The 72,089-nt window shown below is 35.8% G+C and overlaps 1 protein-coding gene across 2 annotated transcripts; it reads right to left on the reverse strand.

Moving 5' to 3' along the window:
• Positions 1–12,457: 12,457 nt before the first annotated feature.
• LOC148940785 (protein-associating with the carboxyl-terminal domain of ezrin) lies at positions 12,458–53,799 on the reverse strand. 2 transcript variants are annotated; one of them, XM_089105695.1, is made up of 8 exons: positions 53,638–53,776; positions 41,363–41,542; positions 33,353–33,515; positions 27,813–27,987; positions 20,356–20,510; positions 19,638–19,822; positions 17,987–18,127; positions 12,458–14,603 (listed from the first exon to the last, which is right to left on the reverse strand). In XM_089105695.1, the coding sequence occupies exons 3-8, from the start codon at positions 33,462–33,464 to the stop codon at positions 13,728–13,730; spliced, it is 1,644 nt and encodes a 547-aa protein (XP_088961821.1). In that variant the 5' UTR covers positions 33,465–33,515; positions 41,363–41,542; positions 53,638–53,776; the 3' UTR covers positions 12,458–13,727. The 2 variants fall into 2 exon arrangements, with proteins under 2 accessions (XP_088961821.1, XP_088961820.1); XM_089105694.1 differs by having other exon boundaries at positions 12,464–14,603; positions 53,634–53,799.
• Between the last annotated feature and the right edge of the window lie 18,290 nt (positions 53,800–72,089).

Consider the following 72,089-nt stretch of genomic DNA (forward strand, 5'->3'; position numbering starts at 1 on the left):
TATTCTTGCACCCTTAACCGCAGCGTAACACTACTGCGGATAAGGTAGAAAATGAGGCTAGTAACTGGTTTCTTATGCCTCATGGTGTTTTTCATAATTGAAGAAGTTTGGAAGAATAGGAATATAAGTCTGCGAACAAGGATTAAAATATTGGAAGCTACAGCGATGACAGTGGTCAAATATGGTTCTGAAGTATGGGTGCTCCGAAAAATGGAGAGAGATTTGCTAGATATTTTCCAGAGAAATTGCCTACGCATTGTACTGGGTATACGACTGACTGACCATATTTCAAACAGTAGTACATCAGACATTGTCTCAAAGTTCTCTTTTTCAAAATCAATTTTTTTTTCAAAATTAAAGTTTCATCGAAGTATCAACTCATCAAAGTGATTGGTTTTTTCAACATTAAAGTTTCCAAGTTCAACATCCCCCACAAAATTCTTTGAAAGTAGTCACAAAAAGTTTCTTATATAACACTGCCTTTCTATTTACAAAACTTAACAAATGAAATTATAGTGAAAAACTGATATAATATTTTTAAAAAGCAATGGACGAAAATGTTATATCCCTTTTGAAAATATTAAAATTTTATACCTGTTTTCACTGCCGTTCGATTACTTTTCAACCCCTCCCCCTCCCATCCCAACAAGCTGGATACACGTAGCGCCTTTTAATTTAGTATAACGAACTCCTCAATAATTTCCCAAGTTTCACCTTAATACCCATACCCTTTTCGGACTGTTGGACCTTTTGACTAGTTTGAACAAAAAGAAAATTCCAAAATTTCGATCAGTGTCGACCAGAGGGGATACCTAAAAAGAGAAAGGAGGAAAGGACGATGGTTGCCTTAAATGAACGTATACGGTTAAAAAAATATGCGATTTTATTAGAAATATTTGACCATTTAAGAAACTCGGGTTTTAGTTTTGACAAATAAGAACACACACGGTTAGGATACATGTGAGTTACTAAACAAATTTGATCATTTAAGAAACTAGGATTTTAGTTTTTACAAAAAAGAACACACACGGTTATGATACATCTGATTTATTAAAAATATTTGATCATTTAACAAAGTTGGGTTTTAGTTTGGACAAATAAGAACACAAACACACGGTTAAGATACATCTGATTTATTAAAAATATTTGATTATTTAAGAAACATGGGTTTTAGTTTTGACAAACAAGAACACGCACGGTTAAGATACATCTGACTTATTAAAAATATTTGATCATTTAAAAAACTTTGGTTTTAGTTTTGACAAATAAGTATACATACGGTTAAAACACATTTGAGTTATTAAAATATTTGATCATTTAAGAAACTCGGGTTTTAGTTTTTACAAATAAGAGCACACACAGTTAAGATTTATCCGATTCATTAGATATATTTGATCATTTAAAAACTGGGGTTTTACTTTTGACAAATAAGAACACACACGGTTAAAATACACCTGATTTATAAAAAAAATGTTTGATCATTTAAGACACTCGGGTTTTAGTTTTGACAAATAAGAATACACACGATTAAGATACATCTAACTCATAAAAAAAATTAAGAAACTTGGGTTTTAGTTTTGATAAATAAGACCACACACGGGTTAAGATACATTTGATTTATTAAAAATGATCGATCATTTAAGAAATTTGGGTTTTAGTTTTGACAAATAAGAATAAACACGGTTAAGATAAATCTGATTTATTTAAATATTTGATTATTTAAGAAACTTGGGTTTTAGTTTTGAGAAATAAGAACACACACGGTTAAGATACGTCTGATTTATTTAAAATATTTGATCATTTAAGAAACTGGGTTTTAGTTTTGACAAATAAGATCACACACGGTTAAGATACATCTGATGTGTTAAAAATATTTGATCATTTAAGAAACTTGGGTTTTAGTTTTGACAAATAAGAACACACTCGGTTCAGATAAATCTATGTACTAAATACACTTACATCAGATCAAATGTACTAAATACATTTGATCATTTAAGAAACTGGGGTTTTACTTTTGACAAATAAGAACACACACGGTTAAGATACACTTGATTTATAAAAAAAAAATATTTGATCATTTAAGAAACTCGGGTTTTAGTTTTGACAAATAAGAATACACACGGTTAAGATACATCTAATTTGTAAAAACAAATATTCAAGAAACTGTGGACGACGCTCACACAGAGACGACACACACAGAGACGACACACACAGAGACGACACAAATAAAGAGACGACACATCACTTTCAACTGTTAAAGAGGGAACTAGCCATTTCAATTTCCAATCGAATGATCCTTTTTTGAAGTTTTTACGACAACGCGTTCTATAAAAACCTTATATGCCCCCCAGGCCATAACTTACAACCCTTGCCCTGACGGTTGTGGGGGGGGGGGGAGTTGTCATCCTCAAAGGCCTAATTTCCAGAACTTACAACTACGTTGAACAAAATAGCTATCTTTAAAATTTTTATTGGATGTGTTTGGGGAAAAGGTGGGGGTGAGAAGGGGGTTAGTTGCCCTCCAATCACTTTCGACTATTAAAAAGATTTTCCAATCAAATGAGCCTTTTTTGCAGTTTCTACGACAACGCTTTCTATATAAACCTTATATGCCCCCAGGGAATAACTTACAACCCTTGCCCTGAGGGCTGTGGGGGAGTGTCCTCCTCAGAAACATAATCTCTATCTGCAAAGCAACTACACTGAACAAAATGGCTATCTAAAAATTTTCATTGCATGTGTTTCGGGAAATGGTGGGCGTGGAAGGGGTGTTAGTTGTCTTTCAATTACTTTTGACTGTTAAAAAGGACAAAAACCACTCTAATTGCCAATTGAATGAGCCCTTTTCGAAGTTTCTACGACAACTACTTCGATACGAAGTGCCCTGGTATAAAGGAAAAAAAATAATACATTGTGCCAACATCGTTCTTATATGCTCCCAGGGCATAACTAGAAAACCCTTGCCCTGAGGGTTGTGGGAGAGTTTCTTCCCCAAAAACATGTTTTCTATCTGAAAATCAACTACGCTGAACAAAATGGCTATCTCAAATTTTTGATTGCATGTGTTTGGGTAAATGGTGGGCGTGGAAGGGGCGTTAATTGCCTTCCAATCACTTTCGACTATTAAAAAGAGCAAAAGCCACTCCAATTTCCAATCGAATGAGCCCTTTTCGAAGTTTCTACGATTACTCCTTCGATACGAAGTGCAATGGTATGGAAAAAAAATAATAATACATTTGCCAACATTGTTCTAGACCAGGGCACTTCATATCGAAGGATTTGTCGTAGAAACTTCTAAAAAGGTTCATTCGATTGGAAATTGGAGTAGCTTGTGCCCTTCTTAATAGTCGAAAGTGATTGCAAGGCAACTAACACCCCTTCTACGCCCACCATTTCCCCAAACATATCCAATCAAAATTTGGAGATAGCCATTTTGTTCAGCGCATATGATTTCCAGATAGAAATTATGTTTTTGAGGAGGTCACTCCCCCACAGGCCTCATGGCAAGGGTTGTACGTTATGCCCTGGGGGCATTTAAGGTCTTTATAGAAGGCTTTGTCGTAGAAACTTCAGAAAGGCCTCATTCGATTGGCCCCTTTTAATAGTCTAAACTGATTGGAGGGCACATACATATATATATATATATATATATATATATATATATATATATATATATATATATATATATATATATATATATATATATATATATATATATATATATATATATATATATATATATATATAGAAAGTATTGTCGTAAAAAATTCAAAAAGGGATCTTTCGATTGGATGGGCAATAGCCCATTTTAATAGGCGAGAGTAATCAGAGGGAGAATCGCCTCAACCACACCATTTCTTCAAACATTTCCAACCAATATTTTGATATGGCCATTTTGTTGAACGTAGTTGAAAGGTGTGGAACTTATGTCATTGAGGATGACAATCCTCCCCCAATAGCCCTTAGGACAAGGGTCGTAAGTTATGCCCCTTGGGCATGTAACGTTTTTATAGAAAGTTTTGTCGTAAGAGCTTCAAAAAGGGCTCATTCGATTTGTAATTGAGAGAACTAATGCCCTATTTATTAGTCGAAAGTGATCAGAGGGCAAATGCCTCCCTCTACGCCTATCATTTCCCCAAACACTTCCAATTAAAATTTTGATATAGCTATTTTGTTAAGCCTATCAGAAAAGTCTGGAAATTATGTCTTTGAGGATAACAAATCCCCCCAGCTCTCAGGGAAAGGGTTGTAAGTTATGCCCTCGGGACATATAGGCTTTTTATAGAAAGTGTGGTCATATAAACTCAAAAAGGGGCTCATTGGATTGGTAATCAGACGCTCTAGTGCTCTTTTTAAGAGCAAAGTGATCAGAGGGCAGCTACCCTCTCCCCTCTACACACACGTCATAATGTCCTGAAATGCGTCTAATAGAAATTTTGAGATACCTATTCCATTCAAAATAGTCTAAATATCATTTAACAAGGCTTTTGAGAAATTAATCAAAAAAACTTTTTGCACAAAATAGGTTTTTCAAAAAAAGTAAAGAACTCCATTAAACCAAAAATGAACAAAAATAGAATTAAATAATCTACCAAGGATACAACTATCACAAATCAGTATCAATAAATAAATGAAACCCAAAACAAACAGAAATTAAAATAAGTCAAACTCAAAACGAGCAGAAAATAATCTGTTTAGGGTTCTAAACCCTATGCTTTCTAAAAGCTAGAATATAATTTGTTACTTTACTGAGAAAAAAATTATTTTAAGTGTTTTTACTTTTATAAATTTAAGAAATCGAAAATTAATTAAGATTTTAAGAAATAAATATCAGCATATGTATATTAAACTTACAAAGCTCATTTTTTTCATTTGAATTTTTTTCAGTAAAGTACAAATTATATTCTAGCTTTTAGAAAGCATAGGGTTTAGAACCCTAAACAGATTAATTTCTGCTCGTTTTGCGATTGACTTATTTTAATTTCTGTTTGTTTTGGGTTTCATTTATTTATTCATACTGATTTGTGATAGTTCTATCATTGGTAGATTATTTGATTCTATTTTTGTTCATTTTTGGTTTAATGGAGTTCTTTACCTTTTTTTGAAAAACTTTTTTGTGCAAAATTTTTTTTTGATTAATCTATAATGAAGGGACATCCTGCATGCTAGTTCAAGATTTAAGAAAGTGAGAAGTTTTAGTTCCAAGAAATACCACCCGTTTTTGAGTCACCCATTGAAAAATCAAGATGTTTTTTCCCCTTGTTTTCCTTTCCAAACCTTACATACTACAACTGTATCCATTCCCACATATACAAATACTTTCGTCCTACCAAAATGTCTTAGGTAAAATAAATTATTTTCCTTGCTTTAGATAAGACAACTCAGTCCTTAAAAACATGGAGTACGCATAATCAAAATAATGTGATCAGTAAGTCTTAGTGATTAGTCATATACTTGTTCAACAGCAGACATAGAACTCGTCATTTGTGATTAATGTACATTAATGGGGCCCGATTAGAAAAAGACATGCTGTCTAGTGGTGGAAATGAATGGCTCTTTTCCTTATGACATTTTACCCTAGGAATCTGCTGTGAGTCCCAATTTATTTAGCTTGGCCACAGTGGGATTCTCGACTTTATTCATTTCCTGGAAGAATAATAAATCTTCCTCCTGCGGTACTGCCAGTTGGCAAAATCAATTTTAGAAATTTGTCATTACCATTCGAGACGTGTTTAAGTTGCTTTTTTCTTTTGAGGCTCTTCTAAACATAATAAATTACAAAAATATAAGTAAAAATTGGCAAAATTTGAAAGTTTAAAGGCTAGGAAATAGAGTGGCAACAATGTTCCTGTTTTAAACCTGATAATATTACGCTAGCTTAGCAACAACTAAATTGTAGATTATATTACTAAAAAGAGCTAGTTTTTCGGGCAAAAGAGCGACGTTACGACTCAAAATAGACAAAAATTGCCGCCTCACTATCTCTCCATTCGTTACACATAAGTCTAGTTAATGTATTTCAAAACATTTGAACGGAAGATGCTATTATTAAAAGCGAGCTAGACTAAACGAGTCCTATCATTCTCTCAGCATTGTGAATAAAAAGTCAAGCTATCCATGACAATGCCTTTGTGCTACAGGATTCAAATATTGGGGGACCCTACACTTAGCGCAAAGAGCCAGAGGCTGAAGGGGTGGCAGTCCCGTCAAAAACAGCATAATTTGTGTCTGTTCTGCGTTTTAACGTTACTTCTATACTTTAATATAAAAAAATGTTTTTATGGGATTTTTCTATGTTTGCAATATCGTATTCAGTATTATCCTAAATATAAATGGGGCTGTTGCCCTCCTCGGCTCTCTATTCCTGGCACTTTAACTCAAATTTTAATTGATTTAAAAAATGGCTGTTTTTCTTCGAATTTACCTTTTTTACAATAAGAGAGGAGCTGTAAACCATGAGCCCTCAATTACAGGCTTAGCCCAAGTATATTGCTCTTCATGAAGGGAGGTAAAGGGACGAAACTTTCCCTCAATATTTACCTGAAGGATTTTTTATGGAAAATTTAAATATGGGCATCAATGCATACTTCTTATAGCTTCAGCCCACAAGAAAAAAGTCCTACACATTATGCAGTATAACTACTAGTATTGCTGTGTTAATCTATACATTTACATTTAATCGAATTCATGGGGTTGTGTGTGCCTGCGTATCCTGTATGCATTACAGCACTTTTCGTCCGATCGCCATGACACTTTGAGAAGTTGTTGAGTATACTCTTCCGAAAAAATGTAAATTCCTCCACCCCAAAGACTCTCTTAATATTTTCCGCCCTGACTGAAATTAGAGACCCCTCAACAAAAATACTTGACAGTTCTTTTCGGTCAAATTATTCGCATTTTCTGAATCTTAAATTAACAAGTGAGTCAATTATGAATTATGTCATCTTACACACTTCCAGAATTACGAAATTTCTTTGAAAAGCATGGCATTCGAAAAAAATAGATGTTCTTGTTTTTCGTTTCAGCGAATTATTATGTTTAAGGATCAATTCTGATTTTTTTTTTTTTTTTGGTAACTGAAGTCAGTTTTAAGGATAACACAAGTGGTACAAGACAGCTAAATAAATACAAAGAGAAAAGACAAGCTCTGGAGAAGGCTACTTGGGCCCTGGTTAAGCTAGATTTTATTTTACATTTTTCAAATATGGTTACCCTCGTCCGCTGTAAAGCCAATTTTAGCTGTTATGTTAAGATGCAGCTGGCCTTTGGATTTTATATCGTTCTCTCAGAATGTTACGAGTATCTCAACCATGTTTTCCTTGCAAAATGAAAGAACGAAATTTGATATATTTTCGATGAAACAATAGAAAACCATGAGAGGGATTCGGATAAAAGAACTGTCAGTGGCTTTTCTAGAAGATAATTAAACGTATTTCTTGTGCAGCGTTGGCACATGAACAGTATCCTTCCTCAAATAACATTTTCATAGGCTTCTAATTTCAGTTTTGCGAACATTCAGGGCTGGATTTAAAGCTTTGACGCTTCTAGGCCCAAGCGTTTTTGCCGCTTCTTATTCATACCATAAGAGGGAGGGTCAATTTTCCTTAAGAAAATGGTCTTTATGATGACAATTTTCATTTTATCGCAAAATAATATCACTTTTGATAATAATTTGAGAATCAAATATCTGTACGTTGGGGGTATTGAGTGAATTAAATAAACCAACAAGGTATTGGAAAAAAGTTAAAACTATTGGTAGATAAGCACATAAATACATATACACCTTATACATTATTTTGTAATTAATACTATTTATCTTCAAAACCAATTGATAAGGCATCCTTGCTTTTTTCCGTGCGATGGTGAAATCATCGTACGGCATCTCTTGAGTCAGCCTCCCCTCAAGAGTGAGCAGGGATAATGATGTAAATATGTCGTGGCTGATTGAAGATCTAATGTAGTTCTTCACCCGACAAAGAGTTGAGAAGGATCTTTCCTCTTTGCAGTTCGTGACAGGTACACTAAGAACCATTCTTAAGGCGATGTCAATGTTTAGGCAGATGTCAACCGCATCAAAATGACGCAAAACTTCAATTGCTAACATCAGTTAGAGTCATGCAATGTTTTCCTTCTTCAGTATTTTGTACCAAGAAGGGTTTAAAGTGTAAGCATTCATCTACAATCATAGGCTCAAGATCGTCGGAATAAAAACTCAATAGCTCACTTGCATACTTCGAGATTTCTGAGGCGTGGATTTGCGCGGTGGCGGACTCCACCTGGCTCTTTGAGGATGAATTACATCAGTCCAGTTTTGTTAAGAAAAGAAATCCCTCAGTGATAATTCATTGCGCCCCTAAGCTCGGGCCTAATGGTAAATCCTGACCTGTGTACCTTAAACTTCTTTATTACTTTGTATGTATTAGTCATTTTCAAGACAAATCGAAGCCTTGCCAACTAATTACCAAATTGTTTTGAGCCCAATTCAAGCTTTCGCGTTAGTTTGGACGCAGCTGGATTCTCATTTTATGTAATACTTCCTGAGGCTTATAAACATGTCTGCTCATGTTTCCCTTGCAAAATGAAAGAAAGAAATTGGAGATATTTCCGATAATCACATAAAAAATTACTTCGAGTGATGTGATTCAGATAAAAGGATTTGACAGCAATGGGGATTCGGAACTAAGGTTGATTACAGACTGTCAGTGGTAAATGCAATTTTCCTGGCTAGATCTAGAGGTCGTCTCCAATGAAGAAAATCACCTGTTTAAAAAAAACCTCAATCGGTAGAAGAAGATGGAAAGTTGCAGTAAGCAAATGACGACAATTGCTTAGGCATATTGTCTCAGCTCATCAATTTAAGAATGAAGTATCTTTAACGAACTAATGAAGTATCTTTGAGTGTCTTAGATTATCTGTTCAGCATATGCATTCGAAATATGAGCTGATTTACAAATCACTTTCGAGCGACAAAACTAGGCTATAAATAATATAAAGGAAGAAGACAATCATCGGATGACACGAAAATGCGGATGCCAATCCTTAGAATATTCAACTTGGGCACTATTTCAAAACCTTTTTCATCTTTTTTTTAATCATCGTCTTATTTAGTGTTGCGGCTATTGGCTAAAGACAGAGCAGTACAACGAAATTTACCTCAAGTTATTTTTATTTCTTTCGGATTGGAACGTCCAAATCTTTCACTTTGTTCATTCTCTTCTGTAGTCATACGGCGCCTGTACTAGCCGTATTATCGCCAACAATAACCTGACAGTGATGCTGCCTAGACGCATGCTACATACATTATTTTAAGTATTCCGATCTACATGTAGACTTTGCAATATCATAAAATAAAAGGGCCGTAGAGGGGGTGTCACCCTTGGACTTCTGTTATTTTGCCAATACACGGAAAATCCTTCATTTGTGATCTTAAAAATGCAAATGTCGTCAAAAATGCAGATAATGCGCTAAATTACAAACAATAACGCGAGCAGTATATCATTTTAAAAGTAATTTATGAGACTTATATTTCGTAGCATTGATTTATAAGTCTTTGAGGGAAAGCATATTTGCCTTACGTTTTCCCTTTTATTACTCAACTAAGCGAAAAAATAAAATGGCTCTCTTAAAGAATAAACAAACGTTTTTTCCCGGGATTCAATCTAAAAATGTAGACAAATCAAATTTGTCAATAAGAAAAAGTGGTTTCCCAGACCCTCTAGTTTTAAAGACTCTGGTATTCAGATTTTAGAAAGGAGGCTGCCTAGACACACACTTTTGCTTTCTTTTCATTTCTTCTGAACCTCGGCTTCACTCTGATCTCTGGCCTGTTTTTCCATGCGTATTTTGTTAGCGTTTTCAGTAGACGTGAAAAACACTACCAAGTTAACTATTATCTGACTGAAGATTGCTAGAGTCATCACGCACCTCCCTTATTAGCAGTTTAAAAACGACACTGAAAAAAATATTTTAAAGCGACTTTCAGGCAGCAAACCGTCACATAAACAACATAACAAGATTACAAAGGATATTTGTACATTACTAAAGACACATAATGTACATAAATGATATTTTTATATTACAACATTATACATTACTAAGAATTGATTAACTTTAGAGAAATTCAGTAAAGTGATGGGATTCATGCCGATAATTTCCTATTATTAGTGTTGATTCCCAAATTATTCCGAAACACTTTCTTGCAGTTATCTGAAACACGGTAAAACCATATATTTTGTGTTTTTCCATGAATGTCGAGTAGTAATATATGTCACAATTGTTTCTTTTGTGTTTTTATTAATAAGCTATTTGAAAGATGTAAATTACTTGTGCATTTGCGTCAATAAAAATTTTGTATAATTTAATAATCAATTGATTTAATTGTTTACTTTTTTATAAATATTCACACTCTGAAGAATTATGTATAAAGCAGATGCAAATAATGACAATGATAAAACTAATCCAATGTGTTTTGATAAATTTCCCATGCTATATAAACATAGTTTTGAATTTAAAGATAAATAAAATTCCTCTGATTTGAACTCGAGATTTCCGTGGGATAAAACCAATTTTATGTCTAACTTATAGGGACTAAAGGCAGCGCAATAGCACTGCCTAAGTAAAGAACGATGTTGGCACAATGTATTATTTATTTAGTTTTTTTTAGGAATTGTCGTAGAAACTTCAAAAAGGGCTCAATCAATTGGAAATTAAACGGGCTAGTGCCCTTATTAATAGTCGAAAGTGATTGGAGGGCAACTAGTCCTTCTCCCTTTGACTAGTCCTTTTGCCCAAATACACACAATCAAATTTTAGATAGCCATTTTGTTCAACGTAGTTGAAAAGTCTGGAAATTATGTCGTTGAGGATGATAACCCCCTCCCCCCACATCTCTCAGGGTAAATGTTGTAAGTTATGCCCTGGGGGCATATAAGGTTTTCATTCAAAGCGCTGTCTTAGAAACTTCAAAAAGGCTCATTCAACTGGAAACTGAGAGGTCTAGTACCCTTTTTAATAGATCGAAATTGATCGGAGGGCGTTTCTCCCCCCCGCCCCCAATCATCGTTTCCCCAAAGACTTCCAATCAAAATTTGGAGATAGCAATTTTGTTAATTGTAGTTGAAGGGTCCAAAAATTATGTCTTTGAGGAAGACAACCCCTCTTTTCACACCCCCCCCCCCCAAACTAGCTCTCTTTTCACCAAATGTATTTGATTGAAATTATGCGATGGCAATTTTGTTTAAAATAATCCAATGAACATATAACAATACCTCCAGGTTTGGCACAACCCCCCAGAGGTTAGTTATGCCCAGGGCTTTAAGTTGTGCCCTGGGGACATATAAGGTTTTTATGGAATGGGAGGTCGTATTAAAATCATATAGTATTTGTAATTTTCACCATACTAAAAAAAATAAATGTTTTCACTTTTATAACTTAAACAAATCAAATATTATGAACATTTTAAGGAATAAATATCAACATATGTAAATTAAACTGACAATGCACATCCATTTGTATTTTTTTTGTGAAGTGCAAATTATATTCTAGTCTTGGATGCTGATTTGTGGTAGTTTTACGCTTGGAAGATTATTTGATTTTGTTTTGGCTCATTTTTGGTTTAAAGAGTTCTTTTCTTTTCTTTAGAAAACTTATCTTATGGAAAAAATTTTTTAATTCATTTTTTAATAGTTATTCCGTTTTTTGAACAAATATAAATGGGTACGTTTAATTTACAACTTCCTATGAGTATGGCGGAAATGAACATAACTTCTTATAAGAGAGTCAAGGGAGAAAAGAATTGTATTTGTTTTTGTTATGTAAAAGCAAACCTGATGAGATTTATTAAAAGAGAAAATAGACATCAGATCAAGCAGAAATTTCGAATATAAATTGTTGAAGCCCCTGAATCTTAACAAATAAAAGTTTAGCACATGTATACACAATGTATAAGCGGTCTTCAATCAGACAGCGATTGGCAGGCCAAAACTCCCGGCAAGGTTTCAATATAAAGGAAATGCCGAAAGGACTTTAATTTTAGCTAATTTATTAGCTGTACTGTTGCCAATAAAACGTATTCTTCCTCTTTCTCTGCGACCACTAGAATCAAGAATGGTCATGGCTCTGACTTGTTGCCTCTTAGAAGACACTACCATTCCTTCTTGATATTGCAATCACCAGTTAATAGTAAATTGCGTGACTTAAAGCTGCTCTGATGATTCAACTACAGAGGTTACTTTGTCAAAATGTGGGAATCATTAAAAATAATTATGCTTCAAGCCAAATTAAAGAGGTTCTGAGACAAAACGCTTTTCAGCATTGAGCGAACTGCTAGCAAAATATTTGTGAAATTCGACAAAAGAAAGTAAACAAACTTGGAATATTATCCCAAGTTGCCGTGCCAAGTGAAAAGGACGTCTCTCAAGAAAAACAATTTTCCAATCAGGATGTCTTTTCTATTTAGAGTAAAAGTCAATTGACTCCTCTTAAGTCAAGGCTTAAATTTGATAAGAATGAAAATAAGACGATAAAAAATGATGCACGTATTTTACATCTAACGGCTGTATATGTAAAAATGAAAATAAGGATTACAATTTTTTCAATTCAAATTCTTTCGTCATTATTTTCTTCATTGTATAGCATTCCATTTCTAGTTTTACTAAAAAAAAAGCAATTCTAGGTCTTTTTTTTATAACAGTTTAAGAAGAAACCAAGGACGCCTCACACTCTACATTGGCAGTGCAAAAGCTATTGACAATTGTCGGTAATCCTTCAAATCTGAAGCAGGCAGACATATTGACTGCAACAGAGCTCAGAAGTAAGTAGAGAGATTTGGTCCATGCCTTAGGCAAGTCACAAATAGTTCTTAAATGATCCAAAGTCCTTAATATATCAGTACCGATACACTGGGCACAACACTCTTGTAAATGCTTCTAATTCTTTAAAAAAGACCAAATTTCTTTAACAGCATTTCAAAAGGGCCTCATTTGACTCAAAAATTAAATTCTTTTTTCAAAGCAAAGATACCTCGTTACAGGTGCAGCAATTGCATTCGAACAATTACAAATTGATTTTGGTCAAGGAATAAATAAAATGATTTTTATTTGAATACACATTTCGTAATTAAACAATGTTGACTAATATTAGCGGCCTCTAACTGTTGGATTTCAGTCGGCCATCTATAAATATAACACATCTTTAAGTCAGTGGTGGATCCAGGGGAGGGGCGATGGGGGCGCGCGCCCCCCTAGCGTAGTCTAAAGTAGTGTAATTTACTTAATTAACGCAAGTTTGCGTTAATTAAAATTGCTCCTAACGCAAGTTTATCGGATCAACCTATTTTGCACCCACCCCTAAAAAAATCCTGGATCCGCCCCTGCTTTAAGTTTAAAAAAGCTATGTGGTATTGTAGGTGTGGAGCAAATAAATTTATTACAACAATTCTTTAAATCCTTAATAGTCCATATAATGCATAAAAGAAGAGGAATAATTTTTAGGCAACAATCAATAACAAAATTGCCAAAAGTACTTTCATCCAGTCCGGAACAAAATAAAATTTACTTGTCTCTTTTAGTCCCTGGAAAGCTACCTTAGTCAGATACATGATATCGGTTATCCTTTCATCAGAATATTCACATAAACAGCTTCACATAATCAATTTGACTATTGTGTAAAAACAAATACTGATTACAATTTTTAAACTACAGGGGAACAGAAATCACAAAAGTTTATTTCTACCATTCAGGCTCATCCCAACCAGTCCCAGGCTCTTCTATTATTTCACTTGCATCAAGACCCGACAACAGGGTTGACACGACTGGTTTGACAGAAATACCCCTCTGACTTTTCTTAGCAGAGGTGCTACCGAAAACTTCCTCAAATATGTCGTCACTCACATCTTCTATTTTTTCAGGAACAATGTTAACAGCCATTATATCAAATTCTAAACCTATCATCTTTTTGTCTTTATTCATATCCTTCTTTACACTATACGAAGTGTTATTAACTGTTTTCAAAGACTTTGAGCTACTAATAGATTTGTTCCTATCCTCTAAATAATCATTACTGGTTGCTTCAGAGGTTGGCTTCTTTAATTTCGACTTTAGTACCATTCCTTTAATCGGTTTGGTCTTCCCTTCCGAAGTTTTCTCCGCTTTTTTTGCACCTTCAAACTTGTTGTTTAAATCTTCATCTTTTTTGGCTTGCACTTTCTCATCCGTTTCCACAAAATCAGTAGAAATATTTCTTATAATGTCTTTTGGATTGTCCATCTTTTTATGGGTCTTTTCAAGATTAGGCACGTTTTCACCTGTATCAACATGGTCATTAGAAAATCCTTTAAGAGATTCAGAATCACTGTCCCATAGGGAACTTTCTGACTTCCCCAAAGTTAAATTACTATTTATATGGAATATTTGCAGTTCTTCAATTATTTCTTTTTTACGAAGTGGCTGTGATGTTTCTAAATCCTCCCCTCCTTCAGGAGGGATACGTTCTGGGAGGGATTCATCCGTTTTACCTTCGTTAACATAAAATAGCGGTACTGTTTTAGAGTCAGATGAAGTATTTACTGACGAAACCAAAGAAGCTTCTATATTGGCAGTCATAACCTGAAATAGAATAGATACGTACATTTATATAGAATTACAATAGGTCAACATTAAAATACTACCGCACCATAAAAAAAGTACCTTTGCATGAATTACGTACGTTCTGTTAAACTCTTCAGTCGGGAGCTATGTCTTAATTCAGATGCGATAAAAGAGACGCCCGGGACTGTGCAAAGAAATACGGTAGTTCACAGGCATTAAGTTACGGAACTACATTTTACAAGAGAGGAAATACCAAAATATGCTTAGGATTTCTAACCCCAATAGTATTTAACACACATCGCAAGTAATTGCCCAAAATTTACCTGTCTCTTACTATGCGTTCTGAGACCACACTGACTATGTCAAGATAATAGATCAACAAAAACGATGACAACGAAGAAAAAAAAGCCTAATAAACCAGCGAGGGTGATTTTCAGCCTTTGAAACTAAACAAACCTTTTTTAGCTTCTCCGGTTCGGTGCGGTTCACTCCAAAAGGTTAGAATTATAGATTTATGAAATTTATTGATAGGTTAGGTAAGTCTTTGTCTTTATCCTTTTGTTTTTCTATTTCATTGGCTGAAAATTATCCTCGTTTAGATTTTTATTGATTTTTATTGTTTTTCCGTTCATTTTCTTTTCTTATGGAACGCCAGTCTCTTATTATAACCAATTTTGTATATCTCAAATCTGGGAAACCAGGAGTGATTCATTACCACTTTGGAATAACTAGTTAGTCATTGATTTCATTAATTAACAAACTTCCAATTTTACAACAACAGCTTCAAAACCAGTCATGTTCCTAATACAGTTTTTTATATAATTACAATTTTATTATAAACTACAGTTTTAATGTAGCATGATTATTTTGGAACTTCGAGTTTCGGAAGTATGAACAAAGAACAGAAAAAATATTTCGCCATTCATAAGAATGATAGATTCAAATCAACAGAATTTTAATTCCAGAAGCAAAATTTTGAGGTTCAAAAAGAGCCAAAATCCCAAAAACAATGCGGCAAATCAAGAAAAAGTGCACCAACGGAATCATCATGGCTAAAATCCTTAGCCAGAGATTTAAAGTACCCCCATCAGTGGACACAGACAAACATAAATATGCTCTAGTGGAGGTCAAAAAGAGAAACCAAGGTCAACATAGGAGACAGAATGTCACCAAATTCCTCGATCTGCAGTTAATGAATTGTTGGTGCATGCATTCGGTATAGTCTGGATTATTACAATTTATCAGTATTATTCAAGATTTGATGGAGCACACACATTTTTTCAGAAGTTTTGAATCCGATACCTTAATTTATACAGAAAGATACTAGTGATACTGCATTTTCTCCAGTGCGAAAATATTTTTTAATTAATCTATTCGTTTGTGAATGTGGAATAATAAACTTATAAATTAACTTATGAACTTAAAAAAAAATAGTGACCCTTTTTTGAAAAGTTAAACGTATTAATTCTGAGTAAACGAGAAGACAATGGTTCTCATTTTTATCATAAAAGTGCCCCAAGATACTTTCTTAAGTGATTTCTGCTAAAACGAATTGCAGCGCACCTTTGGACTATAGATGATTATGGCCTCTCTACATTTTAATTATTAATGATAAAGAGAAGTCAATTACACCATTAAAACAAGGAGAAACAATACAGTATTATGTTTCCAAAGATGAGTTTTTCAGTATACTATTCAAAACATACCAGAACAGGCCAAGAAGGAATGACATATCTGCTCAGAGATTTGCAAGTTAAATGCGAAAATTTTACATATGAGCTTGTAATGTTGTAATCAAACTTACGTAACCAAAGTCAAATAAAAGTAGGGCATCTAAAAAAGATATTGTTGTGAGAACAATGGTTTTTTGTTCTCAGCCTTTGTATGAGAACAAAGGCTAACTAAAAATGTAGAGAGATAAGGTTTGAACAACCGGGGGTGGCGGGGGAGCATGCTCAGACAGTTTACTTCTGCAGTGATTTGTTAGTAGTAGTTGAAGGAATAGCACTTCACAGCAAACCTGATAAATCTACAGCCAAACAAGGATGGCGAATCCAAATTTATAATGGAGTATCAAAAACCATTTCACTAAGTTTGGCATGCTACAACCATTAAAAACTGAGACAGCTGAAGAAGTAGCATCTAACCTTCTTCAAATATTTTAAAATTTGATGCTCCAGCTCCAGCTATATTCTATTGATATAATGGTGGGAAGTGGGAATTCAGCAATCAAGTCATGTCCAAACAATGTGCTATTTGGAAAGATATTAAGAAAGTTCATGAAAAACTTCGTTATAGTCACAAGGCTCAGCTGGAACTATTAATCAGAACATACAAAATATATTAACTTTATATTCATTTACAGATTCTTTTGGTATGGCACAGCGTAGTTAATCCGTCTAATCGTTATATTTACTTTTTCTTTAGATACGAAACCCAGAAGATAAGACAAACACAATTTTACATAATATAAATCTTCCGAGTCAAAAAGCTTTAAATTTCTCAATAAATATTTAAAGATGTCTCAATAAAATAACAAAAAAGTGGTATTTATAATGAGCATTTTTCAGATATATACTGTCAATGTAATCAGCCAATCTGCCAAGCAAGTCTTTCTCATTTAGTACAAGTTTTGGTAAGTCAGACCAAGCTGACATTAGCTCGGTCGATTTGACAAAACTCGAGGTCAAATTCTTGCAGCGATTACCTAGGTTATGGTAAATATGTAAAATAATTTTTCAGCGTTATTTTTCGCCAATTAAACAGGAGGAAAAGGATCGGTTATTAGATTCAAATCGGCGTGAATCTAGAAATCGTTTGAGAATTACCATTAAAGATCTCAATATTAGCACTCTCTTTGAAGTAGTCACCGAAGCCATGTAAGAAACCGACGGCGAGTCCCCGAAAATATCTCAGCGACCCGCCATCGCAAACGCTACAGTGCGCCAGCCCACTTCCACCATGATGGGCAGAGGCGGGCTAGCAAAACAATGACTAAGATAGCGCCAGAAAAACTAACAGCCTCTAATTTATTTTCAGTTCTTTTCCCTGACCTTTTCATTGTTCTCATCGTAGCTTAACAACTACTACAGCAGAATAATTTTAAGTTGTAATGGCGTTTTATTTGACAAATTGCGTAATTATTTGCGTAATTACACAATTATTACTTATCTTAACCAAACTACCCACAAAAAACTGATCCAGTGACGAGTCACCATTTCTACCACTGCAAGTACACTAATCTACACTAATTTTTACGTTTTTATATGAAAAACGTTATTATAGCAAGCGAAGTGAAAGAGCTACGCAGACAACTGTCATGTACTGTGAATACTTAGCTTAAGTGATACAAAGGTGAAGCAAAAAAAAAATGTCTGAGTTGAAAATTTGCAGCAGCTAACCTTAGGCCTGCCATCAGCGAATATTTTCGATCTTTTCCCACCAAGGACTGATTCTCCACCAAAGCGGCTGACTAGAAGTGACAAAACCTTTAAGGTTTCAGAAACAAGGTCATTATGAGTATCCCTTATGCCCAGCATGATCTGCAAAATAAGTAAAACTATGAAAATATTATAGCATCTACGATAGTTAGATCTTAAGAAAGAGATTGGATGCCCTCCAAAGAACTAGCCCTATGGCCTCTAGTCTGAATTTTGCAATGCTTGATTTTTGCTAAAAAGTGCTATATACAATTAAAAGAAAAGAAAAACAAGATACACAAAAAATATCAATTATGTGAAAAAGGGAAAAAAGAAATTCACTTCACCATCATTCCTGTCAAATAATATAGATAATAATAAAGATAATAAATAATATAAAGATAATTATACAAGTTATAATAAAAAAATTTTCTTGACAAAGAAACGAGAATTAATCTGATCATCTATTAATTTACTCCTAGATGGAAAAAGTAAACAACAAAATCCGGAGAATATAACTCTTTGGTGGTTCTTTCAGCCTTCTTTTTTTCTTTTTAGTGCATCTTGTTTCAGGACAATATCAGAGAAAATGAATTTAATCTAAAAAGAAATTATTTATTTCATTTCCACATAGGGCTCCTTTTAGCTTTTTTTCCTTTTTTTCGAACTAAAGAAGAATAAAGAGAAGCTATTCAAACAGTTGCTTTAAACTAGTTTTGACCGTTCTTTTGTTATGCTTTTTCAATACATATATCTTCGTAAAAAAATCAAAATAAACAACTTAAGAGACAGTTCTGGTCAAGCTTTAAACTTATAGCCACCTTTCATTGTAGCAAGGTCCATACAACAGCCATTGTCACAAATTCTATTTTCTATACAAAATAAATCGTGATTTTCAAGAAGAAATTAATCACTATGATTTTTATATAAAAAGACCAATTAAATAATATTGATGATAGAGACTTTATTAAATATTATTATGTTGAGAAGAGTTCAGTGCAGGGACTGAGTGTTATCTGAAACTTTAGCTCCATCTAGAATTCTAAAATGCTCTAGTAGACTCCATCAACAGAACAGTTAATCATTTTAAAAAATGGAACAATAAAGTAAACCTTTTTAGGGCTAGATTTAAGTCAATCATATCCGTGCTTCCTAATTAAGAATAGTTGAATGAAAAATTACATTGCAGAGATTAATTAAGAAGAAAGCTACTAAGAATATTAGGACATTGCATAGTAATCCCCTAAGCATTTAATTCCCTCAACCGTTACGGGGAGTCCACGACTTAGTGTTTGATTTAGTAATTTAGAAACGTATATTTTATCCTTCATCAGAGGAGCTGCCGAAGCTCGTACCTCGCCATTGTGCTATTCATCACCTACAGCAGGGATACCTCAAAGCGAGCTTTACCCGACGTATTCCACCGTGTGGAATTACCACCAAGTTGAAATTATTTCAAAAGACCCAATTTTTTACTTTATGGTTAGACCCCCAAGAAGCAAAAGACGTTTGAGCTTAGGATGTCAAGCAATCAACCCCGGTGAATCCTTAATCAAATAAACATACTTAGCATAGGAATGGCTTAAAGTTCCTTACAAGAGTGTACAATAGCAGGTTAATGTAGCATACATACCTCAGGCAGTACTTCTTGTATTAAGGTTGTTATTTCAATGTGCTCGAAGAAACGGTGGAACTGCCGAAGAAATATGAGCCGAATTTCAACTTCTCTAACGTGAAAAACTTTGACAATTTCTGGAATAATATACTTCTTAAATAGATCCAAAGACAGGATTCCTCGTTCAAAGTTTTCATCATTTCCTTAAAAAAAAAAAAACAACTATTCAGAGTTCAAATCAGGAGCTTTTCTCAACTAAAGTAATGGCACCTTGAAACGTTGAGTTTAATGTTTATATGGTTGGAAATCAATTTCAATTAGCATTATAATATACTTCTCAATACATCTTAAATATAAAAATCTAACAACCTTAAGATACAATTAATTGAATCTGTACTCCCTTAGCATGAAATATTTTGACTATTTCTTAGATAAAATGTTCAATAATAATGGTTGCTTGTTCAAGATAGCAGATAATTCTATATATAATTTGAAGCTTAAAATGACTTTTTTTCAAAATAAATGAAAAACGCTAAAGCTATGACCCTGAATGAACAGTTGAGCATGTAACAGATACGATCACGTCCTAAGATTTAAACTAATTATATACATGTACTATTAGAGAGGATTCTAAAGGTTACCCTCTTGAGGAACATGGTGCATGAGAAGGCACCAATCTACACCATTTTGTTAAACTAAGTCTTTCACTCGATAATCAGAATAATAAAAAAAATACCTTCAAAACCTTTCAACAGCTTGGGAGTTAGCAATTTTGGCAAAATACTGCTCTGAGCGTTTTCATCTAGAACAACGTGGCGTCTAAGGAGCTTTTGACCCAAATGTCGGGCTATCATCTCTTCTGGAATACACTCAAGTTTCTCTTCCAATTTCCTTGAGCAAAAAAAAACGGAGATAAATAGAAATAAAAAAAAACACAATAAGCCACAATAACTAAAAACCATGAGCAAGGGTGTATCAAGAAACTCAAGAAACAGGAGAGGGGGTCTAGTCCAATCTGGAGTTTTGAAGAAGTTTATATAGCAGACTAAAATTTTGCTTATCCGTACAAGATAAAAAAATAATCTTTTTTATCAAGTTTAGTGGCACTTACAATAAAAAACACTGTATATGCGAACCAAGAACTGACTGCGTTATTGTAAGTAAAGATTATTAAAACAATGATTTCTCTTGGCATTGTTGATTTGGAAAATCTTTGTCACACTATACAAAATCAGCGACACAAAAACTATCAGAAATCCTTTTTGAAAGATAAAAGAAAAACCTGGCAACGCGGGTATGGTCTGAGAGACATACAGCCAATCAGAATTTAAGAAATAACATCTACATTATCATCAAAATTTGTTCACTCTTCATCCAATAATACACAGCCATAATTTAAAAACCAACAGGGTGTTACATCTTTGTCATTTTACAGCAAAATATTAAGGGTAAAATGTCAGCCTAGGCTACAATTCAGAAACCCCCTAGTTGCAGATTAGTTGAACCAGCTTTTGCGGTGACAATTTTCCTTGTGTTACTTAATTTGTTCTGTAGTTGTTTGGCAAAGTAAATTGACTGACTGAGGTTATGAATGCTTCTGGCTTTAGGTTCAACCAGGTCGTGTTCTTCAAAAGGAAATCGCCCCTTGATCGAGTAGGTCTATCTTACGTAAGAGACATCTAACCATTTACTAGAATGACTTTTGCAAAGAAAGTGAAATTTAGAGAAATTCAAAATTAGTAATGTTACTTAGAGGGTCCAAGACTATAGACGATTAAAGATATAAGGACAAGACCCGCATTGAGCCGAGAAACTGTGGAGCTAATCGAAAGAAAGCAGCAGGCTTGGAGAAAGTTCGCCACAACTCATACCGACGAAGACTATAAACTATTCTGTCGCTTCAGAAATAAAGTAAGAAAACTAACACGTTATTATCCAGCTCAAAGACTCACCAAAAAGATCTCAAGGCTTTCTGGAATTATGTAAGTACCAAGCGACAAGACCAACCTGGCATTCCAGCTCTAACAGATCCTTTATCTGGAAAAACACTGGAAGACCCCACTGAAAAAGCCAATCTATTTAATTATCGTTGTGCATCCGTTTTTACACCACAATTGGGGTATAGAAGTGAGGCTGCACGAATAGAGGAAGAAAATGTTGGCTTCTGAGTAATAAAAAACCAACAGAGAGAAACATCTCAATGAAAAAAACAAAAACAAAAAAGATTTTGATGAAGACTCCATCTACCAAAAACTTAAAAAGCTAAGTACAAATAAATCGGAAGGTCCAGACAGCATACACCCTCGCATTCTCAAAGAGCCTGCAGCAACAAGTCACAAGATCCCTATCTCTCATCTTTATGGTATCTCTAGATGCGGGAAAACTTCCTAATATCTGGAAAAAGGCAATTATCACCCAAATCTTCAAGAAAGGTGAAAAACAAAACCCAATCAACTACAGGCCCACAAATCTTACATGCATCACTGGTAAAATCCTCGAGTCCATCATAGCAGTCAGATTACTAGAATACCTTCTAACCGAAATTTGATCAACAAAAGGCAGTTTGGATTCTGCCTTTTGCACTTTATCCGTCTTGGGGGATAAACCTAACAGTGTGACTCTGGTTTAAGAGTAAGCAGGCAGAACGATCCACAGGTAACACCTCCATGCAGAGTTTCTAAACCTTCAAATAGTGAGACGAATTCCACCGTAGTTCCATTCCAATTTAATAATATCCCCATAATTTGTTCGCTGTCCTCCTTTTCTCTCAAGCCCTGTCCATTCCCTCCTTTTAATTGTACCTCAAAGCCATCCCCTTATCCACAGCATCCTTCTCATAAACTTCAACCCCAAATAATTCCATCCCGAATTGAAAAAAATCCCAATACCCGAATCGGTTTAAATTTCCAACTTTTCTACTTACCAATGCTGACAGCCAGAATTTTGATAAACTTACCAAACTCGAGGGTATCTCTAAAATTCATAAAATTAATATTATTGCTTTGACAGAGGTTCAGTCCCAGAACCCAGATTTCCTAAAAATCCGCAATTATACTCAGTTTATAAAACTTCGCCCTCCCGATCACCCTCTTGGGAAAAAAGGGGTGGTATATTATTTTTTGTCCGAGATAACCTCCAACCTAAACTCATCCCCACCCACAAATTATCAGATTATGATGAAATCCTATGGCTGAGCCTTAGACCGAAAGTACTTCCCCGCTCTTTCAATTTAATTGTAACTGCCGTCTTTTATCATTCCCCTAACTAAAGTATTGACCAGAAACGCAAATTTATACAACAGTTTCTTATAAGTGCTGACTTTGTGTTATCAAAGTATCCGAACGCTGGTATTTGCTTACTTGGCGATGCGAATGACCTGAGAATAGACTCTATCTGCACCTCTCTTAATATTAAAAAACTGGCTAAAATATCTACAACAAAAGGTAACACCTCTCTGGATGTTATTTGTTCAAACATGAGTAAGTATTACAACTCCCCGCAAGCACTGCCACCATTAGGAGGCAGTTACCACTATGGTCTTCTTTTTTTCCCTCTTCAGCCATTGAACATTCCTTTACTACCTCCATTGGGGTTTGCCGTTCCCTCAGTGACACAGGCCTTTTTTCCTTTTGGATCATGGCTGACCAGTGAAAGTTGGTCAGACTTTTATAATTCTAATAACCTTGATGACAAAATGTAGATTTTTCACAAAAAAACTAACTGATTCCTACTCATTATGTTTCCCAGAAAAAAAAAATCAGAAAATGCTCCAGTGATAAACCTTACATAAATAATCACATAAAAATATTAATCCGCACGAAAATAAGCTCATTTAAAAGGGGTAATTTAGCTGAAGCAAACAAGGTAAGAAAGGAATTAAAAAGTCAAATTAAAAAAGTTACCCGAGCCTACTATAAAAATAAAATTAAAAACTTTTGCCATGATAAACCAAAGAATTGGTACTCTGAAATTAAAAAACTTACCGGCAAGAGTCAAGAACAACTAAATTTTAATATAAATGAACCTCCAAAGACCACAGCTAAAGACCTCAGTAAGTTTCTGGCTTCTATTGTCCAGTGTCTCCCACCACTATCTTACGCATTTCCAGATTTTCCTTATCCTTTTTCTCTCCCACATATTTCTCCACTTGATGTTGTAAAAAAAATTGAAAAACTAAAACGATCAAGCATTTGCCCTTTAGATATTCCTGTTCCTCTGACTAAAGCTTTCAGTGAATACCTCTCAAAACCCCTATCCACCCTGTTTAATGAAATTACTGAATCTGGACAGTTCCCTCAATATTGGAAACAAGGTTTTATTACCCCAATCAAAAAGAAAAATGGGAAGCCTGGCTTTGATGGCGTTCGTCCTATTACCCTCACCTCAATTTTTTTCAAAATTGTATGAAAGTTTTCTCGCAGGCTGGCTTAAGATGAAAGTCCTCCGCCTCATTGATCTTAGACAGTTTGGTAATCTCAAATTCACGTCAACCTCTCATTACCTGATCCATCTTGTTGATACCATGGGTAAATTACTTGAAAAACCTAACACTTGGCTTTATCTGATTTCTATTGATCTTCAAAAAGCTTTCGATTTGATTAACCACAATTTACTCATAGATAAACTTATAAATGAATTCCACATTGAACCTTTCCTTGTTAAGCTCGTTGCCTCTTTTCTCTCTAATAGATCTCAAGCAGTTAAATATCTAAATTGTTTCTCAGATCATCTCCCCATATTTAATGGCATTCCTCAGGGAACTATTCTAGGCCCTCTCCTTTTTTCTCTTTTGATCAACACCCTTTCAACCCTTTTTAACGATAGGTGGAATTTTGTCGATGACTTGACAGTTTTAGAGATACGTCATAAATACATTTTTAGCAACCAAATGGGCATACTCCACGATATTGCCTGTGAGGCCTCTTCCCTTGAGACGACAGTTAACCCATCTAAATCCGCAATAGTTTCAGTAAGTTTCCTTAAATCCCCTCCCCTTTTTCTTGCTCCTATTCCTCCTGAAACCTCTGCCACATCTCTTAAACTCCTTGGTGTTACAATTTCTTCCAATTTGAAATGGGATGCCCATATAAATAATATCCTCACTTTCCCTCCTTAAACTTTTAAATAAATTTAGTTGCCCCCAATCACATTTACTACAAGCATACATTTCTTTTGTGCGTCCCATATTAGAGTATGTTTGTCCTGTGTGGCACCCTGGCCTCTCAAATGAAGAAACAAAAAATTGAAAATGTCCAAAAGAGAGCTCTAAGAATTATTTTTAAAGAGGGCAAGATACCATATTTGCATTTGTTAAATATTTCAAAACTAGAGACCCTCGAGAGAAGAAGAAATAATTTTTGCCTTCGTTTTGGTAAGTTGGCACTTATGAACCCTCGTACTGCGAACCTATTACCTGAATACAATGTACCCGATAGAACTCGTTCTCCACGAACTGTGTCCCATCCTATCCTCACCTTATCCCCCATTCTTTGTACTACCTTGCGGTATAAGAAATCTTTTATCCCTTTTTTTACTGATATAATAAATAGTTGTTAATTTGTACATAAATTTTATCTTATCTCTTACATGATAAAAGAAACAGCTCGTTTTTCTTTTTACTCTTTTTTTTGTTCCCTATCTCCTTTTTATGTTGTTTTTCAAACATTTATTAATGTATATATTATTTATTTTTTTAGTTTTTATCTTTTTAAATAGTTGCCATTTTACTGTTTTTAATATTACTGACGAAGGAGTAATATAACATTTCGATTTTTATTTACTTATTTTTTTTTTTGTATTGTTCGCCAATTTTTTATTTGTGGTGCTTTTGTTATGATTTTCTTGTTTATTTGTTTTTTTTATGGACTTCGAAATTCGAATTCGGCCCTTCAGGGCTTGTGATAGTAATTTCTCGAAATAAATATCTATATATCACATATCAGCCGAATCCCAGCTACTTCTAGTTACAAACACCTGGAGACTGAACCTCGACAAAGGCATATGTGTCGACGCAATATACCTTGATCTTAGTAAAGCCTTCGATAAAGTTTCTCATTTAAAGCTCCTTCATAAGTTAAGAAAACCCGGGATTGCGGGCAAAGCTCTTAGCTGGATCACGAATTTTCTGGCAGGAAGAACTCAGAGGGTGAAAGTAGATGGCCAGATTAGAACAGTTGGGACAAAAATATCTAGCGGTATTCCACAAGGTAGCGTCATTGGGCCCCTGCTCTTCAATCTTTTTGCAAACGACCTGCCTGACAACACTAACTCAGATATCACACTCTATGCTGAAGATACAAAGCTTTTTAGACCTATCAAATGCCCAAATGATATTCAAGAACTGCAAACCTACTTGAACAAGATAGCCGATTGGATGAGGACGGAGGTCAACACAAACAAAAGCTCCCACCTATGCCTTGGACCACAGAATTTCAAGTCAGCCTGTAGCTTTAACACTAGTATAATACCAAAAACATGTTTTAAGCGGCACCTTAGAGTAATAATAGACAGTGATCTAAAATTCACCTACCACTACGAATCCATCATGAGCAAAGCTTCGGAAGTAGTTGGACTTACTCGTAGAAACTTCACGCCTAAACGATTCTCAGCTTTTTTCAACTCTATTTAAGTCTCTGGTTCGGCCTATCATTGAATATGGCACACGACAATAAGAACTCACCTTCAAAAAGATATTGATGCACTTGAGAAGATTCATTGAAGAGCAACAAAATCTGTACCAAAACTAAGAGGCCTCTCCTACTGTGAATGAGTCAAAAAGCTGTCACTTCCTTCCATCTCCTATAGACTCCTCCGAGGTGATCTTAATGAAACTTTCAAGCTATGACACTAGTAGCCTACTGCAATCACATTGGACCAGATGAAATACTCTTATTCAACACAAACCATGTGCGAGGACACAACTTTAAGCTAAAGCAAAGCAAAGCAAAACTTTGAATAAAGATGTTGGAAGGTGGGCCTTCTCAAACCGAGCAGTCAAGGAATGAAACAACCTCCCCCAAGAAGAGGTTATGGCTGTACCAGCTCTTTCAAGAATAGTACTGACAAGCTTTTTAGTGAAAGTAAATTTTTATAGAGGCGAATGCCTTTTCATTGCAGTATATTATTATTATTACAGATAATTTGGAGCAGAGAACCTATTTTAAAACACGTTTCCAGGCGCAGATTCACCGAAGTGACTCTGTCCACCATAGAATGCAAATTCGGGCATATCAGTTAGAAATACATGAGGAACAAAAGCTTGAGCCCTTTCTTCTTCCCAAAAGTATAAACTAGAAAGTTAAAATTTTTCCGATATAATGAAAAATCACAAGAATGAATACAGGGTGTCAAAATCTCAAGAATTGTTACTGAAAAAGAACATATGGAGAATTCGACCTGGAAAGACGTCATGACACAAGGATTTATCTGCAGGTGCTTTGTATCAGCACGGTTGTGTTCTTTTTTAGGCAGCTCGAGTAAATCACCAGATGGCAATGACGGCAAGAGGAAAGTAACACCTCAGGTTGTAGGGAGCAAATGCCCGAGCTACCGAGCCAAGTGGCAAAACTGAGCCTACGATGTATAACAGGCTCAAAAAGGCCAAAAACCATCAGCCAAATTTAGCCAGCTCCTTAGTCTTCGTATGATAAATATGCATATTTAACTGCTATGCAGTCATCCTTTTTGAAAACAGCATAATATACATTGGTAAGGCATTACTGAAAAACAGCCTAAATGTGTTTTTATCAATTAGAATATTCTGTCATACCGATTGATGTCTCATTTTAATGTTCATTTAGTCGATATTTATACTTGTCAATCACGAAATGGCGAGCCGTCGACTATATATGGATATTGTGTTGCTTTGGGACTCTTTGTCCTTGACACTAGCTAATCCCACCTTCTGAGGATACGCTTACTGTCAGATACATGTTTGTTACAGCATCAATAACGGAATCAGTTCTTTCCTCTAAAAGAATTTGCCTCTTTGTATGACGAAAGCCATCTTTATTTTTTTCAGCAAACACACTTTTAAACTTCTTTTTTTTTTACGACACTAGGTAATATGGTCTATTTTACAAGATACTAGGAAGAAGAGAACTGAAACAGGATATTTCACCTTTAGTAAGTGCAATCAACCAATTCGTATTCTATCCTTAGTTTTATACATAAAAAAGGATCAAATAAACTTACTCAAAAAAGGCCTTCCTTTCAGACGGCAGCCTAATCAAAAAATTGTCGAGGAACGTTACCGTTTCCAAGAAAGGATCATGAAAAAATATATGCTTCTTGACTTCAGATATATTAAACAGATCATTTTCTACTGCATCCAATAGGTATTCTAAGAATTCATTGGTGTTGGGTAGATCTAGAAAAAAACACTCTTTTTTAGATAGCCCAAAGATGATACAAAGGAACAAAAACTGCAATTCTCGTCACTATTACATCATATAATGTTCAAGGATAATATCGAAATTTACAGACCTATGCAGTGTTTAGTCATAGATAGAGATACAGAGCTGATCATGCATCTATATCTTATATTTTTAAATGAGCAATAATTGTATACATATTTTTGTATTTTTTTCTCGAAAACGGCTCCATATATTTTTGGCAAATTGGCATCCTGGGATTTTCTGACCTAAAAAAAAGATCTATACAGGTCACGAGCTTGAAAAAATTGATAAAGACCATTAATTTTGGGGGGAAAAATCTCGTGAGTGACGTCATATTTTTTTGCACATTTCAAAAGCATACATACGTTATGTTTGTCTCAATAATGGTTGTATCCTTTTTAGTGTCTATGATGCAGGCAAAATTACACAAGAAACATATGATTGACAAGAAAAATCATATGAGTGACGTCATATTTATGTACACAAGTCAAAAGAATAAATTACATCATTTTCGCCTACCCTCTCCCAGGAGTGAACGTATCGTTTTTATATATATGACGCATGCAACATTACAAAGGAACATAGCAAAGTAGAAAATACCAAGTGTAATGAGTCTATTTACAAAAGGCCTTTTAAGAAGTTTCATAACGCCTAGAGGACAAATGAAAAACCTAGACCATCAAATCAAATTTAAAGGGTATTAAAAGTTAAAGGGTATTGAAAAAATGTCTAAAGTAATGATAAACGAAAATGAAGAACAAAGAAATCTACAGTCAGAATGCTTGCGTCAACGACAATTAAAACGAATCAAAACAAAAGTGAAGAACAAGAAATATGCAGTTCAAAGATAAGCGGCAGCAAGAATTCAAATGAGTCAAAAACCAAAGTGAAGAACAAAAAAATATCCAGTGACAAGACATGCGACGACGAGGAGCAGGGTGAATTAAAAATGAAAGTAAAGAACAAAGATATATGCTGTTAAAAGAAATGCCACAGCAATAAAAAAGAAATATGCGTTTATAAGATAAGCGGCAGTGAAAATTACAGCGATAGCGAGAAAGCGAGTATCAGAACGTGTCAAAATAGAGTGAAGAACAAAGAATTGTGCTGCTAGAAAATAAGCAATAGCGAAAATCAGAACGAGTCAAGATGAAAGTGCAGAAGAAAGAAATATTACATCAGAAGAACAATGCCATCACATTATTCGACGCCAACAAAAGGTAGCGCAAAACCCAATACAAACCTAAAAAGATGCCATACACTACGCAACTGTTGATTACAAGTCATTGGGGCCCTTCAAAGTTATATGTATTCCTTGCGGAGCCCTCCATTTTGCCGAGGAAAGAGTAGCAAACAACGGCGATCCGCTTAGAGGTTATCACTAACAACACGAATCAATATATATATATACAAGCCTGTCACCTGTCAAGTGCCTGGGCCCGGCCTCAAAATCGGCTACATACTTTTCTTTCTTAAAACTGGTATATTGACATTTCTGGCCACAAAAACAATCTAAAAAGGTCACAACTTTACTAACAGGCTCCCGGTACTATACATATATACACACATATATATGGCAGGCTTGTATTATCATTAATATTATTATTATTATGAGGGGTGGACCCACTATCAGTGGGTCAAGACTCAGGCCTTCAAGACCCATTGCCTCTACACCCCAAAAACTATGCTTTATTTATGGTCGGGGGGGGGGGGCAATGATGTGTTCAGCCTCCCGACCATTACCATACATCTTGCCAGCCGTCGGACTTCTTCTTCCCTTACTATGTCCTCCAGCTCAACAATAACATTACGAAATATCTCAAGTCGGTGTCTAATCCTAGCTGGACATTCTTTTATCAGATGTCTTCTTGTGTCCACAGTGGCCATATCGTATTTTCGGCATGAGGAGGATTCACCCCTCCCTATTCGGGAAAGTTTTTCTAGAAATTTTCAATTCCTGTTATGGCTTCTATAACCATTCTCGTCTAAGATAATAAGATATTTATTTCAAAAAATGACGCATTTCGGGGTCATATAATAAAAAAAAACATAGAAATAGCACAACAACTAAAAAACTGGCTAAACAATGCCAAAAACAACAATATCAGAAAGGCAAAGCCATTCATTAGTCTAAAAAACAAAAAGTGTCAAATGTTAGAAAGTTAAAAAGGCACAAACTAAAACAAAAACAAAAAAAATTGAGATAAAAATAGTGTTAAAAAGGTTTAAAAGAGACTATGTAAAAAGGGGTGGGAACGGAAGAACTAAACGGACACAAGCATGGGTATCACCAGTACAAAAAAAAAAAAAAAAAAATAGTGGTTTATTTGATCAGTAATGAAGGGGACAAAGGTTTTTTCATGTCTCGGGGTTAAATAGCGGATGGGGGACAAGATAGGGGCGGGTCCAAAAGCAGTACATGGAAGCCGGTGTCTGGATGGGGAGCGTCTATTGGGGAAAATATTTTCCGTGCGAGGGTTTATTATTGCATTTTTTGCAAAACTGTGGCACAGCGTTCCTTTCCTGTTCCAAGAGTTTCCGGCTTGGCCTTTTTTAGAAGGAGTGAATATGGTACCAAAGTTTCTTTAAAAATTATTCTTACGGCTCTTTTTTGAATAGATTCAATTTTATCTGATTCATCACGGAAGATGCCAGGATGCCAAACTGGACAAGCATATTCAAGATGCGGGCGGACAAAGGAAGCATAAATCCTTAAAGAATGGAATGGGGAGACTTTAAATTTATTCAAGAGCTTAAGGAGAGACATGGACGCATTAGCTCTACGGACAATATCTTTCATGTGGATATCCCACTTTAAATTAGAGAAAATTGTAACCCCAAGTAATTTAAAGGAAGACACAGAAATATCTTGGCGGATAGGGTCAAGGAAGGTGGGAATAGGTTTCAAGAAATTTATCATCATTATATTTGATTTAGTTGAATTTACTTTCATGTTTAGGTTCTTAGCTTCATCCGAAATGTGGGTTAGAATTTCAAGGGGATCACTTTTAATATTCCTGTGACATACTTCGAGGATCGACAAGTCATCCACGTATTTCCGCCTTTGGGGGAAGTCCTTATCGTTAATCATGACTAGAAATAAAAGTGGTCCCAATAAGGCTCCTTGAGGGATTCCACAATATATAGGGAGGGGGTTAGAGAAAATATTGGTGTATTTAACAACTTGAGATCTATTTGTCTATTTGAAAGAAACGATATAACAATATTTCCTAATAGAGGATTAAGTTTAAAGTTAACCAATAATAAACGAATTAGGGTGGTGGTGTCCACCAGGTCAAACGCTTTTTGGAAATCAACTAGGACAAGGTTCAGCCAGACATTTGGTTTATCAAGGCTACTTACGATGGTATGCATTAAGTGCACAAGGTAATGGGTGGTGGAAGTTTTATTTAAGTTACCAAACTGCCGGGTGTCAATACGCAGACAAATTTTATCCTTAAGCTCGACTGAAAAGGTCTCGGACCTTTTCAGTCGTAGGAAATGTTTAGTCAGGGTGGGGCTGAATTTCGGGAGTAATTCCTTTGTTTCCTTACATTCCACCTTCCTATGCCAATTTTGTTCCGCTCTCTCATTGCTCTAACCCCTCACTGCCAACTTCCAGCAACTCTGAGAAATTGGGATGAAAGGTTCTGGGCTCTCACAGCCAGGGGCGTCCCGAGGGTCATTTTATTGGGGGGGGGGGATCTTCGTAAATTTTACCGAATTTCTACCTGATTTATGCCAAATTTTCTGCAGAAATTAATACTCTTGATAAATTTCTGCTGATTTTGCAAAACTTCTGCCGAAATTTTCGCCTTCGGCGAAAATTTTACCTAATACCAAAAAAAGTTAGGGGGCGGCGCGCCCCTAACCCTCCCCCCCCTCGGGACGCCCTGCTCACAGCGGCCACGGAAGAAACCCTGAACCGCATGCTTGAAATACATATAAAAGACCCTGAAGAAAATAGTCCCATACCAGCTTATTTTATAAGCCCAAATATGGGGGAGCAGCTGGCGTCCCAAATTGTAAGGGAGGGCTGGGTAAAAAAAAACTTGACTAAGGCAGGAGCCTTAAGTCAAGACTGAGTCAAAAAAGCTGTGGATGACTTTCAACCTTATAAAGCCCCTGGACCCGGATTGGATACACCTTATAATGCTCCATTTTGGCCATAGGCTCATCCAAACGCGACACCGCAAAAACGGGCCCAAATTTGTTTTGTCCTCAATTGGATAGCGGCTTTCTGGACATGTATACTGGTCCAAGTGATTCTGAGAAAAAATGGGTTGCATCAATCCGTAAAAGCCAAATTGGGTCAAATATTGTTTTTTCCTGCTGGCGTGAAATTTCCAGGGTAAGTAGAACGGACCCAGGGGTCTTCAACGAGGACAATAAATTTTGAAAGAAAAAATGGTTATATCTTAGCAAAAAAGGGCTGATTTTTTCTTACGCTGATCTGCTTTAAAACTTCAGGTAATGCAGTCACCTAAATTAAGATTACGGAAAGAAGAGAAAGCACACTTATGACAAAAAATTTGGAAACAAATCTAGCTGTATTGATTTGTGACGTTATTTTTTTTTTAGACGACGACTCTTTTAGATAAATCTCTCCTTGATAAATGACCTTAACATGTATTTACTTAAAAAAAAACAACATAAAAAAATCTTTTAATAAAACATGCAGTCAAGGGCGTCTATAGGATTCTGGTCAAGATGGCATAAGCCCTATATACAAGACCAAGATATATGCAGATGTTCATTTCACAATAATAATAATTCTTCTCCCAATCAACACAAAATTTCTATCTCTATATTATTGAAATTTATTGCACAACACTGCTGCTGATCAAAAACTTTAGATGAGCATTCAAATTTTGTCCGAAATTTAAGTTCCAACTCAACATATTAATTCTTCCTTATAATATAAGGATTATTTATATTAACCAATAATCAAAAATATGTATATTTAAAACGAGCAAAAAATAATTTTAAAAATCGTATTCCACAAAAAAAATGTTTTAAAGGAAACTAAAGAGCGACATTAAAACCTAAAACCAGCAGAAATAAGGTGATAAAATACTCCAAATTAAGTGCACAGAAACTACTGTCCATGAATAATATAACAAAAAACGAACAGCAATACCAGCATAAAGACAAAACATAATGCTATAGATGAATAAATGGATTCTAAAAGGAGCAGAAAGTAAAATGAATACTCAGGTCATTGTTTACTAAGTTAACGCTACTTAAATATAGCATATTCAGGGAATTTTTTTAATATTAAGGACACTATCCCATATTAAATGCTCGCAATTCTTTAATAATAAACCGTATACTCACTACAATATTTCAATGCCTCAATTCCAAATTCAGCCAATCCTCTTAAGTCATTTATTATATCTTCCTGTTGACTGATTTCTTTGGAATTGTGGAATAAACCCAGCTTCCACATTCCAGATGAGGTAGCAAAAATATATTTGGTAGAAAACCCGCAGAGGTGTACCTATAAAAAGTATGCTGAATTTCTTTTTGATTAACAAATTTTCTCTAACAATTTCTGAACTAAAAAAAAACTCTAAGAACTGATCTGTAATATTTTTCAAAGTGTCCCATGATCTTAAAATAAACATCAATTCGTTAAATGCCACCCTTTTAACTTGATAGTCAAAATATCTAAGACGAGTTAAGTGTTGGAGACAGACTGCAGAGGTCGATTAACACTAAGAAAAATTTCAGCTATTTACGTTACGAGGCACCGGGAGCCATCTTCAAAATTCTAAATGGTAACCCCTGAAAATATTCACATATTCTAATTTTGCAGCATATTTTGTCGAAAATCCTTTTTAACATTCTTCGCTAGATAAAAATCGCCTAGGTTCCATAGTCATAAGTTAACTTACTTATTTTGGTCCTATTTCAGGTTGAGGGAACATTTGTATAAAACAGATTTCTAACTCTAAAAATCATTTTTAATTGGAACTATCAAGACTTTCAAACAACTTCTGACCTAGACATTAAAACAAAAGATCCGGAAAAGAAACAAATATCCAAAAAAAATTCTGAAAAGATGTTCTTCAATTTTCTTATATAGCCTAAACATCCGCAAACTCATAGTCCCTTAAATATCCACAAAATTAAAATATCCACACTAAAAAAATATAAAGCTGTTCCCTGTGTCTCTATGAAGAGAGGAGTTTAGGCCCGAGAAAGCTCATGCCATTAACCCAATCTCCAGGATGATTTAAAATGTGAAAAACCAATTTACTTTTCCAATGCTCATTTTTAACAGATATTTATCACTATCAAACTGTATATGATAACGAACTGCAAATATAAACCTGTGATCTTGCCCGTTATATCATGGAAAAATATTTTGAACTCTATCGCAGTATCTACCGCCTCATTATAGAATTTGAACAGGCGTTCAACCTCACATGGAGAGGAGGCCAAGGACATATCTTTCTTCACTTTGGCATCCCACCAACCTTAGTTTCCTTAATCAGAGACCTGTACACGAAGTTCATGAGCCATGTTTTTATTGGAGAAGGCCTTATTAAAAGCTTTGAAACACTGACTGGTGTTATCCAATGTTGCTTGCTATCACCACTCTTCTTCAATCTCTTTTGAAATGTAGTCTTTTAACCGACAACAGATCGTCCGGTGCCTTTGTAGGAGGAATATTGACAGACAAACTAGCTTACCCCAATGACAAAGACCCGATGGCCTAGTCCTTCCATAATCTCCAATCTCATGCCAAAATTTTCCACATGGTCAGCAGCCTTTTTGGGATCATCATAAACACCTTAAAATCAAAAGCCGTAAGCCACTCACGCAGAAACAATTACTAGGTTAATTAGAGCCTCCAGATTGGAGGTGATAACACAGAGTGGGTCAGCGAATTTACCTGCCTCTGTGGCTAACACAGCTCTGACAATAACAACTACAGAGATATCAACAGACGTCTGGTACTTGCAACCTCCATTTTAAAACTTTTATGCCCATCTGGAAGAGCAAGAACTCATCAAAAACGGTTAAAGTGAACCTCTTCAACTTAGTCACCATTCCTATCGCCATTTATAGCTGCAAAACTTGAACTCCAAAAAGAGATTATCAGGTCCGCATCACGCTGCCTTTGAAACAAAATCATTAAGACGCATTCCTGGTATCATTTACCAGATAGAATTTCCAACATTAAGCTTCTCTGAAGTCTCAAGGTCAAACATCATCATCCTCGAAAAAATAAAACTACAACAGCTTAGATGACTAGGACAAACAAAACGTAGTGAAACAACTCGTTTTCCTAAGATAGCTTTTGAAGGCCGTATACACTGTTCTTGTCCTAGAGGGCACCCCAAAGAGATGGATAGGCATTGCCTCGTCAACCCACACCTTCTCCACCTAGCAGAAATGAAGTTCATATAAAAGCTATATCGATAGACTGGTAAAAGAAGAGACCCAAAAACGATTTTGGAAGACGGATGGGACTTCAGTCACGTCATAGGATTCATACTTTTGATCCGATATAGGATCCGCCTTTTCGAGTAAAAATAATTGAACCAAAGGTATTTTTTCTGAAATCAGCAAATTTAAAGTTTGAATATTGCCTATAATAATATTGCCTATTGTCGTTGGTTTCAATTAAATGAGAAATGTGTTGGGTAGAAGTATCACATAAATTTATCGAAGTTAGTGCATGAAGTTGAAGCTTTTAACTAGAAAACTTCCATGAAGCTTTGACAACATAGAGGTAAGCTTAACCAGTCTTAGGTTACTAAATTCAGACTCATTGGCTCCCATCTAAACGGTGGTGACATAAATCCTGTTTCTGGCATTTGCGAAACCTGTCAATTGTTGTGCGTTTATTTGTTTTTTCTTTTACGTTTTTCTGTCTTTCTTATTCTTTGGGTGATTCTATCAAGCCAATAGAAGAAAAATATTGAAAGATGGATATATTGATGGAAATATGAAGGGTATAATAATTATTGTTGATATAAAAGATAGAAATATTGAAAGATAGAAATTTTGATTTTTGGTGTCCTTTCTAATAACAAAACAGATCACACCACGGCGAGGTGCTATTTTCGGCCACTATGGGCCCCAAAAAAACAACCTTGACCCAAATAGAGTCAAAATACAGATTAGCAAAAACATTTAAATAGCCAACCAGTTTAAGACTTTGAAAACTCTTGTATAAAACCACTTAGTCTTTAAAGAAATTAATTTAAAAAAAACTTTCCGAAAAATAAGTTTTTCAAAGAAAAGTAAAGGCCATTTTAAACTTAACCTCAGGAGATACAAATACTTGTTAAAATTCAAACTCAAAACGACCAGAAATTACTATTAAAGAATAAATGAAACCCAAAACAAACAGAAATTAAATAAACAATCATAGCAAAAAACATACAACAAGTAATAATATAAATGAATAAAAAACACCCTGAGCCTTGGCTATTCTACTTTTAAGACCTTCACTGCCCCCACCATCTTTACTAATAATACTACCAAGGTAAGTGAAACTGCCCACCTGATCAATCTTTTCATTACCCAACGTCACCTTGTCATCTTCACTTATTCCTAGCCTTAGTGACTTAGTCTTCTTAACATTAATTTTCAAACCTATTCTAGCACCATGTAGTCACAAAACTTCTAAAACTTCATCCATTTTGCTCACACTTTCATCTAGGATGCTTAGATCCCCAGAATAATCTAAGTCCTGGAGAATTTTTCCTCCCCATTTGATTCGATGGTCTGCCATTGCCTTTCCTGTGCTCCTTAAGACAAAGTCAATCAAAATAATCCATATAAAGAGGGATAGAACACAGCCCTCCTTAAATCCTGATTTAATACAAAAACAGCTGATAACCTCATTTCCTACCTTAACCACAGCAGTGTTATCCTTGTACATAGCACTAATCACTTTAATGTATTTGTCTGGTATACCATACAAGGATAAAACCTTTACTAAAGCTCTTCTATCAACAGAATCGAACGCTTACTCATAATCTATAAAACTGAGGACCAAAGGTGTTTGAAAACTCAGGCACTTCTCAATTATTAGCCTAAGAGTGAAAAGTTGATCGACACATCCTCTACCTTTCCTAAAACCGCACTGTTCTTCAATTAAAACATTGTCTACGGAATCTCTCAGTCTAAAAAGTATCATATTACTAAGTAATTTACTACCTACAGAGACCAGACTAATGCCTGTATAATCACCACACTCACTTTTATCACCTTTCTTAAAAAGAGGCTTAAATAAGGTTTTCCTAAAATCGTTAGGTACTTCCATTCCCCTTTTTCAAAAATCATATTCATAATCTTCAGTAACTTATTTCTAACCTCCGAGCCACCATATTTAAGAAATTCATTTACCACCCTATCAGCACCTGGAGTCTTATTATTTTTTAATCCTTTTAGTACTGTCGCTAACTCCTCCTCACAAAACAAATCTTCCTTCACATCCAAGGTATCACAAACTTTTAGATTATCCTCTATTTCTTTTCCTGCAACTCAATGCCGGTTAAGTAAATTCTCGAAATGTTCAGCCCATCTCTCTCTAGATATTCCCTTATCTTTAATTGTGGCCGCATTTTTATCTTTAACTGGGCCAAGTCCAGATTGACTACTCCCTCTCAATTTGTTAACATGCCAATTACAATATTTTACTATTATGCCGTCTAGCTGAATCTTCCAGATCTTCAGCAATTTTATCCATGATCTCCACTTCACACCTCCTTGGTTCATATTTTAATGCTTTCTCCAGTTTTGTTACATTCCTTTTGTTTTCACATGATCTATCACTCAGATAATTCTTTTACAAGCCCTTTCTTCTTTCTACTAAACATAAAGCCTTTTCACTAATATTCTTAGCTACATTCCTATCTTTCTTCCTTAAGACACCATCAGCAACTTCGAAAATTATTTCCTAAAATTATTCCATCTATCTTCCACATTGTCAAAATTTAAACTCTCTAGTTTAGTATTCAACCGTTCCTGGAAAGTTTCTCTCAAATTCTCATCCTGGAGTCTACCAACATCATAACTTCCCGGGAGGTAGTTACCCTTCCGATATTTCAGCTTTAAATTAACCTTTGACACTACTAGATGGTGATCTTTACTTTTAATATCAATAACGGCACTCCTTTACACCCTAGTATCTTGTATTGATCCTGCCAGTCTTCGGTTTACTATAGCATAATCAATAAGGCTTGCTGTCTTACCATCACGTGAATACCATGTTAACTTTTATGACCAAACCTTTGAGTCATTTGAGTCAAACATGAGTCATTTTATGACCAAACACGGTATTGGTTATAACTAGATTGTTGTACTTACAAAATTGCAAAAGTCTGTAGCCACTACTGTTTTCATTTCGTACACCAATTTTACTTAGGCTAGGATACCCTCTATCCCTATTCCTACCGACCTGGGCGCTAAAATCTCCCAGTAATAACGTCAGGGACCCTGTCTCCTGTATCTGTAAGTAAAATTCATCTGAGTCACTAGTATCTCCGTCAGTCGGTTCTACAGGGGCGTATACTAATATAACTGATACCCTGAACTTAGCAATTTCCTTATTCATCATGAGCCCTACTCCCTGTCTACGTACCCCATCCTTCCTGCCTGAGTAAACAAATTCTATATCACCTAATTTCATGCTTCATACCCCTGGGATATGAGTTTCTGAAACTCCTATTAAATCCAGTTCGAATCGTCTGAATTCGTCAGTCAAAATGTCGATACGATAGTCTTTTTTTAAAGTCGTAACATTCCAAGTTCCAATTTTCATGTTCTTTAAATCATTGAAATTATTTTCGCCTCAGGAAAAGCAGTGATCCCGGATACCAGTGCAGGACGGGGATCACATATCTTCTCAAGTCTACACCGAAGTGCTTAAGCCGGCTTAGAACCAGACAACAAGAAGTCCTGGGACCTCCATGAATGGAGGCTTTGTGTAGTCCTGGGTCCACATTGGTCAAAACATGGTTTTCAGCACTTGGCGATGCTCTTCTATCAACAAGAGTGGAAAACCTGCACAGACAATCTCAATGCTACTAACTCCCACTCATTATATATTAATTCTTACAAATATTATGCTACTACGGGGAGGCAGCCCATAGTAAATAAATTAGCTAGGAAGAGGTTTTTCTGCCCGAAGACACCCGTCAAAACATACCAAGCCCAGAAGAATTGTCCATTAGGCAAAATCCCATGCAAATGCTGTGTCGTTTACTAGGTTATAATTTCCTTGAGGGGCTACCCTCCTCACGTGAGAATAGAGTTGACCGCAAGGTCCCCAGTCTTGCAGGTACCCCGAAAGGGTCGAGGCAGCCCTTTGCAGAGGCCGTTGTCCATAGATCTGGATCTTACGTCCTGCCGCAGTTGATCCTCCCGCAATGGTGTTCTGCATCACCAATTTAACCCATTACTGGGAGAAGGTTTTAACTCATAGGACTTGTGGACAAACCAGTGGGCCCTTTTGAGTGTACATTTGAGGGGCATTCTTCCTCCTCCGCCTGCATTTGTGACGCTGGGCGAGGGTGCCCTAGTTTCTATTATGGACCCCCGGGGACAAGGTTCCCCTTGGTCCGTGCCTCCTATGGAGGTACCCTACATATCTGTAGGGCGTTCCCCTATCACCACCTGGGGACACGCTGAATGGCCTGGGGGAGGCCAGGAACAAAAATATGAAATTAATTAAAACTATTATGTTTCCTTTAAACATGGAGGATGATATAGTCTTCTGTATGACTTTTTAAACATCAAATCATTACAGAGAAGTATGAATAAAGTTATACAGAAGACTTTTTGGTTTTCATATTTAATATAACTCAATATTAGCTTGTAAAACTAATGTCTATCCGAATGTACTGATTTACCTCAACATTAGCTTGTAAAACTAATGTAAAAAAAACTAATGTAAAACTAATGTCTAGTCTGTTTTATTGATTTACTTCAACATTAGCTTGTAAAACTAATGTAAAAACTATTCAATTTCCAATTTAATGAGCCCTTTTCGAAGTTTCTACGACAACTTCTTCGATACGAAGTGCCCTGGTCTAAAAGAAAAAAAATAAATAATAAATAATACAGTGTGCCAACATCATTGTTGTATACCCCCAGGGCATAACTTACAGCCCTTGCCCTGAGGGTTGTGGGGGAGTGACCTCCTCAAAAACATCTTCCGTCTAGAAATCAACTACGCTGAACAAAATGGCTATCCCAAAACTTTGGTTGGACGTGTTTCGGGAAATGGTGGGCGTGGAAGGGGTTTTAGTTGCCTTCCAATCACTTTCGACTATTAAAAAGGGCACAAGCCACTCCAATTTCCAATTGAATGAGCCCCTTTCGAAGTCTCTACGACAACCCCTTCGATACAAAGTGCCCTGGTCTAAAGGAAAAAATAATAAACAATACATTGTGCCAATATCGTTCCTATATGCCCCCATGGCATAACTTAAAACCCTTCCCATGAGGGTTGTGGTGGAGTGACCTCCTCAAAAACATACCCCCTATCTGGAAATCAACTACGCTGAACAAAATGACTATCTCAAAATTTTGATTGGATGTGTTTCGAGAAATGATGGGCGTGGAAGGGGTGCTAGTTGCCTTCCAATCATTTTCGACTATCAAAAAGGGCACAAGCTACTCCAATTTCCAATTGAATGAGCCCTTTTCGAAGTTTCTACGACAACTTCTTCGATACGAAGTACCCTGGTCTAAAGGAAAAAAAAATAACAAATAATACATTGTGCCAACATCATTCTTATATGCCCCCAGGGCATAACTTAAAATTATTTCTGGTTCAATTTTAACACCGTATTTAGAACATAAAACATATTTCCCCCTCTAGCTTAATTGCACTCAACTCATATAACCATCAAAATGCTTCTTTTTTTAATTTCATTGTGTTATTGAAATCTACTTGAAATGAAAATAAAATAGGACTTTCGTTTCCACAAGGTTACTCCCAAAAGTGTTTCCGCGATATTTTAAAGATTTAATACTAAAAGTCAACCTACTCCTAAAGATGACCTTGGTCTGCTAAACAGGGGTTGTTAGTTCAGCTTCCAGAGCATGAACTTGGTAGGTATAATAAGGAGCTTGCACCTGACCCTTCTGAAGATTATTTTTACCTTTAATGACGGTAATTATAAAGTCATGGGCTTTTGGAAGCAATCTTACCTCAGGATTATTATTTTCTTTGGCATAAAGTAACCACTAATACAGCTGATAATTCGCTTATTACCAAGACTAAGGTATATCATTGAGCAGCCAATGGCATTGCAATTTTTGCTTTTTCATCAAAAAATAGAACAATTTTTTTTAAATAAAGAAAAATACACTAACCTCTTTATGGAGGAACTCAACAACACTGAATAATGAATAAAGCCCATAACAAATTTCTTGATCTGTCACAGTAGTGAAATCAAGTACATTGCAGTTTTCAACTAAAATAGCCAAGCCAGCATCTTCACTTCTAGATCCAATATATCTTAATATATTAGGATGCCTTAAACTCTTCAAGAACTGAAATTAAAATACAAAATAATAAGGGCTAAGCCATCACGACAAACAGTTTAGCTACTTAAACTAAAGTCTAGCTGTTTAAAAAACAGTTTCATAAGATGATACATGTCAATGTGGAAAGATCTGTACAAGTATTATCAAAAATACAATTATTTGCTTGATTCACGCTAACTTGTCAGTGACCCACTTGAAAAAAAAAAATTCAGGCGGTAAATTTTAAATAATAGTTTGTTAAGCAGTGGCACAAGTGAAACCCATTTCAGACTGAACTTTATGAGCGTAATTTCTTGTAACAATGGCACAGAGACGGGTAAGAATCTTGGTTTCATTGTCCTCCTATCTCTCCAAATAGCCAAACTTTGTAAGATAGCGAAAAATTGAATAATGGCTCCCACAAAGTCACAGGGTCTGTGAGTGCATATCTAAAACAGAATACAGGGCGTTCTAAAATAATGAATTTACTACAATGAAATTTAACACACTGATAGAATGATTTCTTCCGTTTATGTTTACAGTATGGATCTAGCAACAGTAGGCCCTGATGTTTTGTAAGACGACAATTCATTGGTTTAGGTAAGAATTGAATGAAGGTGTGCCATTTCAGTCATTGTCTTTAGTCATCATTGTTAGAGGTAGGAAAAGGGGGCCAGAGTAACACTGAGGCTCCTCCTTTACACTCTACGTAAAACAACCTAAATAAATTCCATACTGAACTAGTTTTCACTACTGAACTAGTTTTCAAGGTGTCTACATCTAAACTAATCGGATTACATTTTCAAAATCTTGACGATCTGAGCTAGTTGTTGGATTAAATTAATTGTGTTGTTACGAATTGAACAATCTCAGGTAAAGTGAACTGTTTTGAACTTTTGAAACTGTTTCTTTAGCTTAATTGGATTAAAGCCTTTTTCTCTTGTTATCATCGTTTGTTCGAGGCCTCAGAATTTAAATGACAAAATACAAAAAAGGGACTTGGCCTTTGCTCGTTTCAAGGATTACCCATTATGGCCGGTTTGCGTGGTCAAGCTGATGAACCAAACTGGAAAAACTTTTCGATAATTTGTTTTTTGCTATGGGTCCCATGACCTACAGAATGTTGTTGAGGCAAAGCTGCAGGATTTTAAAGAAAATTATCCCGATGCCTCTAAAAAAAAAGCGTAAAAGGAGTAAAGAATGCTTTCCGTCAATACGAAAATCATCCAGATATTTAAATTGAAATTATTATGAGGGGCAACGATAAAAGCGGAAATACAGAAGGAACTGCAGTTTCTCTAGGCTTAGACGGTCCTGTTATTCATAATTAGGTTAACTCTACTCAAGCACAAGTAGATAAAATTAAAATGAATCGGAGGCAGGACATTGAGAAAAAAGTAATGGTAAAAATTAGTGCGTCAAATGATGGAGCGTCAACTATTACTCAGTCTGAGGATACTCAAAATATTCAGCTTGTTGCGTCAGAGATCTACGATTCGATCGTATTTGAATACAGTGGTAATAAAATAAAAAAGTCTTAATAGGGCCTAAAGGTCAAAATTAGTCTCCTGAATTTCATGTTGAAAAACTTGAAGAAAAGCTGGATGGTTTCGAGCAGGAGAAGCTGTTAGATTCGTTAGTATTTTCTGGACTAAAGAAAATACCAGGAGTTGAGTTAAATGTGACTGTATTTGATACTATTGTAAACAAAATGGGTTAGTCAACTATATCTCAGTCTCAACTACTAAAGGCTGTCAAATTCAGAATAATGAGCCCCACTGCCCCAAGCAATTCTATTAACACTATGACACCTGTCCTTTTAAAGTTCGCGAATAAAGAAATTGCTTATGGTGTATTTAGAGCTAAGTCAAAGCTAGCTAAATCAAGAATTTTCGTTAGCGAATACCCGACGAAAACGAAAAAGTCAATCCTAGGCGATGTGCGGGATCGTTATGGTCTAAAAATGTTTGGTCAGATTGTGGGCGCATTTTTATGCGCCAGCAAGGAGATATAAATTCCTAAAGAGCTAAGTCATTGTTTTTTCATTATTTTTATGTCCCCACCCCCCTCAGCACCATTTTTTTGTGTATTTTGCTATCGCTTTATTATTATTATTATTGTATTTTTTATTATTATCGTGTCTGTTGGTGTGTTTGATGGTAATTAGGATCCATGATGGATAGTGATTCAAATAAAGCACTAGCAAGACACTTAGAAAATCAGTTCCTGATTGAGGTTCATATTGAAATTCCTATTGGACGTGATGATTTTATGCTTAATCCGTTTAAACCTCTAAGGCAAGGTACATTTGTCAGGCCATCGGAAAATGGTTGTAGTTCAGATAAAGATGAACAAATATTTCGTATTTGCACATGGAATTGCCAAGTTACAACTGGTTATATGGATATTTTACAGTTGATTGAGCATTCGCATAGTGAATGTGATATAATTGGAATTTGTAAAACGTTTTTGAGCCAGGATCAGTCTCTCTTGGCTTATTCTTTTCCAAGTTACCAGCGAGGAGTAATGTCTCGGACTACTATGAACCGTGGTGGTGTTAGGTTTTTGGTAAAGACGAATCTGATTTAAAGATAAAGGAAGATTTAGTAATTTGAAGTGAAGATGGAAAGTGCGATATTGGAATTAGTAATGAACAATAAGGTGTTAGTAGCTGTGGAGTATAGGCCGCCCAGTGCTCGTTCGGAGGATTTTCTTGATGGTTTTGAGGAACTGATGAAATGAGTATTAGCTACAGGTTTGGATTTTATTTGCATGGGAGATTTTAATTTTAACCTTTTAGATTTTAGTTCAGATAACTTTTATTCTTTTTAATTTATGATTTCATATGGTCTTTACCATGTAGTGAGTTTACCCACGAGGATTTTTCGTCATTCTGCTGCATTAATTGAAAATATTTTTGTAAATTTAGACGACTTGAATCATAATTATGCTGATGTTATAATTTCCCCCGGTTCGGACATTTACCAAGAAGATATTTTAAATAAGATTGATAATCGGAATTTTTTCCGATTACTACAAGAAATAAAGTGAACTATCAGAGAAGGAAGGCTAAGAAACTGAGTTGTGAGCAATAATTAGTTGAGAATCAAGTTAGTAGCAAAAGAACATGGGGAGTTAACAATGAGATTATGGGAAGTAAGAAAGATTCTGAGCTACATGCACTTGAGATTGATAGTTTAGAATTACAGATAAACATGCAATTACAGATCAGTTTGGTGAGTATTCTTCAAAAGTTGGGCAAACTATACAGCAAGTAGGTAGAGAACATAAAGATCAGTTCCAGAAGGAGGAATTTTGTGACAAAAGAGGAGAAGGTGAATTTTCAGTTTGAGCCATGCACTAATGATGAATTAGAAAAGGTGATCAAGTTAATAAAATCTAACTCAGCTGGCATCTGACGGATTGAATCTTCGCGCCTTTAGAACAGTTATGATTTACCTTCTACCCTGTCTGCTTCATATCATAAATGTCTCACTACAAACTGGAACATTCTCGGGCACCTTAAAAGAAGCGAAAGGTGATCGCACTGCGTCAATGAGGTTTGAAGTGGAATATAGAGAACTGGAGACCTATTTCAGTCCTTCCATTATGCTCTAAGATAATGGAGAAAATTGTGCACCATCGTTTGCATGACAAAAAAAGGACTTCTTTCCAAAACACAATTTTGATTCAGGAAGAATCACTTGACGTCCCATGGTCTGCAGTACCTATCGGATTTTGCTATACTTGTCTTAAAGAAGGTGAACTTGCTTTTGCAGTTTTTGTGGATTTTAGAAAGGATTTTAATTATTTTATTACATAGATTAGAATGTTAGGGCGTCAGGGATTTACATCTCAACTGGTTTGAAAGTTTTTTAACTGAAAGTCTGTTAGAGTTATGTTATTTCTGGTCAGTACTTTATCAAAAGTGGCGTTCCGCAGGGCTCTGTCCTAGGCCACTAGCCTACTTTACATTATTTATGTTAATACGATGAGTTTCTACTTCCCATGTACTTTCCTTACTTCGTCCTTAGATGATACCGTTATTATTTTTTCTAGTCGTTGTGTTGAATCTTTAATAGAAAAGGTTAATAGTGCAATGGTCAAACGTTAAAATAAAATTTTACTTCTTTTATATCATGCAATAGTTAGTCCTTATATTTTAATGGTTGTGTTTTATGGGCTAGTGATTTTTACTCTAATTATAAACATATTCAAATTTTACAAAATAAAGTGGTGACAATAATTGGAGAATATGTGAAATATTCTAATAATACAGAGACGTGCTATAGAAAGTTAAGAGTGATAAATGTTGGAAAGCTCATTAATTATCAGGCTGCAATTTCTATATATCAATGTTGGAACAAAATATTCCCAGATATTTTTTCTCCTATTTATAAGAGTGATAGTTGTTTACATGAATATAGTACTAGAAATGTGGATAATCTTCTGATTGAGCATAGGCAGATTACTCAGACAGGATTTATGATTCGCCATTTGGGACCGAGTGTTTGGAATGTACTTCTGGCGAGTATTAAGGCGGCTGAAGATCTACAGCAATTAAAAAAAATATTAAAGAAGTATTTATTTGGAGGGGAGGATGAGGGACCCTAGTTTGTGTGGGTTTTTTTCACGAGAGAGATAGATTTAAAAAAAAAAATATTAGTTATTTAGTTGAATTTATGGATATTGAATGTTGTAGCCGTCCATCCTCTGAGATTAGTTTCTTCTTGGACGGATACTTGTTCAATGATTAAATGGAGTATTTTTTTTTTTTTTTAATAAAGTTTAATTCAATTCAAATACAGTTATGTCCTTATAACCGGCCAAATCGTCTCTAGGGGGAGAAACACCTCTATTATGAATCTCCCTTAAGAGTCTCTAGTTTTAAGTCACTTCAAATCCCCACGCTCATTGCTAGAGTGGGGGAGAAAACCTTCCAGTATTACCAAACGGTGGTCTTATCTTTACTCGACAAACCTGCTCAATCCTTCGAGCCGTATCTCCAGACATCTTCTCTCCTAGAAGATACCTCAACAGCATATAAATCACTTCCTATAGCAAGCTTGTATCGACTTCCCAACACCCATAACCTGGGCGAGAAGGATAAATTATAGGCACTTTAAAAAGGGTAAGAAAATAGCTATTTAACTCTCATAGTGACAAAAGAGAACTAAACTGAAAACAAATAACACACAAAAAGCACGATGTCCCTGGGGGCGGTTTCTTTTCGAGGTTCTGCCCAATAGCCGCAATTCACCCAAGTTCATAATTACGTAGGTTCTACAATCACTGAATTTCTGATCCAAGCCGATCTCACGCTAAACACGTGGCTTCGTAACCGTCTCCGCCGTCTGGATAAGTCATTGTCTAGTCGAATTTTACCCTCCCTTAATTAGTTGCTTTTCCCTTAAGACGACGGATTAATTTGGCAAAAGAAGAAGCGAACTCAGATTTATGGTTAGCTTAAAGTTACGGAAACTAATATTTAAATGATAGCTAGGGCCAGAGACGAACAATAACTTTAAAGAGGGAATTAAGTTATGAACAGGACGTTTATCTTATAATTAGGGCCAGAGCCCAACAATCATATCTGAATGTGACTCATTCAGGGGTTTTCTTCGTCCTTCTACAGCAGATTTTCGAAATGAAAAGAATTTACAATGGAATTATTTATTAGTTATTTGAGTCTGTCCCTGAGGTAGCCCAAAACAAACCAAAAATAGGAGACTAAGAATTGGCAAATTAAAGCTTATAAAAAAAAAAAACAAAAAAAAACATCCCAAAATTGATCGCATAGCTTCCAAAGATCACTTTCAGCCAATCTTGGAAGAGACTTGAGACATGGGAGATTGCTGAAACCAGAACTTCTTCATAAATGATCATTACTAGCACACTTTACCAAGTTTTAAAGGTACACAGAGAGGCTGATCATGCTTGCAAATAGGACGTCTCTGACACTACTAGAGTAGCTTTCTCCAGCTAGATTGTATACTTCCTGGGGCATCCTCGATGACTAGAATGATTTTTACTCTTTCTTTTTAAATTGATGTTCCTCTAGGTCTCGTGTTTCATTAAGTTTAAATTGATGCCGGAAATTCTAACTGAATTTCTTAGAAGAAGTCGGTCTTGCAGTAGCTTTTGACAAAATTTGGTTTTTGCTGGAGCTCCATCTGATCTCCTGTAGTGTTTAAGGCTATTACTACTGCTGTTCCCAGTGAAATTACGGTGCTTAGTAAATAAGCAGAGAAATTATCCTAAAAACTGTGAGTGAAAACTTTGTTGTCACTCTGCATTACTGAACTAAAAAAAACTGACTGAAGAATGTTTATCATCTATAGCGTAGAAATCTAAAATATGCTCTTGGTAGGCTACTGTATAAAAAAAATTCTAACAGTATTTCCACACTTTTTTCAGCATAGACTCATAAAAAAAACTGTCAGAGTACGGATGTGCCCCTTTTCTGGTGAGATTAAAATCTGTGCTTCAGTACCAGAAAAGAAATATCTCAGTAGATTGGTGACAAACAAAGGAGGCTAAAGCTTAAATACAATTAGAAAAGCAAGAGAAGTCCAAAAAAATTTGGAACAAAGAAAACTCAATATGTGTCTAAGCCTTTGGAACGTATAACACATGGATCATTTATAAAGCATTATTTGTACTTATTCATTTTTGACGTGACTTTGTCGCATTTGTCATTTCTAGCCCGTTATTTTATGTTTATATGATAAGAATTTGTGTTTTGTTTATAATTATTAATTGCTCCTCAGTTTCTGTATTTATTAAAAAAATAAAATTATAATAAAATTAACAAACACAAGCACATAAAATTATTTCATATGCATTAATTGCACTTCATAAAGCATTCTATTTACTTGTAGCCTAGTATGCTTAGGTATAAATTTATTTGACGAATCAGGTATATTTTTTTTTTTCTCTCTTTTTTCCACCTCCTCTCCTCTCGGTGACTTTCAAATTTTCTTTAAAAATATCTCATAATTTATTTAATGTCACCTACTCTTTTCTTAATAAAAAACTAAAAAACTTCTTCAAAAATTTCAAAATATTAAATTTATATAAAATTGAGCATTCCAAAATATATCAGGTTATAAAAAATAGAGGTATACTAGATTTCAATTTTCATATACCTTTTAGGTTCATCCGATATCTCAGGCTGCCCTTCCCCCTTAGGGCACCCCTTCCATCGTGACCTTAAATTACACTTTTCAAATCCTTTTTCATCAACCTCTATTTCCCCCGATATATAATTTACTTTTACCCCCCATCCCCCAAAATAACAATATAAAAAAAAGTAAGAAAGAAATGAAAAACTACCTTTACAAAAAAAAATACTAATAGGTAGAATGTCTCATTATCCCTTCACTTCATTACCTTTATTACTCATCTTACCTTTCCCCTTTGGCTGCTCAATTCTCTTTAAACTTTATCTTTATCCTACTTTTAATACTTCTCAATTCTCTTTAAAACTTTATCTTTATCCTACTTTTAATACTTATTTCTTTATCATTCTTTTATTCCTTTTTTAAGTAACATTTCAATTTCTAATTAAAAATTCTTACAAAAACTTTTTCTTTTTTATTTATTTTTTTTCCCTTTCTTTTTCTTTTTTTTTCTTTCTTTTTTTTCCCTTCTTCAGGTATATTTATGAGTAAAAAATTTTGTAGCACTTACTGCCTTAAACACATTTGGAGTATTCAAGACCATTGTGTTTAATTTGTAATAAACCAATTTTATACAACTTATCTTAGCTACCCATACTCCACCTACAGCTCGAATCTTTTGGTTCGGTTGTAGACAATCCCAAGCCTGCAAAATGAGCAGGGTGGGCAGTGGGCTTGCAGCCCACTCCCAGAACCAGGGAAGAAACTTCCTGGGGAAGTACTGCCTACAAAAGAAACATCAAAGAAGAAAATAACCGGAATTCCCTTTTCAACGACAACCTTTGCACCCACCCAACAGACAAGATTTTGAATGTGAAAATACCACTAACCAATTTGAACTTGAACGTTCAAACGCTAGCACAGCAGTCAAAGGTAGAACAGCTGGAGATAGACATGACCCGCTATTGATTAAACATCATTATCCTCTCGGAAGTGACCTGGCTGGGAAAGAGAAAGCAACTGCTCAGCAGTGGAAACACCTGAATTTTCAATGACCATGAAACAAGACGTGAAACTGGAGTAGCCATAGTCATTACGAAAACTGTGACAAAATCATTGATTAGCTGGAAACCCGTGAACAACCGCATTATGACTGTTCGATTCCACAGGAAGCATGCCAAAATGACCCTGGTTGTGGGCTATACGCCAACTAATGAAGCCACAGATGACCAGAAAGAGACATTCTATAACGAACTGAACTCTGTCCTGAAAGATGTACCTAGACATGGCATCCTCTGTGTCACAGCGGATTTCTATGCGAAGGTTGGCAACGATGGAGACTATCGTGTCGAAGCCCTGGGCAACCATGGTCTTGGAGAACGTGCCAAAAGTTGAATGGATAATAGGAAAGCCTCCGTCCAATGGCTTGGTTGCTGCTTACACTCTCCTCACCCACAAATATATCCACAAGTTCTCCTGGACTTCACCTGACGGACTTACGAAAAACCAGATCCGCCACTTTCTGATAAATAAAAAGTGGTAGACATAGCCTTGCGGTGTACGCATATTCAGAGGCGTTGATATCTTCTCTGACCATAACTAGACAGTTGCCAAAATCAGGGTTAAGTTGTCGGCTTCAAGACAGGTAAATACAGCTAGGCAACAACCCTATGGGCGTAGGGAGGGGGGCGGGGGGGCCGCGGCCCCCCCCCCCTAAGACCTTCAAATTTAAATTAGATATGGCTGAAAAAGCAGATGGTTGAAAAAGCAGTTGATAAAAGGTAGATGGTTGAAAAAACTGGAAATAAACAGAAATGTTCAAATATCGCTTCCGATATCGATATCGTACTGCGACACGCGCAAATTTTCGTTTTTACTATAGCACCGAAAATCGCTGCTTAGCACACGAAATTGGGCAATTTTAACACTTTGGGAATTAACCGTTGTGGCAGCCCTGTACAAGTTACTACCTCGTGGTATATCAAATAAGATTAATGCTGAAGCATATTGATGATTTATAATTTTTGGTGATTAATTATTAATAAAGATTTCATAGGTATGATAGAACTTGCTGGCAATGTAAGTTTTTGTGAACTCCCAACATAACTTCAGCTCTCCCCCACCTTTCATCACAAATTCGTCTGCCCCCCCCCCCCAAGGCAAGAAGTTACGTAAGCCCATGTCGATATAACTTTATTTCCCCTCTCCATCACACAATCGACTGCCCCCCCCCCCCCGAGACAATATTCTGCCTACGCCCATGAACAGCTCTACAAGTGAGAAAAAAATGAACGAACAAGAAATTTGGTCAGTTTAAATTGAAGCTTATCAACATGTTCGAAGACCTTTGTCAACTGAGAGATGAACATCTAGAGATAGCTTCAGCAGCTATCACATAGACCTAAAATTATGTCACCAATGAACCGCTTAGTCTGAAATAGCAATCGAAGGGACAGTGGATCTCCGCAAAGTCATGGGACCTAATCAATAAGAGGGCCGACAAGAAAACAGCCCTTCTCAGTACCATGTTCCCTAATGCAAGCGAAACCCTCGAACTGGAGTATGCAATGCTTGATAAGGCTATCAAGAAAAGCGTCGGCTCTGATAAGCGTCGTAGCCTTGAGCTGAAAGCTGAGAAGGCTGAAGAATATGCTAGACGGAGAGACTCTTGGTCAGTGTACAGTATCACCAACAAGATGGTTGCACAACGTTCAAAGTCAGATGGACGCGTCAGGAATGAGACACGACAACTCCTTACTGATCATGATAGAGTAAATGGTTAAAGGTAAAAATGTAAAGGGTACAGCACTAGACCCTTAAATTCCAAACCAGCGGTGCTGATCTCCGTTTCAAGGCCCTTCAGCCAGGAAGTGCAATGGGGTTTGGGGGTCAGCCATCCTGTGCTTTTGCACACCATTCCTTCTTACCTACCCCAGATTTCTATAGGTGCCCATTTAGAGCTGGGTCGACACTGGCTGAGCTTGCAGAGTCACGCCACTGACCCCCCGTCCCGAACCAAATAACTCGCCACACCAGGAATCAAACCCCCACTCTTCGGACAAAGGATTCCAAATCAGGTGCGCCAACCACTCGGCTAGACAACTACGAAAGACAAAGTAAATGAAGCCTGGGCGACGAATTTCAAAAAGTTGCTCAAAAGACAGCCACTGCCGATCCTCCAGAATTACCTTTCACGCCATTTCTAAACCTAGCCACTGATATTGAATTACTCTTGCTGGGAGATAATGCAGGCAGCTAAGAATCTTAGGTATGGCAAGTCCCAGGAGGAAGACCGGATCGTAGACGAGATGATTAAATGCTCTACAACTGTGCAGACAACACTCTTTGCAAAAGGGAAAAAGTTCCAAAAGACTGGATGAAAAACACGCAAAAATATTCAAAAAAGGTGAAGTTGCAAAGTGCGAAAATTGGAAAGGTATCATCCAAGTCTCAATACCTGGCAAACTATTAGCTATTGTCCTTCTTAGTAGGATCCAATCAGCATTAAACGACCATCTCCAGGAGGAGCACCACAGATTCTGGTCAAATCCTTCGTGCGCTGAAGTCATTTTCACTCTGAGAATGTTATTGAAGAACCAAATGAATAGCGAAATAAGGTGCAATTGGTCTTGCTAGATGTACAAGAAAGCTACTCCGTAGTACACCAAACCATTTGGAAGGTCATCCGATACTACAGGATACCCGATAAGCTCGTCGGAATCGTCAAATCGTTCAACAAAGACACATAATGCTGAGTAAAAACAAGTGATGGAACACACCATTACTTCCACGTCATGACAGGGGTGAAGCAAGGTTGTGTGCTATCACCACTGTTGTTCATCGTCATGTTGACTATATCCTTCAAACCTGTGACGGCCATGGAATCCAGTTAGGAAATAAACACTTGGAGATGCTGAATTCGCAGATGATATCAGTCTCCTAGATACCTCCAAGGAAAAGCTTCAACAACATATCAACTAAGTCAGAGACGCTGCCAATTCTTTCGGCCTCAAAATCAATGCCAGCAAAATAAAAAGTATGGCAAACACTGGATTCCCACTTGACCTACAGCAGACCATTGAGTAAGTTGTGGATTTTAAGTATTTGCGGAGCACCATCCCAGACACCAGCTCATGCCAAAGAGTCAAGCTCAAAACCGGCCAACCAAATGCATTTTTAAGGAAACTACCCAGATTTGCCGTAGCCAGCAGTATTCTCTCCAACTCAAGCTAAGGCTGTTCAACAGCAACGTCCTCTTGACACCTTACTATGGTTCCAAAACCTGGCACTTAGTGCAACACCTTGAAAAGAAACTCCTTATGTTCGAAAATACGTGTTAAAGGTGCATTTTAAATATCCATTGTATCCAAAAATAGTAACCAGAAAGAGAATGTCTCCAAAAACACCTTACAAAGCAGCTATTGAACTGACCTCTCAAATCACAACACCTCCCTTCAACCTGGATGGGAAGGTCTCTGAGAGGTAACAGTGATGGAAGACGACTGGCGATTCTTCTTGGATGCCCTATTAACCTTTCGGAGGCACATGAGGATCTAAGAAGTCTAAGGTCAGACCCTTAGTTACCTTAACCCATACTTCAGTGCCAAATAAAACCCGATTATGGATCTGTTCAGCTCTGTCATTAAATTGCAGCTAGATGTCTAACACAAAGAAAGATTGATTTTTCATTATGTTTGCAGCTTAGTGGCATGCCTCCTGACTAGGATAATACTAGAAAGATGCAATTACACAAAACAGTTATTTCCACTTAGTGAATACTATACAGCCAAAATTTTAAGGATGACAAGTAGGTTTTTAGGGAGGGGTGATTATCTGATAATTTGAAAAAGTAGGGTTTTTTGTCCCCCAATTTCGTTTTCTTCTCATTTGAGCTACATTTTCCAAATATATCCGTCGATGTTTCATTATAGCCATTTTGGAAATGTTTAATATGAAAAAAACATATGCGAAGAAACAAATCAGAAAAAGGAACTTACATACTCTGAATTAATCTTGCTTTTGTCATTTACAAGAATGCCTGCATAGGCTGTATTACCAGGTAGAATCAAAAGATGGAATCCAGGCAGTAGCTCAATTCGATGATTTATATCCAATTTTTCTGCTGAACCTTTGTTGCCCATTTTTACATTTCAAGGGAAGTCTGAAACTACAGTAAAATCAATAGAACTAAATTATATGAAAAATTCTCACTATGGATGCTGCATAACTTTGTTGAATATAAATTATCCCCTTGAAAATAAACCTTTAACTTGACATCAAATTGGTATCTACCAAAGCATCAAACAAAACATTCCTGCCTGAAGTAGATTTATTAAAAAAAAAATTATGGTTTTTAATTACTCAGGTGAGCCTATTGTATTCTAAAAACATCACTTAGGATTCAAACAAGGTGCAATATGCTGAACTTACTGCTAGAAACTGAACAGGGGGAAGAACAACCTTTACTGAGCCAGAATGATGGCTAAGACTAAATCCAAACTAACTGATTTGTGACATAAGAATAAAACATGAACTGGATCAGTAAAGGCCATACAGCTCCAATGTTTTATCATTATTATTATTATTTTTCCCCAGAGGCACTTCACTTGGAAGGCGACGCCACATAAACTTTGGAGGGGGCTCATTCGATTGGAAATTGGGAGTTCTAGTGACCTTTTTAAGAGTCAAAAATGATTTGACAGCAACTAGCCCCCCTCCCCAAACCCTTTTTTCCGAATACATCCGATTAAAATTTTGAGATAGCCATTTTGTTAAAAATAGTTCAAAGATCATATAACCAAAAACTCCGGTGCCGACAGAGCCTCCAAGGGCCCAGGGGCATGCGTTGTAAGTTATACCCTGGGGTCATATATGGTTCTTAGGAAAGAGATGCTCGTATAAACTTCAGACGGCTTATTTGATTGGAAATTGAAAGTTCTTACTTCACTTTTTAAGGGTCAAAAGAGATCAGAGGGTAACCACCCCCAAGCCCTTTTTTTCCCAAATACATCTGATAAAAAAATTAAGATAGCCTTTTTGTTAAAAATACTTCAAAGATCATATAACAAAAACTCCGGTGTTGACACAGTCCCCAAAGGTCTGGGGGCAGGCGTTGTAAGTTATGCCCTGGGGGCATATTATGTTCTTATGGAAGGAATGCTTGTATGCACTTCAAAGAGGGCTCATTTGATTGGAAATTGAAAGTTCCAGTTCACATTTTAAGAGTCAAAAGAGATCGGAGGGCAACCCCCCCCCCACGCCCTTTTTTCCCAAATGCATCCACTAAAAATTTTGAGATATACATTTTATTAAAAATAGTTCAAAGGTCAGATAACAAAACTCCAGTGTCGACACAACCCCGCAGGGCCCAGGGGCAGGCGTTGTAGGTTATACCTGGGGGACATATATGGTTCTTATGGAATGGATGTTTGTATAAACTTCAGATAGGGATAATTTGATTGGAAATTGAACGTTCTAGTTTAATTTTTAAGAGTCAAAAGAGATTGAAGGGTAACTAACCCCACCCCCACGTCCTTTTTTCCCCAAACCAATCCGATACAAATTTTGAGACAGTCATTTTTAAAATAGTTCAAAGGTCAGGTAACAAAAACTCTGGTGTCAACACACGCCCCCAGGGACCGGGGGGCAGGCGTTGTAAGTTATGCCCTGGGCCGTATATGGTTCTTATGAAAGGGATGCTCGTATAAACTTCAGACAGGGCTCATTTGATTGCAAATTGTAAACTTTGGAAGTGGGTTTTTCTGGGTTGAAACCAATAATTAAAATTCTAAGTATATGTCAAACGGTCTAGTTCCTAATCAAATCCCATTTCCTTGATAACTAAATTAATACTGAATATTTGATGTAATTCCTAGAAGTTGACATATTAAAATAGAGCAGTTCTGTCAAATGTCCGGACGTGTATCTGCATATTGTGCTGAATATAAAGGTACCAATTTAGATTATTTGAGTCAGTTCGAATTCTGTATCTGTCCTCGCCATATGTACATTCACTGTATTATATGTATAAATAAACATTTTATACTCTAAACATAAACTATGTGATAGTTAAAGACTCTAGACATCCTCCACCGGTAGAACCCAGATAATAGACCAACGCTACCATAAGACTCCAAAGAGAAGAAGTCACACTTTACAGAGAAGTAGACAATTCACAGAGGTGAACACAGAAGGTTTACAAAGTGGTGCAGCGGTTTTTGCCGGAGAGGATTGCAGTTAACATTTTCTTTTGAGGCCCGTCACCTACAAGATTGCAGTTAACATTTTCTTTTGAGGCCCGTCACCTACAGTGTCGTCGTTCCAGTTCAGTTCCAGTTCAGTTCCAGATTCAGTTCCAGGTTCCAGCTCAGTTCAAGCTTCAGTTCCAGGTTCCAGTTCAGTTCCAGGTTCCCGCTTCAATTTAAGGTTCCCGCTCCAGATTCCAGTTTTTATAAAAAAAAGGAAAAGAGAAGAACGTCGAAGGACAATTTACGAAAGTAAGTCATGCATTTTAAGTTCGCACTCGAGTAGGAAATCTGTTAGGAGTGTTGAATAACGATTTTTCCTTGTTTTTACAGCGTTGACTTAATTAATTCTTTTTACTAATATTTTTTTTCTCTTTTAAAATGAGCGTAATTCCAATTTTAGATCCTTCAGATCCTGAATTTGACAAATATATTGCTTCATCCTTTTTGAAAGAAATAAGAAGTAAAGGTTTAAATGTCCCTTTAAATTTTGATTATTCAAGTCGGGATTATAATCCCACTTCAATCGTAAAATTTTTGACTACTGTGGGTAATTTAATGGCCAAAGAAAATGCGACGGTAAGAAGTAGTGTAAATATGGGGGATAATTCTGAGGATGATATAACACACAAACCTATTGAGGATAAGAGCAACAAGGAGAATTTGAATCAAAGAGTAATTGGGTCAACCCTGGGAAATATTCCAGTTCTTGAAAATGCAAAATTTATAAAACCTTTTTTTAGCCAATTGAGAAGGGTAAAAGCCTTACTAGGCTGGTCAGACTCACAGGTGATAGATGCAGTCCCGCTTAGAGTAACAGGGCCATTACTTAATTTTTCTGAGGATAGAGATTCCTCCAATATTATAAATTTAGAGGAACTTGAAGAGGAAATGACGCAGCCATATTTAACAGGGAAGACAGCTGAAAAGAAATTCAAAGATTTAGCTAAATTAAGGTAATCATCCATTGAAACAGTGTATCAGTTCTATAAGAGGGTGAAGATTGCCACAAAATCATATCGATTTTGGTATGGCGGATTGCTAGATTTATCTGATTGCATAAACCTGGAATTTTTTATTAATGGCTCGAGACTAAATATTAAGAAATATTTATTAGAACACGAAGATGATTATATTTCACTTTCTGAAGCGTTTAAGATGTGCAACGTTTTGAAGCTACTGAAAATTCAATTGGCGAAGTAAGACAGGATTTATTATCAGCCGCGGTAGATACTGAATTTTGTTGGACAGGACAGAATGAAGAATTCCGTCAGAACTGGCCTGACGTAAAAAGTGACCAGGGGGATAGGTAGATTTTTTTTTTTTTTTTAGTGAAGGATGTAGGGGTTATATTAGGAATTTAAGCAGAAATTTTAGGACAAAAAAAAATGACGAGAAACTGAGAATTTTTTATAAGGCACAGATCTAGAAAGGTGTATTATCAAGAGAGACGAGAAATTTATTATTAGGAACCGACGTAATAAGGCGTTGTGTCGAAAGAGATGAGGCTGGTGAAGGGGCGAACTATGGTTGACCGAGGGACCAGATAAATTAGAATTTATTAGGAACCAACGTAATGAGGCGTTGTGTCGAGAGATGAGGCTGGTGAAGGGGCGGACGACGGTCGACCGAGGGACCAGGTGTTAACGGGTTCAGAGGATCCTGGGAAAGGAAGGTCTGAGCGGTTAACGGGTTCAGAGGATCCTGGGAAAGGAAGGTCTGAGCTCCCATGGGCGAAGAGAGAGGTAGGCGGTGGAGCACCGAACCTCGAAAACCCTGCAGGTTTCGTACCATGGAAAATAGTCGACAGGGCGGAAAAGAGCGTGCCAGAAGTCGACAGGGCGGAAAAGAGCTCCGTGCCAGAGAAGAAAATAGTCGACAGGGCGGAAAAGAGTTCCGTGCCAGAAGTCAACAGGGCGGAAAAGAGTTCCATGCCAGGGAAAATGACATATAATAATTTTGTGTCTTAGCTGTTCAATATTTTTACGGCCTGTTTCTAAAAGAAAGTTTTCTTTATTGTTATCCGCTAGGAGGCGTTGGCAAGGACAAAGGGTACCCTAGAACAGCTAAAATAGTCTTGCCAAGTGTCCTAGCAGATTCGGCAATAAAACTGGCTCATAATAGGAAAACAAGAAACAAACCTCCAGGTTATTATAGAGAGCATTGAAAAAATTATAGAGATAAGTAGAGCAAGGTGATTGTAGAGATTAGTATGTTATTGCAGTATGAATGGTGTTGGGAATTGATGTCAAGTCAAAATGAGGAAGTAGCTAGTTTTTCCGCTGATTAACTGGACAGGAGAAATGCTTTCTTTGAAATAGGAAAAATAGAAAGATAAAAATGACAAGCCAATGATGTGTGACCAACCTTTCTCAAATGATGTATTTACTTCCTTTTGATATCTTATAAATAGTAAAAGAACCGCATAATTTGGGAAAAAAAAAGAATTAAAGCTTTGGTAAAAGGAAAGTAAAGGAAAATCTCATTGTGTTTCTGTTGAAGATTATGATTTTTGTTTAAGTGTTCTGTGCAAACTTAAGTTCTTTTAAAAGATATTCTGACGATGTGCAAATTTTCCTATTAGGTGTAGCTATGCGAATTTTATGCGAACTTAGCATGACAATATAAAGTAAAATGAAATTGCCAATTGGGAAAATATTTTTTTGTGTCTTGTTGATTCACTTTAGTGTCAGTATTTTATTTTATGTTCTTGTTAATTGTACCTTTGTTTGAGGATAGAAAATCGTTTTTTTTTTTGAAAAAAAAAAAAATTGGAAACCCCGGGGAAAATCTGTAAACTTTGGAAGTGTGTTTTTCTGGGTTGAAACCAATAATTAAAATTCTAAGTATATGTAAAAAGGTCAATTTCCTAGTCAAATCCCATTTCCTTGATAACTATATTAATTCTGAATATTTTCTATAATTCCTGGAAGTTGACAGATTAAACTAGAGCAGTTCTGTCAAATGTCCGGACGTGTATCTGCATATTGTGCTGAATAACGTATAAGTTACCAATTTAGATTATTTAAGTCAGTTCGAATTCTGAATCTATCCTCGCCATATGTACATTCACTGTATTATATGTATAAATAAACATTTACACTCTAAACATGAACCAGATGATGGTTAGAGATTCTAGAAGTCCTCTACCGAAAGAACCCGGATAATCAGCCAACGCTACCATAAGAATCCAACGAGAAGAAGTCTCACCTTACAGAAAAGTAGACAATTCACAGAGAAGTAAACCCAGAGACTTTACAAAATTAAAAATTCTAGTTCACTTTCTCAAAGTCAGAAGAGATTGTAGCCCCTCCCCCACACACGCCTTTTTCTTCCCCAAACCCATCCGATAAAAATTTTGAGATGACCATTTTGTGAAAAATAGTTAAAACATGAGATAATAAAAACTCCGAGATTGACAAAAACCCATTTTTTACTTTGATTTTGTTACTTTGATAATAGTTATAATACTTTGATGAATATTTGAGTTTGAAAAAGTAAAATTCATTTTGAAATAAGGAATTTTTAAAAACTTGAAACTATCTGCAATCAAAAACGAAAAAAAAAATAATTAAAAAAACTTTCCGAAAAAGAAGTTTTTCAAAGAAAAGTAAAGGCTACCTTTTGAAATTCAAACTCAAAATGACCAGAAATAACTATTGAAGAATAAATGAAACCCAAAACGAACAGAAATTAAATAAACAATCATAGCAAAAGAACTAACACAGGTAATAAAATAAATGAATAAATAAATCTTAAAGCGAATAATGATTAAGTATAATAAGCAAATTAATCTTCAAACAAAAAAAAAATATTTCGCTATCTAATCTTAAATGAACCCAAAACGAACAGAAATTAAATAAACAATCAATGCAAACAAACATACAATAGATAATAATGTAAATGAACAAATAAATCTTAAAACGAGTGAAACCTAAATTGAATGTGCAAATCAAGCTTGAAACGAACAAAAATCACCACAGCCAAGAGTTTGGGTATGACCTCCTTCTCTCACTGTTAAAGTCTAAAACCTACTGCGTCATTGGCGCTTTTCTGAACACTATATGTGTCTTGAACAGTCCTGGAAAGTATAAACAACATCAAATTGATTATTTTATATATAATGATATTAATTGTTGAAAAGTCCATCAGTTCAAGATTTTATTTCACTGCAATTTAATTTTCATTTTCAATGCTGTAAGAACTGGAAAAGAAAATATTTGTAATATAGCCTAATTCGTATTCAGTGAGGCGCCAATGATGCAGTAGGCTTTAGGTTTTTACAGTTAAGGAAGGGGGCAGTATCCAAACTCTTGTTTGTAGTGAAACTATATTCGTCTTGAACAATTTTAGAAAGAACTAATAAATTAAACTTAGCATTTGATGTATAATGTATTAATTGCTGAAAGCTCATCAGTTCAAAATTTTACTGTAATTTTGATGTTTATTTTCAATGTTAAGTACAAAAGAAAATATTTGTAATAAAATTCGTTTTCAGTAGAGTACAAATGATACAGTAGGTTTTAGACTTTTACAGTGACAGAAGGAGACAATACTCAAACTCTTGTTTGTAGTGATTTTTGTTTGTCTCAATCTTGATTTGCATATTCAATTTAAGTTTCACTCGTTTTAAGACTTATTTATTCATTTGCATTAGTATCTATTGTATGTTTTATGTAATTTCTGGTCGTTTTGAGTTTGAATTTCAAAAGGTATTTGTATCTGCTGATCATATGTTTAAAACGGCCATTACTTTTCTTTGAAAAATTCCATTTTGGAAAGTGTTTTTTTTTTAATAAATTTGAAAAAAAAGCCTTACCTGGCTGGCTTAAAGGTCTACTTACATATTAATAATCGAGAATTCAAAAGCTAATGTCATGGAAAAGTAGACTAAAAAAAGAATAGAAAAAGAAGTTTTTTTTTTACAGTAAAGCCCTTTTGTAAAAAAAAAACCTTAGAAGTAGAAAGGAATTTAATATGAAATGAATTTAAGATGTTTATAATGTGAAGTAAAAGACACTTTCATGCTGCATAATTTAGACTCTGATTGCATTTCTGAAGGTTTCATTCACCTATCTCAACTACCTTCTGAATTATGTTAGCAAAATGACAATTATCTAAAATTTTATGTTAAGGTTGCTAACAGGACAGAAATCAGATAGGGAAAAAGAAATGTTCCATTTGATTTTCCATTCAAAGCTCCTTCAAAATATAATGATTACTATAGTCACAATTGCATCCCAGCTCCCATAACAAGGCTAGATATAGCCGTAGTCTATATGCAAAAGTCTGTTGATGGTGTTTCCTTTTAAATTGGCTTTATTTGTATTATTAATCGAAGACCAACTACCAATTAACACAAAAAATAACAGCAAGCTCAGAAAACTTGTAGACTTTTTGTATATTACTTAGGGCTATATTTGGCCCTACTTAGGGGAGGGGAAATGCAGTTTTGATGGCAATCATTATTATATCTGACAAGATTATTGAATAGAGAAATTAATTGTGTATTATTTTCTATTTGATTTCTGTTCTGTAAGTAACTTTGAATAAATTTTACATCCTCCTTTCCTGAATCACATTTATACTAAGGCAACTCAGAACATCTAAAAAACATAAATTTGTAGTGTTTAGATCAGACCAAGGGCGTATACAAGATTTTAGTTGGGGGGGGGGGAGGGGGCATCAGCTAAAAACTACTAAAAGTTCAGAAACTTACAATCAACCAAGTCTATTACTGTTACAGTTTCTTTCTCAATGAACATTTTTATATTAAGTTATTACTAAGCTTATTTCCTCCTAAACTATAATAAAAAGTATGATTAAGCAAATAAAAGACATCATAACAGCCATGTTGAGGTGCTCAAAGATCTTAAAAAAAACACCAGAAACCTCTATTTCTACAAATAGAGGGGATGGTCACTACCATGGTCTCCAAATAACTGAAAACCAATCTATGGCATTTCTCTGTAGAAGTCTTGACCAGTACTGGCTGGCTCCTCTTACAAATTTCCCTCTTACAACACTTTATACTGCTTGCAGTTTCATGATTACATTGACAATATTAACACGAAGGGATGTGTGACTATTGTTTTGAAAGCTTGATGTAAATTTAATGCTCAGGTTTCTTTAGTCTACTTCTAGCTGAATGAAAAATTTGGAGAAGTGGCACTGTATGTAAGCATTAGTTTACTCCCATTTCAGGATCACAAAAAGCCTCCATTCATAATGGAGGTCCCAGGGACTTCTTGCTGTCTGGTTCTAAGCCAGCTTAAGCTCTTTGGTGTAGACATGAGAAGATGTTTAGTCCCTACACTGGTTTCCAGGACCATTGCTTTTCCTGAAGCTAAAATAATTTCAATGATTTAATGAACACAAAAATTACAACTTGGGATGCTACGTAATTGTATCAACATTTTGCCTGAAGAATTCAGGCACTTCAAACTGGACTTATTAGGAGTTTAAGAAACTCATATCCCAGGAGTAGGAAACATTAAATTAGGTGATATAGGATTTATTTACTCAGACAGGAAGGATGGGGTACATAGACAGGGAGAAGGGCTCATGATGAATAAAAAAGCTTCTAAGTCTTGTTTAGGTTGGTAAGATAATAATAATAGAATATTAATCACTCATTTTATGAATAAAAAGTTCAGGGTACCAATCATCTAGTCCTCACAGCCCTCAGGGCAAGGGTTGTAAGTTATGCCCTGGGGCATATAAGGTTTTTATAGAAAACGTTGTTGTAGAAACTTCAAAAAGGGCTCATTTGATTGGAAATTGAAAGGGCTAGTGTCCTTTTTAATAGTCGGAAGTGATTGGAGGGCAACTAACCCTCCTCTCACGCCCACTTTTTCCCAAAACACATCCAATCAAAATTTTGAGATAGCCATTTTGTTCAACGTAGCTAAAAAGTCTGGAAATTATATTTTTGAGGATGACACTCTCCCCACAGCCCTTAGGGCAAGGGTTGTAATTTATACCCTGGGGGCATATAAGTTTTTTTTATATAGAGAGCATTGTTGTAGAAAATTCAAAAAGGAGTCATTTGATTAGAAATTGAAAAAGCTAGTGCCCTATGTAATAGTAGAAAGTATTTGAGGGCAAGTAACCTCCCTCCCACGCCCACCATTTTCCCAAACACATCCAATGAAAGTTTTGAGATAACTATTTTGTTCAACGTAGTTGAAAGGTCCGGAGATTATGTCTTTGAGGATGACAACCCCCACACAGACTCCAAGGCAATGGCTGTGAGTTATACCCTAGGGCATATGAGCTTTTTATGGAAAGTCTTGTCGTAGTTGCATTGATAAGAATCTTTTCAGTTTAAGGTCGAGAGAGTTAATGCCCTTTAATAGTCGAAAGGGATTAGAGGGTAAATAACCCCCCTCTGACATCCACTATTTCCCCAAACACATTCAATCAAAATTTTGAGATAGAAATTTTCTTCAATGTAGTTGAAAGTTCTGGAAATTAGGTCTTTGAGGATGACAACCCCCCTCCCCCTCAACCCTCAGGGCAAGGGTTGTAAGTTATGCCCTGGGGATATATAAGGTTTTTATTGAAAGCGTTGTCATAGAAACTTGAAAAGGGCTCATTCAATTGGAAATTGAAAGGGCTAGTGCCTTTTTTAATAGTTGAAAAAGATTGGAGAGCAACTAACACCTCTCTCACGCTTACCATTTCCCCAAACACATCTAATCAAAATTTTGAGATACCCATTTTGTTTAACGTAGTTGAAAGTTCTGGAAATTAGGTCTTTGAGGATGACAACCATCTCACAGCCCTTAGGGAAAGGGTTGTCATTTATGCTCTGAGGGCATATAAGGTGTTTATAGAAAGTGTTGTTGTAAAAACTTAGAAAGGGCTCATTCAATTGGAAATTGAAAGGGCTAGTGCCCTTTTTAATAGTCGAAAGTGATTGGAAGGCTTGACATTTTTATAGTAAAGATTAATTTGGGTACAATGTATTTTTTTTTAAGATCAGGGCACTTTGTATCAAAAGAGTTGTTGTAGGAACTTTGAAAAGGGCTCATTTGACTGAAAATAGAAAGGGCTAATGCCCTTTTAAATAGTCGAAAATGATTGCAGGGCAACTAGTCCCCCTCCCGCGCCCACCCTCCCATTTGCCCATTATGTTTAAAACTAAATGTTGCCTTGAGAGTAAATCAAAATGCACTGTGTTAAAGCTAATTCCCAATAAGGTATCTCAGCAGTGTCCCAAGAACGATTGAGGGTATTATGTTCAAACTTCCAGGGCTACTTCTGCTCTAAAATTTTAACCAAATTAAAATAGCATAAGTGTATCCAAGCTATTAAAGAAAGTAAACAGATGTTTTTGCAAATGGTATCAAGTTTTCTATTTCAGGTCAACTAGAGGATGTGTGAAACTAAATTAAACACTACTGTTTTTTCCAGATTTTTAAAAGGGTGTATGTTGTTAAAAATTCCTGAAAATTATTCTCCAGCATACAAATAGCAGGCCAAACTATACAGTCTAAAAAAAACGAAAAGATTAAATGTGTTATTTTCTTTTTCTCTGAAAAGACTATGTCAATATAAAACAAACAGAAATTAATTAAAAAAAACTTTTCCCACAAAATAAGTTTTTCAAAGAAAAGTAAAGAACTCCATTAAACCAAAAATAAGCAAAATAAATCAAATAATCTACCAAGCGTTAAACTACCACAAATCAGCATCAATAAATAAATGAAACCCAAACAAACAGAAATTACAACAAGTAACCAAGTCATACTCAAAACAAGCAGAAATTAACATGAGTAGGAGGGGGTTGTCATCCTCAAAGACATAATTTCCGGACCTTTCAACTAAGTTGAACAAAGTAGCTGTCTCAAAATTTTGATTGGATGGGTTTGGAGAAATGGTGGGCGTGAGAAGGGGGTTACTTGCCTTTCATTAACTTTCGACTATTGAAAAGGGCACTAGCTCTTTCAATTTCCAATCAAATGATTCCTTTTTGAATTTTCTACGACAACGCTTTCTAAAAAAAAAAAAATTATATGCCCAGAGGGCATAACTTACAACCCTTGCCCTGAGGGCTGTGAGGGGAGTGTCATCCTCAAAAACATAATTTCCAGACTTTTTAACTGCGTCGGACAAAATGGCTATCTCAAAATTTTGATTGGATGTGTTTGGGGAAGTGGTGGGTGTGAGAGAGGTGTTAGTTATCCTCCAATTACTTTTGATTATTAAAAAGGGTAAAAGCCCTTCTAATTTCCAATTGAATGAGCCCTTTTTGAAGTTTCTACAACATCACTATCTATAAAAACCTTATATGCTCCCAGGGCATAACTTAAAATCCTTGCCCAAAGGGCTATGAGATGGTTATGATCCTCAAAGACCTAATTTTTAAAACTTTTAACTACATTGAACAAAATGGCTATCTAAAAATTTTGATTGAATGTGTTGGGGAAAAGGAGGGCATGAGAGGGGGGTTAGCTGCCCTCAAATCACTTTTGACTATTAAAAAGGTCACTAGCCCTTTGAATTTCCAATCGAATTAGCCCTTTTTCAAGTTTCTCCAAACAAAGCTTTCAATAAAAACCTTATATGTCCCCAGGGCATAACTTACAACCCATACCCCGAGGGCTGTGAGGGGAGTTTCATCCTCAAAGATATATTTTCTGGACCTTTCAACTACTTTGAACAAAATGGGTATCTCAAATGGCTATCTTTGGATAAATGGTGGGCGCGGAAGGGGTGTTAGTTGCCTTCCAATCACTTTTGACTATAAAAAGGGCACTAGCTATTTTAATTTCCAATCACATGAGCCCTTCTTGAAGTTTCTACAACCGCTTTCTATAAAAATCTTATATGCCCTCAGGGCATAACTTACAGCCCTTGCCCTGAGGGCTCTGAGGACTAGTATGATTGGTACCCTGAACTTTTTATTCATAAAATGAGTGATTAATATTCTATTATATTCTATATTCTATATTCTATAATTTCTTCTATAAAAACCTTAAATGCCCCAACGGTATAATTTACAACCCTTACCCTTAGGGCTGTGGGGGTTGTCATCCTCAAAGACCTAATTTCCAGAACTTTAAACTACATTGAACAAAATGGCTATGTCAAAATTTTGATTGTATGTGTTTGGAGAGAAGGTGGGCGTGAGAGAGGGGTTAGTTGTCCTCCAATTACTTTTGACTATTAAAAAGGGCACTAGCCCTTTGAATTTCCAATCGAATGAGCCTTTTTTGAAGTTTCTATGACAATACTTTCTATAAAAACCTTAAATGCCCCCAGGGCATAACTTACAACCCTTGCCCTGAGGGCTGTGGGGGAGTATCCTCCTCAAAAACATAATTTCTATCTGGAAATCAACTATGCTCAACAAAATGGCTGCAAAATTTTGATTGGATGTCTTTGGGGAAATGGTGGGCATGGAAGGGGTATTAGTTGTCTTCCAATCACTTTGACTATTAAAAAGGGCACAAGCCACTCCAATTTCCAATCAAATGAGCCCTTTTCAAAGTTTCTGCAACAACTCCTTTGATACAAAGTGCCCTGGTCTAAAGAAAAAAAATACATTGTGCCAACATTGTTCTTTACTTAGGCAGTGCAATTCAACTGCCTATGATCTAAGCTTCAGCAAAAGTTACCCTTGTCCCCTTCCATAGATCTATTAAAATACAATTAGATACTTCTATACAATACTTGTATGAATTGAATCTGCCCATGATTGAGTCTGTCTGTTATTGAGATTTTTTTTCTAACAATAATTTTTTTTTCAGCCCTGAACCCGGCCACGATGGAGATATAACAGTTTATCCCTCACCTCCTGTAAATAGCCCTGATTTCTTGCAGTTATCCTCTTCGCTTTGTAGAACTTCAAGTGTTAATACTTGTGTATCAACTGAAAATGAACTTAGTGAATTTTTCTTTTCATGTGACAGTTCGAGTAAATCGAGCTTCATCAGTGCCATCTCTGAATTAACATCTACCCCGCCTTTGTCAAACACAGTCGCAGCTACGGGACCTCTGCCTCTGGACGACCGGTCACGTAAGCCTCGAAATAATAATACCCTGAGTGTCATCTCTAGCAACGTTGATTCTCTTACAAATAAACTTCTGAATATCCAAGTGCTCTTAAAAGATGAAGAAGCAGACATTGCTGGGTTAGTGGAGATTCTGGGTTAGTGTTACACAACAGCAACATTTTAAGAAATTTAAAAATAAATTTCTTGTGAATTATTGTCTCGATTTATCAGTAGTTGTACCAATCCAATCGTGCTCAAAATCCTCCTCAAGGCCAAACTGTGGTGTTTTCTTTTATGGCTGGTAAAGTTTTCCCCGCATTAGAGTACGGACAATCTTTGATAACATAACCATATTTTCCTGATTAGATTAAAGCTTTTCTAAATAGGCGATTCAAACAACTCCCCCTAAAAAAAGTCCCTCCGAGTCTAATCCTAAATACTAATGAAATTCATCCACTTATAAACCATCTTGGTCGGTCAAGCTCTCTATAACAAAGCTCACATGAAAGCTAAAATTCTGAGAATAGGACAATGATCTGTGTTGGAGCTAATGTCACCATATGATAATATCCATATATAATGGATTTCAAGAGGTCCTTTCTAGGAGCTCAAAAAAAAAGGAAAAAAACGTCCCCAATCAAAAGTATTTCCCCTCACCCTGTCCAAGTTTCTCCTTCCCAAAACTTAGGCATTTACCTCAAAATTACTCCTAATAACCAATTTTGAAATAACAAAGATTACTACAATAAGGGTTGCAATTTTCAAAATGTCAAAATTAATGTTTTCTCTTAACATTCACCGTGATGGATCTTTGATAATAGCTGTCCAAGACAGAAATCAGCAGATATAATACTTAATCTAAAATCTCTTCTGAATACCCCAATTAATTCATCTAAATGGAACCCAAAACAATCCCAAACAATAATAGTAGTATATAATGTTCCCCTAGAAATACTAATTCAGGATTTACAAGCAAGGCCCTCAAATAGAGCAGCTAACGCAGTCCCTGTAGAAAATATCACTTAACTGGCCAAACCCAACTCTTATGGATTAAAAAGCAGTAGATCTTTCTTATTTACACAGAAGGAAAAAATTAATATCCCAGAAAAGTTATTCCTATTTGGGCAAATCAAACCGCACAAGGAATACAAGCCAAAGCCTATCCAGTGTCAAAAGTGTATGAAACTGGGACACACAAAAAATAAATGAAATGAAATTCTCCTAGCCTGTAGTAATTGTAAAGGGTCCCATCATAAAGAGTTGACAACTTGCAACAACACTCAGCCTACATGTATCAATTGTAAAGGCACACATGAATCCACCAATAAATCACAATGCCCTGCATATAAGAAAAGAGCACTAACACTCCACATAGCAACAGAGAAGGCCATTCCATACCCTTTTGCAGCTATGGAAGCAAATGCTGCCCAATCACACCAAAATAAAACCCATATTGAAATCAGACAAAACTCCCAACTCAAAGACTCCCAATGCATCACGTACCCCTTACAAAACGCCATCCTTTAAGCCCCCTAGCTCACATCTCTATCAAAAAGAATCACCAAGCCAACAAGCCTCCTTGCCTAGTGAGATGAGGTCGGCCTGGCACCCCCTCCCAACAAGAAAAAAACCAGAAACACTACCAGGAATTAATCCCTTAACTGACAAACTGGATGCACAGCCAAACATGCAACCCCCAAATATATGCTTATTCATTCTAAACTGCAATGCAGTTCAGGCCATGAATATACAACAAAAACAGAAAAGCAAATTCATTACTGAATTGGCAAAAAACAACATCCCTAATAATATTGTCATTCAAGCAAAAAAAAATCTTGCCTTACTATCAACAAAATTGAACGTTGATACACAGTCATATGAAAAATAAATCAACAACACAACACATATCAATACTCCAGTGGATCGTAAGATCACTTACAGAAAATAAGTTAAATTAACTATTATCTTTTATGAATAATAATTCCATCAATACTGCTTGCCTCCAGGAAACTCATTTAACCCAAAATCAACAGATTAAGTCTCTGGGTTACACTGTCCTGAGAAAGGATAGATCACCAGAAAGAAAAGGAGGTGGAGTAGCTTTAATAGTTAAAAATAATATAAAATCCTGTGGCATCAACTTTCCAGATTTTGTAAATGATGCTGATGCAATTGGTATCAGTGTTTGGCTGAATAAAACAAAAACTTACATATTAAGCTTTTATAACCCTAATGACCAAACTACAGATGCCATGGATTTCTTCAGCTATATAAATAATTCTAATATGTTGAATAATACCATTATTTGTGGAGACTTTAATACCCAAAGCCTTTTGTGGGGGATTAAACCAGCAAATAAAGCTGGTAAGTTCATTGAGCGTATGACTTCAAATAATAATAAATTAGCTGTTGCTACCCCTCCAAACCTGAATGCATATTTTAACCCCAAAAGTGGCAGTTTCTCTACAATTGACCTACAAATTGTGTCTTTAAATATTTTAAATAAAATTTATATAAATAAAATTGATAGTCTATGTACTGACCACTTTGCCATAGTTTGCTCCCTAACGAACCTGCTGAAACCCGATCACACACCTCAAAATATATGAACACTAAAGCAAATTGGTCTATGTACTAAAATAAGCTAAATGATGAAATTACAAGTTTCACCCAAAATTCATGCATTTCAAACACAACAGTTGACACACATGCTGAAGTCTTGGCATCTTTACTAATAAATACAGCTAATCATGCTATCCCCAGGACAACGCCCAAAAAAAAATTTTCCTAAACACATTCCCAAAGCATGGTGGACAAATGAGTGCCAAAATAACTGGAGAATAAAAAAGGCAGCTAGAAGAGCATTCATAAAAAAACCATCACCTACTACATATTTATAAACATTACAAGCAGAATCTAATCTAAAAGGGTCTATAATAGATGCTAAATATAAATACTGGAATAATTTTGCAAATAATCTCTTCAGAGAAACACATGAGCCAATTATACATAAAGTCATAAGCCACATCTGTGGGAAAAAGACTTCCTCCAACCCACACCTGTATGAGCTTATACATAATAATAACCATTATGACAATGATAATGAAAAGGCTAAGCTATTTGCCACTCTTTTTGTTAATAAGCTAACATCAAATAATTGTAGCAAAATGCCCCCAATTCCTATGAACCCAAGTTACCAACCTAACCCAGGATCCGAGTATATAACCAGTCCATTTTCAATCCAGGAAATGATTAATGCAATACATCATATTAGGACCAAGACTAGCGGCAGCTATGACAATATACACCCTACCTGGATAAAGAATCTCACACATTCATACAAACAGGAACTTCTAAATTATTATAATCATGCTTGGGCTTCATCTATGTTCCCCAATATCTGGATATAATCGTCCCTCCTACCAATCCTAAAGAAAAATAAACCCAAAAATAACCCTGAGTCTTATAGGCCCATAATGACTATTCCTGTAATGAGAAAAATAATGGAGAAAAAGATATATTACCAACTACTCTGGTTTGTTGAAAAAAATAATATGATCCCTCGCACTCAAACTGGCTTCAGGAAACACCATTCCCCAACAGGTGCTTTCATATTGTTAGAAAATGCAATAAAAGAATCATTTTAAAAAAATAATGCCCTAGTTGCAGGTTTCCCTGATTTTGAAGAGGCATATGACAATATGAACCACCAAATCCTTTTAATTAAACTTGCAAACCTTGGACTACCCCCCAAGCTAGTATCCTTTATAAAATCTTTCATGGAATTGCGAAGTTTCATTGTTTGTGTAGGTTCATCCTCTTCACCCCCAAAAGAGAATAGCCAAAGGCCTTCCTCAGGGAGCAGTCCTCAGCTGCCTCCTCATTGCCCTATATCTCTAGGACATGAACCTCTCCACCACAAATATATAATATGGAGATGATCTGGTACTATGGTCATCTGGCAACACCTTTGAGATTGCACAGTCAAAGCTGCAAAAGTAAATTTTCCAATTTGAAAAATTCTCTCAACATTAAGATTTACCCATTGCACCTACCAAGTCAAAAATAATCCAATTTCACTGAAAGCAAAATCATGTCAATGCAAGACTAACTCTAAATGGAACAACTATTCCAGAAGATAATCATATTAATTATCTAGGTCTCATGCTTGACCAAAAACTTATTTTCCACCTCCACATTTCAAACACAATAAGAAAATGCTATAGAAAAACAATTATACTAAAAAGACTTCTTTCCACACCCTGGGGCTGTAAGGAGAAAACCTTACTCCAGTTTTATAAATCACATGTAAGACCCCATATTGACTATGGGCTCATCGTCTATGATGCATGTGAAAAGACACAGATGCAAAAAATTGAAACAATGCAAAACGATACAATACGTCTCATATTTGGTCTTAGGAAACCCACAAGCACCAGTTTCTGCTTATGGAGAGTGGATTAACAACAATAAGGGAGAGACGTAGCTTTCTCTTGATAAAACATCTTACAAAAATTGAATCAAATAGCTCACACAACCTTCATAATTGGTTAAGAAATCCAGCCATGTATAGAGGCATTGCAGATGAGTATGCCAATATTCAGAAGAAGTTTCCTGTACCCGCAAATTCTATTGCACCTACTTTCCCCCAATCCCCTCCATGGAATTGGTCAATCCCCATAATAAATACTTATTTCTTAAAGTGGACTAAAGATTTAACACCCATCGCTTTTGTCCAGAAAAAAATTGCTGAACTTAATACAATTACTTATAAAAACCATTTCCAAATCGTTGTTGATGGATCCAAAATGAATAAGAAGGTAGCAAGTGGTGCCTTCCTTCCTCACCTGAAAATTGCAATGGGTAAGATATTGTATAATAATGTATCTATAATGACTGCAGAGTTAAATGCCATAATCATGGCATTAGAACACCTTATGGAAAATAAACCATTGATTGCTAATTCAAATAATATTGTAGTTTATTCTGACTCTTTATCAAGACTTGAGTTGCTGTCTTCAGCTCCTCAGTATAAGCTGGATATTCACACTTATCATTGTCTTAGTATTATAGATAATCTTGCTTCAAGTGGCATAAGAACTTATCTTCAGTATATTCCTAGCCACTCTGGTATAAGTGTTAATCATCAGGTTGACGAAATAGCAAAAAATGCTATAAATATTGACCAGCCAAGTGGGAGACCAAT

Source organism: Artemia sp. Qi Xiang Cuo, chromosome 19 (assembly GCF_049724085.1).
Source record: "Artemia sp. Qi Xiang Cuo chromosome 19, ASM4972408v1, whole genome shotgun sequence".
Taxonomy (NCBI): Eukaryota; Metazoa; Arthropoda; class Branchiopoda; order Anostraca; family Artemiidae; genus Artemia; species Artemia sp. Qi Xiang Cuo.

Excerpts from the sequence above, each read along its gene's own strand:
- LOC148940785 (XM_089105694.1), bottom strand. The coding sequence starts at position 53,777 with ATGGGCAACAAAGGTTCAGCAGAAAAATTGGATATAAATCATCGAATT. Across the intron at positions 41,543-53,633 it reads GCAAGATTAATTCAGAGTAT|TTCTTGAAGAGTTTAAGGCA; the intron begins GTAAGTTCCTTT and ends TTTTAATTTCAG. Across the intron at positions 33,516-41,362 it reads TTGAGTTCCTCCATAAAGAG|GTACACCTCTGCGGGTTTTC; the intron begins GTTAGTGTATTT and ends TACTTTTTATAG.